Raw genomic sequence first — 72,089 nt, 5'->3', positions numbered from 1 at the left:
TATGGGTTAGGCATTAGAGACAACCACATTCACTTTAAATAGGGCACCACGTAATTCCGATGAGATGACACCGGATGAACTATGGTTTAGAGAAACCTAAGCTGTCATTTCTTAAAAGTTTGGGGCTGCGACGCTTATGTGAAAAAGTTTTAGGCTGATAAGCTCGAACCCAAAGAGGAGAAATGCATCTTAATAGGACACCCAAAACAGTTGGGTATACCTCCTGTCTCAGATCCGAAAGCAATAAGGGATTGTTTCTAGAATCGGGTCCTTTCTCGAGGAAAAGTTTCTCTCGAAAGAATTGAGTGGGAGGATGGTGGAGACTTGATGAGGTTATTGAACCGTCTCTTCAACTAGTGTGTGACAGGGCACAGGGAGTTGTTCCTGTGGCACCTACACCAATTGAAGTGGAAGCTTATGATAGTGATCATGAAACTTCAGATCAAGTCACTACCAAACCTCGTGGGATGACAAGAATGCATACTACTTCAGAGTGGTACGTAATCCTGTCTTGGAAGTCATGTTGCTAGACAACAATGAACTTACGAGCTATGGATAAGCGATGGTGGGCCCGGATTCCAATAAATGGCTCGAGGCCATAAAATCCGAGAGAGGATCCATGTATGGAAGCAAAGTGTAGACTTTGACAGAACTACTTGATGGTCGTAAGGCTGTTAGGTACATATGGATTTTAAAAGGAAGACGGACAATGATGGTAAGTATCACCATTAAGAAAGCTTGACTTGTCGTTAAGATGTTTTCCGACAAGTTCAAGGAGTTGACTACGATGAGACTTTCTCACTCGTAGCGATGCTAAGAGTCTGTTGGAATTATATTAGCAATTACTGCATTATTTATGAAATCTTGCAGATAGGATGTCAAAACATTGTTTCCTCGACGTTTTTTTGAGGAAAGGTTGTATGTGATACAAACCGGAAGGTTTTGTCAATCCTGAAAGATGCTAATAAGTATGCAAAGCTCCAGCAGTCCTTCTAGGGACTGGAGTAAGCATCTCGGAGTTGGAATGTACGCTTTGATGATGATCAAAGATTTTGGGTTTCTACAAAGTTTATGAGAAACTTGTATTTCCAAAGAAGTGACTGGGAGCACTATAGAATTTCTGATGAATATATGTTGTTGACATATTGTTGATCAGAAATGACGTAGAATTTCTGGAGAGCATATAGGGTTATTTGGAAAGTGTTTTTCAATGGAAAGCCTGGATTAAGCTACTTGAACATTGAGCATCAAGATCTATAAGGATAGATCAAAACACTTAATGGTACTTTCAAATGAGCACATACCTTGACATGATCTTGAAGGTGTTCAAAATGGATCAGTCAAAGAAGGAGTTCTTGCCTGAGTTGTAAGGTACGAAGTTAAGACTTAAAGCTCGACCACGGCAGAATAGAGAGAAAGGACGAAGGTCGTCCCCTATGCTTAAGACATAGGCCCTACAGTATGCTATGCTGTGTACCGCACCTGAAATGTGCCTTGCCATGAGTCAGTCAAGGGGTACAAGAGTGATCCAAGAGTGGATCACAAGACAGAGGTCAAAGTTATCCTTAGTAACTAGTGGACTAAGGAATTTTCTCGATTATGGAGGTGGTAAAAGAGTTTGTCGTAAAGGGTTACGCCGATGCAAACTTTGACACTAATCCAGATTATTCTGAGTAGTAAACTGGATTCGTATAGTAGAACAGTTATTTGGAATAGCTCCAAATGTAGCATAGTAGCTGCATCTACAAGATGACATAGAGATTTGCGAAGTACATACGGATCTGAATGTTGCCGACCCGTTGACTAAAACCTCTCTCACAAGCAAAACATGATCAAACCCAGAACTCATTGAGTCTTAATCACATGATGATGTGAACTAGTTTAGTGACACTAGTAAACTCTTTGGATGTTGGTCACATGGCGATGTGACCTGTGAGTGTTAATCACATGGCGATGTGAACTAGATTATTGACTCTAGTGCAAGTGGGAGACTGTTGGAAATATTCCCTAGAGGCAATAATAAATTGGTTATTATTATATTTCCTTGTTCATGATAATCCTTTATTGTCCATGCTAGAATTGTATTGATAGGAAACTCAGATACATGTGTGGATACATAGACAACACCATGTCCCTAGTAAGCCTCTAGTTGACTAGCTCGTTGATCAATATATGGTTACGGTTTCCTGACCATGGACATTGAATGTCATTGATAACGGGATCACATCATTAGAAGAATGATGTGATGGACAAGACCCAATCCTAAGCCTAGCACAAAGATCATGTAGTTCGTATGCTAAAGCTTTTCTAATGTCAAGTATCATTTCCTTAGACCATGAGATTGTGCAACTCCCGGATACCGTAGGAGTGCTTTGGGTGTGCCAAACGTCACAACGTAACTGGGTGGCTATAAAGGTACACTATAGGTATCTCCGAAAGTGTCTGTTGGGTTGGCGCAAATTAAGACTGGGATTTGTCACTCCGTGTAAACGGAGAGGTATCTCTGGGCCCACTTGGTAGGACATCATCATAATGTGCACAATGTGATCAAGGATTTGATCACGGGATGATGTGTTACGAAACGAGTAAAGAGACTTGCCGGTAACGAGATCGAACAAGGTATCGGGATACCGACGATCGAATCTCGGGCAAGTATCGTACCACTAGACAAAGGGAATTGAATACGGGATTGATCAAATCCTCGACATCGTGGTTCATCCGATGAGATCATCGTGGAACATGTGGGAGCCAACATGGGTATCCAGATCCCGCTGTTGGTTATTGACCGGAGAGTCATCTCGGTCATGTCTGCCTGTCTCCCGAACCCGTAGGATCTACACATTTAAGGTTCGGTGACGCTAGGGTTATAGAGATATTAGTATGCGGTAACCCGAAAGTTGTTTGGAGTCCCGGATGAGATCCCGGACGTCACGAGGAGTTCCGGAATGGTCCGGAGGTAAAGAATTATATATAGGAAGTGCTATTTCGGCCATCGGGACAAGTTTCGGGGTCACCGGTATTGTACCGGGACCATCGGAAGGCTCCCGGGGGTCCACCGGGTGGGGCCACCTACCCCGAGGGCCACATGGGCTGTAGGGGTGTGTGCCTTGGCCCGTATGGGCCAAGGGCACCAGCCCCAAGAGGCCCATGCGCCAAGAGATAAGGAAAGGAAGAGTCCTAAAAGGGGAAGGCACCTCCGAGGTGCCTTGGGGAGGATGGACTCCTCCCTGGCCGCACCCTTCCTTGGAGGAAGGGCCAAGGCTACGCCCCCGCCCTCTCCCTTGGCCCTATATATAGTGGGGGGAAGGGAGAGAAAGCATACCTAAGCCCTAGCGCCTCCCTCTCTCTCCCATGACACATCTCCCTCCTCCCGCAGCGCTTGGCGAAGCCCTGTTGGAATCCCGCTACTTCCACCACCACGCCATCGTGCTGCTGGATCTCCATCAACCTCTCCTCCCCCCTTGCTGGATCAAGAAGGAGGAGACGTCGCTGCTCCGTACATGTGTTGAACGCGGAGGTGCCATCCGTTCGGCACTAGGATCATCGGTGATTTGGATCACGACGAGTACGACTCCATCAACCCTGTTCTCTTGAACGCTTCCGCGCGCGATCTACAAGGGTATGTAGATCCACTCCTCCCTCGTTGCTAGATGACTCCATAGATAGATCTTGGTGACACGTAGGAAAATTTTGAATTTATGCTACGTTCCCCAACAGTCTTTGCAGTAGAACCATGTCTGATTCCATTCTTTGGGGTGGCTATGCAGTTTTGTGTGAGGGTATGTGACCTGTTTCCTTTTCTGAATCGCCACACCACCCAACTCCATATTGGAGCCGTCAGTAAATTCAGTACGACGATTTAGATGGAACAGGTCTCTGAACAGTTCCACTGTGGGCTCCTCTTGAAAGAACGCTTCACAGAGCACTTGGAAGTGACACATATTTGTAACAGAGTTGGGGCCAGTATCTTGTGGATGGAGCTGGAAATCGACTAAGACATCCCGTAAAATTTAGAACCGGGCGGCTTAAAGCCCCGGGCTAAGTGATCTACGAAAACAACAACCTCTCCTTCTCGAGGTGAGGGAGGGCATTCTTTGCCAGGAGCCCTCCAATGGATTGTATACTTACTTCCTAAAGCACCAATCAGGACTAAATCGTCCAGTTCAGCCTCTGTGATGCGAGAAGGAACCCAATTGCACTCATACACTTGCTTGTCCATGATGGAATCTACAAGGTAAGAGATCCTGGTTCAAAAATGCATTGATTAAAATGCACTGGTATGTACAATGTTAAACCGGAAACAGCCCTATCTAAACCGGAGTTTCATGAAGCAACCTACATCTGGCGGTTCAACAAGGGGACTAATGGCATATACCGGTTTGGAAAATTTTCTATAAGGTTAAACCGCCTGACCTAAACATTGAAGCAATTAAGATTGCGGATGGTTAAGTATGCAGAAACAGGTTTCACAAGATCTTATTACGGCATTGGATCTGAAGCAAGTTCAGAAAATAAGAAAAATAGTCAAAGATCAAAGCAGAACAGTATTGAATCAATGAGCAGAAGTGTATGTGAGATCTATGGTTTTGGGCAGGAAACTAGCGGCGGATACTGAAAGTTACCACTACACAAAGCAAGGGTTTACATGTGCATCCAGGAGCTAATACATGAGTATGAACAAGTGATGAACACCGCAAGAACACGAAGCCCTAGATTAGATCTATATTGAGAAGAACAGAAGACCTACCAGAGCTGAGGAAAACGCGAAAGGTCGCCGCGGCTTTCTGGCGCGTTCAAGTTGATGCAGCGGCCAAGGGTGATGCAGAAGACGACGGTGGCGGCGAAGCTCTGAGACTGGCGACGCGAGGAAGATGAAGAGGAAGGGCACGAAGGGAAGAAAAGAAATGACCCTTCGGGCCTATTTATAAGGCAAAGGACATGTGTCAGGCGCGGGAATCAAGGGACCGCAGATTTTGGAAGTAGGGCGGTCACCTCGGTCATTGCGAATCTATTAAACAAGAAGATATCATGGATGTTTTCTTTATGACAGATGATGTCACGCCGGTTTACAGCAAACAGAGAAGATGATGTCACGGCGGTTCAACAACTACAAGAACATGTTGAAGACGAAGATTTTTGCTAAGGATTGACATGAACCTGTTCAAATCAATCTGGGGCCTAATGTTGGGGATATTACTACTGGGCATAAACCGGCCTACCTGGGTCAGATTAACTCCATCAGTAGTTCAAAGGTGTTAAAGCCCAAAGAGGCAGATAAAGGCCCAGGGCCCGTAGTCGGTTTACAACCTGTAGCCGTACATCAGCTTTGTGCACATACTTGTAATATGAGTTAGGAACAAGGAGAGACCAACCCGAATACGAGTATGAACCGGTGTTGGGACTCTCTGAACCGGCAGGCGTCACCTATGTATATAAGGGGACGACCCGGCGGCGGTTCAAGGAGGACAGACAACGACTCAAGACATAGGCGAAGCTTATTTGCTCCCTAGTCATCGAAACACCCATCAATTCCATCACAACTAGAAGTAGGCTTTTACCTTCATTGAAGGGGCCGAACTAGTATAAACTCTCTTGCGTCCTTGTGTCCGCTTTAACCCCTTCAAGCTAACCCGTAGCGATGGCTCCACGACTAAGTCCTTTCTCTCGGACATCTGCCGTGACAAAACCACGACAGTACACGTGTATTGCATGCATCAGATTTTGCAACCAAATTATGAATAAATACCACACTATAGCATGTAAGCTTTGAGTCATATATGCCTAATGTAGCCCTTCGTTTTATTCTTATAGTTCATCTCATTCAAAATCAATTAGTTTTTATAAAAAAGCTAAGAACGCGGGAATAGGAAAAACATAGGATTATAGTGGAATGTCGTCTTGAATCCTACATGATTGTACGAGTGTTTGATTGTGCATAGAAAAAACGCAGAATTATTTCAAAGAGGTTTGAGTGGATGGGATGTTTCCTATGAAATCTAGTGCAAATGAATCATATGGAAAAATTCCTATGGTTTACAATCCTATGAATCAAACAACCAAGATAGGAAAAATTCCTAATGATTAGAATCCTCCAAAATTCCTTTGAGAATCCTTTGAATCAAAGAAGCCCTTAATCTATTTTATGATTCATGGAATTGTGCGTTGTAAAGCATAAAGTAAAAATAAATAATGGCAATTCAACTAGAAAAAAGTTTGGGTAGTTATGATACGGAAGATTCTAGAACAAAATAGAACCACTATTGTTTTGAGGTTTGTGCATTATGCTTAAGTTCAACCATGGAGTCTGCTAGATTGTACATGTGGTAAAATCCGGTGGGGGCTAGAAGATGGTGCGAGGGGCCGAGTGGAGAGAGACTATGAAGGAATGCACAAGTGTGAGATCAATATTTACAGAGAGAGGGCGAACACATGCGCTGATGCACGCAGTGGCGAAGCCATGAAAAATAAATGAGCTAGGGGGCCAAGCATTGCTAATCCTTTACGAGGAGGGTCAATTCATGAACTTAAACCATTTTTAGCAGCAATTGTCTAATGATCACATTCATATTAGCCTTGATATATAGTGATGTTAGGGGGCAGGGCCCTTACTACCCCTGTCTTCGCCATTGTGCACGCGTCTGAGAGATGAAGCGGAAGGCATGGATGATGTGAGGGGGACGTTGGATACATAATTAATGTGGGTGTATTAGCTATATATGTTAATCCTATATAGAGAGGTATAGATTGATCGATGTGGACGTGGGAAAGAGGGTGAGACCTCACTGGATATATCGATTGATCGGTTTGTGTGGAAAACTATGAAAGACCTAGCTATATACACACATATATAGAGGAACATCGATCGTTGCGCACACACACGTGAGAGATAAATAATGCCCGATATGATGGAGAGGGGGATGTGTGTTGGTGTGTGCCTTCATGGCAGACCGACCTGAAGAAAAAGATTGCATGCGTGCGATGGATAATGTCGACTGGTAGTGTGTGTGCATGCATGCACGAGAGAAAGTTAGTGGTACAATTATAAAGAGAAGACTACTGTGTGGGTGTAAAAGAATAGCTGAATAGGTGAGGTCACAATCAATGTAAAGTTGAATTCAAATATTTGAATAAGAGATTCTGATGTTTGAAACCCATGCATGCATGAATATAACGAAGATCTGCATGGTGTGGTTTGGAAACGAGCATGTTGTAATGTATACATATTGAACAAGGTCAGACTGATTTGAATTTGAGATACCGATGGCAGACATCATTCGGCCACGTCGCATCCGTGCATGGACACACTATTCTAATTCAAGATGATGGGAGGCTTTTGCATCACATATATATATATCTATATCCCAATATATATTATATTTTATATATTTTATATATTGTGTGCGGGTAACTTTAACTTTGAAAGTTGGTCGTTGGATGAGGCGAATCCGATGGTCCAAAGATGGAAAATTTGAGCACTGCTGGCCGTTGGATATCATCTAGATTCCACCAGATTTCGCCACATGTATAATCTAGAAGACTCCATGGTTGAACTTAAGCATAATGCACAAACATCAAAACACAGGCACTTCTTATTTGTTATAGAATATTCCGTATCAGAATTGCCCAAATGTTTTTCTACATGATTTTCCATTATTTGTTTTTACTTTATGTCTTACGATGCACAATTCCATGAATCTTAAAATAGATTAGCTTTCTTATAAAAACTAGATGATTTTGAATGAAATGAACTATAAGAATTAAACGAACATCTACATCATGCATATATGACTCAAATCTTGCATGCTATAATGTGTATTTATTCATAATTTGGTTGCCAAATATCATGTGTGCAATGCACGTGTACCTTACTCTAGTCTAAATGGTGTTTGTGTGTGTTGTGCGTGTTGAGGTGCAAATTGTCTTTTTTTGGGTACATGTTAAGCTTGTTCTTCCGAAATTTCAAAGCGCGCCTTGTTATGCCGAAAATTCAAGCTAGCATCTCTATCTATCGTGCTACGAAAGTCCCGCCTCTTCAACCCACGCCTTGTTAGCCCGAAATATTTAATATATATCTTTGTCTCGTTGTGCTCCGACAACTCCCTCCATCTCAACCCGCGCCTTGCTATTCCGAAATTACAACGCGCGTGAAAACTCCCACCTCCTGTGAAATCCTGACACACGAAATGCCCGTGGTACCCCTGAACCAAAAGAACCGCCTCAAATCGCTGGGGGTACTTTCGTAACTTACCCCACATTTCGAACAAGCGCGTCTAAGCCATGGTTCCCCACTGCCATCCCATCCACCCACCCATTCATACACCGAGGCCGCAAAAACCCACGACGAAACTTCCATGCCACCCAGCCAGAGCCTCTTCCCCGACGATGTCGTCCACAACAACACCTCGATGTCCCTCATCCACCGTACCGGATGAGGATCCGTCGTCGATCTCATCGTCCCGCCGGTTCAGCCACACCGTCCTCCACCTCCAAGGAGCTGCCCCGATGTTCCCCTTGTCTTTTGCGCCACCTCCATTCCCACACCGCCGTCTTCACCTGCACCACCGGAAGAGCATCATCATCACTGTTTCCTCGAATGAAGCTGCGGCCTAATCGGCGCCACCAAAGAGGTTGTACACTAATCGCCGCATTTTCTTCTTGATTCAATTTCACGGTGCTGCCGGCGCTCGGTCCCGAGCCGACACGGAGCGACTCCATCCACGGCGGCGTCGCCGGCCACTTCCTCCACGGCATCGCTCCCTCGGCGGCGACGTCCACATCAGTAGGACCTGCTGCTGCTTTAGCTCTCGCTCGCGCTACTGCTCTGCTCTTGCTCTCGGTCCCCTGCCTGGTCTGCTCTTGCCATTGCTCTTGCTCGCGCTTCTGCTCTCGCTCTTGCTCTTGCTTGCGATGCTGCTCCGATTTAGCTACACTTCACTCCGATGCCATCGGGGTGATGGAAGAACCAGCCGCAGCGGGGAGGGGGGCTCGCCGAAGAGGTACCCCACTATCTATCTTAGGGTTCAGGATGGGGGCGGTGGTCGCCGGCGGTGGCGGGGCATTGGTGGGGCGGTGGCATGGGGATCGTCGGAGAAAAAGCTCGGCACGGGGGGGCCTAGAGGATGGCCGGGGCGGCGGCGGACCGGCGGTGGGGAGTGTTTTCGGGGCGGGCGGGGCGGCGCACCGCCGACCGCGGGCGGCGGGGGGCTGCTGTTTGGCCGGCTCAGGGGGGTGGAGGTTGAAGATGAACCGCAGGCCCTTGATTTCGTATCCAACGGCTACAAAATCGACTGACCAGAGATGAAAAAGTCAGTCGACCGACGTGTAGCCTCACCTTGCTAGTGCGTTCAGTTTCGACAGCAAAATTCAGTTTTGACAACAAAATTCACTTTCGACAGTTAAGTTCAGTTTCGACAGTTAAGTTTAGTTTCGACAGTTAAATTCAGTTTCGACAGTTAAGTTCAGAGATGAGCGGCTGATGTATTTTACATCTAGCACGTTGTGTTTATGTATTTTACGTCATGTATTGGAGATTCTATTAGAATTCCACTCATGTTAACGTTGTTCGTTGTCTCTCTTGTCCTGCTTCAGCCTCGGCGTTGTACAACTCACCGGAGCTGCTCCAACGACGAAACCCTCCATCACAGCAGAGCAGTACCTCGGGCTCCATCTCCAGACGCCTAAGATCTTCTTCCCCTCCTCCAACAACCAAGTCAGCCGGAGCATCCTCACTGGCCAACCCAATCACACTGTGATCGACATGGCTTCGCCAAAGAGGTTGTACACTTGTTGCATCTCTTTTTTACTCCACATGTTATATATATTGTCCACTGAGCACTTGTAGTAACAGGAAATACGATTATTTTATCCTACTATATGACAAGCAGTGAGGTACCATGCAACTTAGCTATCCGTGATGGACTCTCTTGAACGCCATCATTATTTATCTCTGCGCATTTGAGTTGTGCATTTGTCGATGGGCCTGGGAGTTGAGCTAGTATGGCAGTGGCCTGGGTCCAAAGTAATAGAAGTAGCACAAAAACATTTTTTAGTGTAGGATTTTCCTTGCTCAAGTCTGCCTACTAGAATCGCCAGTGCTTGAAAGGAAAAGTGAATGAAAAACATCAAAATTGGAAAGTTTCCTATGGTACTACTTTTCATGAATTTGGTGCAAAGGAATGGAGCAAAGGAAAACTGTAGGATTTGTTCCTTTAGTGTCTCCTTGAAAGAAAAACCGTAGGAATTCTAATTTCCACTTCTCCTCCTTTTCATATTCCTAATCATCAAGCACAAGACTAAGAGATACTCCCTTCATTCAGAATTACTTGTCTCAGATATGGATGTATCTAGAACTAAAATACGTCTAGATACATCCTTTTCTGCGACAAGTAATTCCGAACGGAGGGAGTAGTAGCATAATAGCATTATAAACGTACATTTTCTTGTGGTTTGACTTAATCTCACCATGCTTTTTTGCATCCTGTGATTGGCAGAAATCCTGTGTTTTTAAATTCTCTGTTTTCCACGTGCATTCCTATCCTATTCCTGTCTATTTCCTATCCTTGCATTGTTAGAATCCTCAAATTCAAACAAGCCCTTACTCAATTACTTCTATTACAAATATGTGTCAAAGAAAACCATGTGTGGTTTGTCCTGCTCCTGCGGCTGTGTTCCACCCCAGCTCAGCTGCTCCAACGATGGAAGGGTTCACCACAGCAGGGATCCGCTCTCCAGACTGTCTTTCGCTGCCTTAGATCTTCTTCCCCACCGCCGGCAGCCACGGCAACTGCATTACCATCATCAACTGAGCAGATGACCTTGTGGACTACACGGGTCCGCAAGAGAGGTCGCACTCTTCCGTGTCTGCTTACATTATGCATCGCTTAATATGATGACATGCTACATTATCGTCGTGTTCACCTATTAGACTCTGAGTCAGGTCCAAACTAATGCTAAAACTTGAGTTTTTAAATGGTTGTGGGGTACATATTGGGGGAGCAATCAGTGCTATCTGTCTACTATCTAGTTAATCTCCGGTGTCTACTATGAGTTTCATGTTGGGTGCAAACAAACATTAAAGGAGCCATTATCTGTATTTTTTAACTAAAGCTATTATCTGCTTGCTATCATTGGTTTTGGGTCTATCCACACTTTTCTACCATCACTCTGGATTTGTGCATGCACTCCTTACATAATCTCACTATGTTTTATTCCTATGCATGCCAGTTATTGTACACAATGGAACTGATCATGTAGAGCAAAAGAGACGAGCCTTGCGTGGCAATAAAATTTCATGCAGATGTCGTTCCATGGTGGGCGCAAAGGCAGCCCCCCCTCCACCCAATTCGGATCGTAATCAAGAGGAAGATAACTGTTATGAGGGGGATTGAGAAGGAGAAGACCACTCCTATTTACCCCATGAGGTCTTCGCTCTAACTTGGCATGCTGATGTTGGTAATATCATGCATATGGTGCCTTGCATTGCTTACTGTATACATTAAAGATGTCATCTTATTAGTTTAGACATGCTTTGTGTCAATGCCATCTGTTTAGTTTCTTTATCGTATATGTGAATCATGCAATGCCATCTTGTCTAGCCAGGCATCATATATGTGAATTTTGCAATGCCACCCTGGTTAGCCACTCATCTTATATGTGAATTATATCATGCCATCATTTTTTTATTACGTGTTAAATTTGTCAACAATTTTAGTACATTCAATTACTCTTCCTGTGCATCAGCCATTTGGCACGGACATGGAAAATATGGAGTGGAAACAAGGTCTTCAGAGCAGACAATGCTATCTGACGAAGCGCATGTCTTTCTGGTTACCGATAGCTCCTCGGAGGAGGATTCAGAGACAGATGACCAGTCATACCCCCCAGAGGTGCATGCCCTAACTTGGCAGGGTTATGTTGCTCATATCGTGCATATGGTATCTTGCATTGCTATGTCATTTGCTTAGTTTAGACATGCTTTGTGTGAATGCCACCTGTTTAGTGTCTAATTACCATATATGTGAATTATGCAATGCCATCTTGTTGCAAGACATTATATATGTGAATTATGAAATGTTATCTTGTTGCAAGGCATTATGTATGTGAATTATGCAATGCCATGTTGTTTAGGCAAGCGTCATATATGTGAATTATATCATGCCATCCTTTTTTGTATTTCTCACTGATTTTGTCGACAATGTTTGTATATTCAACTACTCTTCCTATGCACCAGCCATTTGAATTGGTGATGGAGAAATCTGGAGTGAAAACAAGGTCTTCAGAGCAGACAATGCTACCTGCTGAAGCAGATATCTTGCTAGTTATAGATAGCTCTTCAAAGGAGGATTCAGAGGCAGATGACCAGTCCTATTAACCCCCCTGAGGTGTATGCTCAAACTTGGCAGGGTTATATTACTCATATAATGCATATGTTGTATTGCAATGCTTAGTTTTTACATCATATACACAATATGGAATGCCATCTCCTTAGTTGACACATCATATATGCGATTGCCCTCTCCTCACTTCCTTAGTATATACATCATATATTTGAATTATGTCATGCCATGATGTTTACATAGACATCATGTATCTGAATTATGGCATGCCAACCCATTTTCTAAAGACATAATATAGTTATATCATCTCATCATGTTTACATGGTCATCATATTTAAATTATGTCATTCTATCCGTGAATTATATCATGCCATCGTGTTTCCATCAACGACATGTTTGTGATTTATGTCATGCCAACCACTTTAATAGACACATCGTATAGTTATATCATGTCATCCTGTTTACATAGTCATCATATTTTGAAGTATTTCATTCTATCCTGTTTAGTTAGCCATCATACATGTGAAATTGTGTCATGTTATCCTATTTAATTAGCCATCATATATGTGAAATTATGTCCTGCTATTCTGTTTGCTTAGACAACATAAATGTGAATTATATCATGCCCTGTTTTCTTCCCTACTATCCATTGCACCTGTCTATCTTACAATGTCTGTACATTCAATTAATTCTCTTGTTTATCAGCCATTTAAATTGGAGGGAGTGATGGCAGTATCCGTGGGAGTAAAAACACGGTCTTCAGAAAAGATCGTGCTACCTGTCGATGCAGATAGAACCACGGTTGTACTTGCCCAAGAACCAGCCCCACCACACATAACCCACACTCATGCAGATTGTACCCCTACCCAGTTGGACAAAGAACCAGCTACACCCCTTCTAACCCCAATCCCAGCAGATAGACACCCAGTTCCCGTTGACACAACACCGTCTCCACCACAGAGCACCCAAACACGAGTAGTTAGTAAGGCAACTGCAGTGCCCAAATCACGAGGACCACCACTCCGAACCCGAAGTTAATGCTTAAAGCAGAAGAAGAATTGTTCTCAGGTCAGGTTCCATAGCTATGGTTCATGATACTTTGCTCTTGCATCACTGTATTTACTGATACCAACTAATTTCAAATTTGAAGGATGCAATTGAAACTCCAATGGCGCAACAGGTATGTTTTAAACCTATTTCTTCAACGTGTTTGGCTGTTTTCTATTGTAATTGCTCTATGTTGATTTCAGTTTCAATTGAATAAACAATTATGTTCTCATGCCATGCACATTACAAGTGTTGTTATTGCTGTGTAGTTTCCCACACTTATATTCTGTCTATGCTGCTTTGTCTTAAATAGATATGATTCGAACTGTATCTATCTTGATTTGGCAACATAAACTAGAATGATATAGACCATACAGTGACCATACTACATAGATATATGTTTGTTTCATGTTGCTATCCTGTCCACCTTACTACTGAACTGGTTTACCAAAATGAGTTTCATATACTACATTGTAAACCTGAGATGTGTTTGTTTGTTTCTCTTTTAGAACGTGGATAAAATATTGTAGAAGAGTACCCTGTTATGCAATGGTAAAGGAAGTAATGCATATAAGGTTCAAGATAGTGAGACTTCCCTGTTGGTCTCCAAGAAAGCTGATAAAAACTATATTGAAGACACTAAGACAACCCCAAAGTCCTGTCTTGATGTAGTGTTCGAGTTATTGGCTACCACTTCTGGCACCAGTTCTTCGAACTCATTGCCTGAATCAGTTTGGCTTCTTGAGTCTCAACTTCAAGTTGAAAGACATCGATCAGATGTTATGCGACAGGAAGCCGAAGGACTAAGTAAGTCCCTGCAGAATTCAAATGCATACTTTCTGATGCAACAGCAAGCGCTGGAGGACTTAAGCGCTAAACAAGAGAAACTTAATAAGCTTGCTAAGCATCTTGCCACCATTATGGGTACCCAGGATATTGTTTCTTGAGCTCTTCTGAAGTGGTTTCAGTTATGGACTTGTTTTGCTGCGGCATTTATATGCTGCTGTGTTCCCTATATTTGCACTGGTGGCGAAGTTTGATTCCCAGTGGATGTAATGTGTGTAATAGCCGTGATAGCCTAGTGTAAGTTGCTTGCTTATTTATTTCCTTGTTGTCTTGTTTATTTGTTTGCTTGTAGTCAGTGCAGTTCTTTTTCTGCGGTTTGCTTGTGGCTGCAATAACCTATTTTTTAAAACTAGGCCACAATAACCATGGGCTAATATTTACTATAGTGACACTGGGCCTCTTACGGGCTGTAGAAACAGTAGGCCTTCCACGGGCCGTATAAACAGTGGGCCTTCTACGGGCCGTAGAAACAGTGGGCCTTCTACGGGCCATAGAAACAATGGGCCTTCTACGGGTCGTATCATCAATGGGCCTTCTACGGGCCGTATCATCAATGGGCCTTATACGGGCCGTATGATCGATTGGCCAAACATGGGCCAAACAGACCGCATTCTGGCTGTAAACGGGCTAGAGTTGGAATCGTCCGTTCATTGGCCGACCATAACGGGCCATCATTAATAGGCCGTATTTGATGACGCTATGAAAATGGCCCAACGTATTAACGGACCATAAACGGGCCGACTATAACCACGGGCTGAATTTAGCCCACAAGCAGAAAATGACAGTAACGGGCCGTAAGTAAATGAATGCTCGAAATGAGCCCAAGAATAAATGGGCTCTGAGAAGGCCGAAAGATAACATGGGCTGGAGACGACCCAACGGAATAACGGTCTGTTAATGGGTATAAAGTGATACACTGTTCATTACGGGCCAGTTTCACCACGGGCCGTTAAGGGGTGTAAAGTGATACACTATTCATTATGGGCCAGTTTCAGCACGGGCCGCTAATGGGCCAAGAGTTACAAAGGGCCTCATATGGGCCGAAAGACGTCATGGGCTATACATGGGCCAGAAGTGAAAATGGGCTGGAATCATATTGGACGGCCCAGATGACGCTACTAGGCCTAATTCGGATAGGGCGTAACGGGCCTTGGGTTAGCGGGCTGTAAATGGGCTATACGCGAACATGCCGTTAACAGGCTTTCCATGGGCCGGGCCACCAGCTTTTGACCAAGTCAAATGGGCTGGCCATTTCACAAGAATGGGCCACTGTTGGGCCGTGCCACGTGTCGACGTATCATAGGCGCCTTCTGTCCAGTGAGTGGATGACATCTGTCCCAACGATTCGCCGACACATGTTTCCTCTAGCCAATGATGGTTTTACACATGGAAAATCCCCATTGGTCGGGGCTGTTAACGGGTTATCAGATCCAAAACCCGACCCGATAGCTTAACGGCGTTCCGTTATGGTGGATGCCACGTGTCGGTCACCCTTGACGAAAGCACTTCTGTGACGCGCGATTTATTGTCATGGAAGTGGACACTTCCGTGATGATAATTTTGGTAATGTCATGGAACACTTCTACGACAGCACAGGTATGACTATCTTGATTCTGTCATAAATTTGTCATGGATGTACATGCATGAAAAAAAGCGACCTACTGTGACAGACACGTATCATCACGGAAGTGTATTTTTTGAAGTGTATGCTGAGACGAGAACACAACCAAACACACTTGTGGCACGCCTAAGCTTAGGCGTGGCAATCTTAGGCTGCAAACCCAACCATAACTTTGAAAGTTGTTCGTTGGATGAAGCGAATCTGACGGTACAAAGATGGCAAATCCGAGCACTATTGGCCGTTGGATATCATCTACATTCCACCAGATTCTGCCACATGTAGAATCTAGAAGACTCCATGGTTGAACTTCATTCATGACTAACTTTGCCACAACTAAGCTTAGGCAAAGTGTGCCTGCCACAAAAAATGTGGCTAACAAAATGGCCACCGCAAGTGTGGCAAGATTTGGCAAGAAGTTGAGTCTATGACATGTGGACCATGTAGTTAGAAAAGTATGGCAAGCCACAAGTGTAGCAATGAATCAAACACATGCTGACACGCCTAATCTTAGGCGTGGCAAACTTAGGCTGCAAACCAAACCATAACTTAGAAAGTTGGTCGCTGGATGAAGCCAATCCAACGGTACAAAGATGGAAAATCCGAGCACTACTGGTCGTTGGATATCATCTACATTCCACCAGATTTTGCCACATGTAGAATCTAGAAGACTCCACATGGAAGCATAATGCATAAACCACCAGAATCTCATGCGTGCAATGCACGTGTACCTTATTAGTAGTTGGTAGTAGTAAGAAACAAATTCCGTGTCTGGCACGAGCTCGTACTGTGGGAGCACCACAAGGCCTGCCGCAGGAGTTACATTTCCCTCTCGGGGCCGTAACCAAACTTCAGTGGCTTAGTGCCCGGCCTATGAGTCAATGACATGCGGACCTTAAATGCGGCTGGCCCACATGTCATTCTCATGGTGGTGTGTGGTTCGCGACTCACTCATTGGAGATGAACCGGCCGGTGGTGGCGTGTCTGTGGCGAGGGTGCCAGAGCTGGGCGTCGGGGCATTACGAGGCGTAGATGGCCACACCGATGGGTACTACCTGTAGTACAGAAGTACTCCAGCTGAGGATTGATGCCCAGGACGAAATGTGTCACAGCCCCTGGATGAAAATTCGATGGTGCGGGAAGTGTGGTGTCATGGGTTCATGCGGCATCATGGGAATCGCGTGTGGTTGTGGTAGAAACTTGATGCTCGCCACATTTAAGGTGGCCCACATGTTATGCACACAAAGGCAGAGGGGCGGTGCGGCTGAGAGGGGTGAGGCGCACGTCAGGGGACGTGGTGCCGTGGGTTGGAGGGGCGTCGTGGGAATCATGAGTGGCAGTGGATGAAACGCGATGGTAGCCGTAGTTGAACTTCCATGCACAAGCTGTCATGTCTACGGACACATGCATTGTATATCGATCACTAGAAGGAGTAGTAGAGAAAGCTAGGCGGATAAATAGTTCCTTATAGTCAAGTGGACCCACGCTACTACTTGTTCCAAAGACATGCACACCATCGAAATAGTCCATCTATATCAATATACATAGAGAGGGAATATTTTTTTTACAAGAGAGGAAATAGTTCATCCATCCATAATGCCCTGCTGCTGGTGCAGCATCTTCTTCTTCTTCTTCTTCTTCTTCTTCTCATTTTCTGTGGGAGACGGCTTCGCAACAAGGCTCTCTGGACCTTGCAGCTATCTCAAAACTCACACGGGCATCGAGGGCAGCATATTTTATCCCCTGTACGTCAAGGGATAATTCTCCCATCCAGACGACCTTAATGTCAGCGTCTCGTCACCCTTCTAAAGATTTGTTCCTAGCACAAAATTTTCTACGTCAAATAGGGATGGTGTCGGTTTATCACAATCTTCTACAAGAATTTTTATTCTGGTTTGTAGGTCAGCGATGCTTTTCAAATCAAGGTTGTACGGCTCCAACTTCTGTTTGTCCCCTGCGATGGCTGCCCCACAGAAGTATATGTCCTCCCGAGACAAAAAATCATGAAACTCACCTAGTATGGAGGGCGCGTGTATGATGTATTACACCAAAACATCATCTTCAACGCACAACTGAAGGACATCGGCGCGTTGGATCTTCCCAGTGGCACGCTCCATGTACTCTGCGTCGAGACCGATGACATTCATCTCCACCTTTTGGAGGGAGTTGGATACATTGTTGATCCATTTCCGAACAACCCTTGGGTGGTCGGTGACTGTGGCAACTATGCTCAATGAGCCTTCGAGGAGGACATGTTGGATGCTAAAAACCTGCATCTCGATCTCTTTCGCCATTTGGAACCGTTGGACCGGAGGGCTATGGTTTGGAGAATTAGGATTAGATGGCTAATCTAAAGGAAGAAGATGATTATTTATAGGGGCTTCAGAATTACTCCAGGAGGATGTGAAGAGGTTAAAACAATGTGAATACAGTGTGGTTTGGATGCAAATGAAGATCAAGGAGTAGTGAAAAAACTGAGGAAAATCGGTTCCCGATGGAGAAGTAAATGGGAGAAGTTATGCGCATGCATGAGGAGAGGTGCGGTGGTTCGACTGCTGCATGCAATGGATTGGACGGGCTCTTCGGTTGCCTTTTCTCTCTCCCACACGCAGAGAGTGGCCCACTTGCATGCTGCAGTTTATTGGCTGGAGTCAGGCTGCAACTGCTCATGCTTATGCTAATTAATGTTGTGAATGCAGGGCATGGGGGGAAATGGGCGCATGCAAAAGGGTATATACGCAGACTAATTAGACTAGCCATAGTGGGAGTAACTTCAGCAGTAACATCGAGTCCAACTTAGCAAATTTGCTTATGTGGCAATGAGTTAATGAAGAGAGAGGTAGTTGTAGTAACTTAGCTAGTTACTGTAACATCACATGTTCCAATGCAATATGAGTCTATAACCTAATAAATTAATCTTTGCATGTTATCACACTTAAGTTACTACCCACTATGAAGTTAGTAACATAGTCTAGAAATATGTGTATGTTACTAGTGTCTGTTACTATCCATTGTGGCTAGTCTTAGAGAAATACTGAAAAAGTTATGCGCAAACAAAAGAGGACCGGAGGGAGTACTACTCATGTTCCTACTACGTTTAAGGAATATGCAGTTATCCTCAAAAAAGAAAATTTCTTCTTCGCGCTTCCGCATGCACGAGAATTTGGTTCTGCTCGCAATATGGATGATAGCTGGAGGATGAAGTGAACCCAGAGGCATGCTAGCACGAGAGTGTACTCATGTTCCTACTACTCCTACTAGTAGTAGTAGTACAACTGTGGTACACTTGATGGCCAAAATACTATTATTCATCCGGTCCTCACAGTGAAGTGACAAGACCCTGTGCCCGAGGTGACACCAGTCCAGGCGGCGTGTCCGGGTTACCAAAGTGAGCCTCACCTTGTGCACTATGCAGTCACTGTCACCGCCGCTATATAGCATGCCTCGCCTCGTCTCCCTCTCCCCTAGCACCACTCCATCTCCATCTCCATCTCGCCGGAGATCCTGAGGTCACTCTTCATTATCTCACTATGCCCCCACATACCCTCGCCTCGCTCGCCTCCCCTAGTACCACTATTCCCTTGCTAGCCGCTCCAGCACTGACAACCTCCTCCCCCGTAAATCAAGCCCCCCAAAACCCCACCTTCCAAACTCCACCATGGCCGAATGCGAACCGCGCAAGATCCATATGAGCCGCGATTGGAGCAATCTCCCTAGTGATGTCCTCGACCTCTGTTGTTCGTGTATGGATATGTTGAGCGCCCTGCGGCTGGCTGCATGCTCAAGGGGCATGCACACGGCCATCATCGAAGCAAGGCCAAAGCTTTTCAAGACACCCTACTTGCTGCTATCTGGTCTTGCGAGATTGGCTCACCATGATACGGAGGCGTACATGATGCCCCTCGACTTCAATCCGATCTCCATTAGCTGAAACTTCTTTGTAGGTATGTACTGGGTTGCCGTACATCATTTCCCTCGACTTCGATCCGATCACCATCGCCCGAAACTTCTTGGCAGGTATGTACTGGGTCGGCATGAACTCCCACTGGATGGCTGCCTTCAGAGAAGACGGTAAAAAGTTGGTGCTCGTGAACTTCCAGACCTCCCATGAGATTATCCTTCCTCCGTCGGATTATATAGAGTTTTACCATCGCGGTCCTAGTCATCTAGATTACCACGTCAGTTGGACGGACCTTGTTTTGCAGAAGATTGTACTGTGTCAAGTGCCCACACGACATGCGAATTACGCAGACTTCAAGCTAATTGCCTTGTTCGACCGCGAACTCACCTATCTTTACGTCGGTGCCTTCTTTAGCTGGAGACAACTCAGCTCGCAGTGGATCATCATCAAAGCTGATACACACTTCTGTGATGCTATTGAACACAATGGCATCATCTACGCGATCGACAAAGCAGATGGCACAATGTATTGCTGGGACGGCGCGTGTAAGTTGTTTCCGTCTCATGTTAATGATGACGCCATGACACTGTTTCAACTTTTTGTGATGATTGGCATATCCTTGTTTGAGCAGAATTTGAGCAGAACTATGGCAATGTATTAGAGACGCCGTAAATCAGCTATATTTGGAATGAGTTAATTCATGTGATTGTGATCATGTCATTACAGCCAATTTGTACCCCTGAATAATCAAACGGTTAGGAATATATGGATATTCTCCTTATTTTACAGTAATCTATATACTAGTAGTAAATATGAGTGGGTATCAATGGCCATGTTAGTTTCCTCATTTTCATGATGTAGAAACATGTACCACACTGTTGGTTTCAGCTAACCATACATTAGGGAAGTAAATGTGCATATGGAGAACTCTATATTTGGAAGTAGTGAAATCTTGTAATGCTTACCATGTGTACATACCTATATTCGCCCTTCAACAATCAATGGCTAGAATAATATCCTCACAAAAATTTTGCCCACAGAACACGAGTATATAACAATGCATGGTCTGTTAGTTACCTTGAAGAATTTGTTTGTGAGGACAGAACAGGATTCCATAACATGCATGACATGGTAGTTTCATGTGAAGAATCGATTGCGAGATAACATGAGTATAACCATGCATGGCACTTCTATATTTTCGAACCCAGTATACATTTCCCTATATTTTCCTCCCAGTTCCAACAAGGACATATCAATGCTGATCTTACATTCACAATGTTGTTTCTTGCATTATCCTACTGATACTCAGAACAATGTTGATCTTACATTAACAATGCCTGTCCTTTTTGATATGATGCAGTGTCCCTACAGTTAATGCCCTTTGTAATCCCTACAGTTAATGTCCTCGCTCGATCAGACGACGGTAAAATATTGATAATCATTCGGACACATGAGCCAGAAAAGTTATATTGCAAAAAACCCACTGTATATAGGTGTAACACCCACGATGCGACTATATCTCCCACGTGTCGAGGCACGACTTAGAGGCATAATCACATTGACGGCATATGTCGCAAGTGAGGTAATCTCCACACAACCCATGTAATATAATTAGGGAAAGAGATTACATAGTTGGCTTACAATCGCCACTTCACACAATTACATGAATAAAGCATTACATCATCCAAATACAATCAAGGTCCGACTACGGAACCAAAATAAAAGAAGAGCCCCAAATGCGACAAAGGTCCCCGATCGACCCCAACTGGGCTCCACTACTGATCAACTAGAATGAAACAACATAAAGAACACAATCTTCATCGAGCTCCTCCTGAGCTTGGTTGCGTCATCTGCACGGACTCAACGGCACCTGCAAACTGGTTTTGGAAGTATCTGTGAGCCACGGGGACTCAGCAACCTCGCACCCTCGCGATCTAGACTATTTAAGCTTATGGGCAAGGTAAAAGGTATGAGGTGGAGCTGCAGCAAGCGACTAGCATATATGGAGGCTAACATACGCAAATGAGAGCGAGAAGAGAAGGCAAAGCACGGTCGAGAAAGTATGATCAAGAAGTGATCCTATAACAACCTACGTCAAGCATAACTCCAACAACCGTGTTCACTTCCCGGACTCCGCCGGAAAGAGACCATCACGGTTACACACGCGGTTGATTCATTTTAATTAAGGTCAAGTTCAGGTTTTCTACAACCGGATATTAACAAATTCCCTTCTGCCCATAACCGCGGGCATGGCTTTCGAAAGTTCAAAACCCTGCAGGGGTGTCCCAACTTAGCCCATCACAAGCTCTCACGGTCAATGAAGGAATAGACCTCCTCCCGAGACATTCCGATCAGACTCGGTATCCCGGTACAACAAGACATTTCGACAGGGTAAAACTAAACCAGCAACACCGCCCGAATGTGCCGACAAATCCCGATAGGAGCTGCACATATCTCTTTCTCAGGGCACACTCAGATGAGCCAGACGTCGGGTAAGCCAGCCCAGAGTTGCCCCTGGTAGCCTCGGACATCGCTCAGTTGGACCAACACTCAGAGGAGCACTGGCCCAGGGGGGGGTAAAATAATGATGACCCTTGAGCCGGCCGACCCAAGGGAAAGAAAAAGGCTAGGTGGCGAATGGTAAAACCAATGTTGGGCATTGCTGGAAGAGCTTTACTTAAGGCGAACTGTCAAGGGGTTCCCATTATAGCCCAACCGCGTGAGGAACGCAAAATCCGGGAATATAACACCGATATGACGGAAACTAGGGCGGCAAGAGTGGAACAAAACACCAGGCATAAGGCCGAGCCTTCCACCCTTTACCAAGTATATAGATGCATTAATTAAATAAGATATATAGTGATATCCCAACAAGTGAATAAATACCCCAACAAGGAACGGCCTCCAATCTTCACCTGCAACTAACAACGCTATAAGAGGGGCTGAGCAAAGCGGTAACATAGTCAATCAACGGTTTGCTAGGACATGGTGGGTTAGAGGTTTGACATGGCAATTTGGGAGGCTGACAAGCAAATGGTAGGCATCGTAGCATTGGCATAGCAAAAGAGCAAGCAAACTAGCATAGCAAAGATAGTAGTGATTTCGAGGGTATGATCATCTTGCCTAAGATCCCGCAAGGAAGAAGAACGAGTCCATGAAGAAGACAAACGGATGACGTTGAACGGATCCTCACAAACGCGACGCTATCGGAACCAACCCGAAGAAGCAACACCGGAAAAGAGCAAACAACATAGTAAACAACCACCACAAAATCATGGCATGATGCACAATCAAGTATGATGCATGTCCGGTTTAAGTATGCATGGCAAGGCAAGGCACAAGCAATCCTACAAATTAAATGGAGCTCAATATGCAACTTCGTTGCATATTGACGAAACACCACATTCAAGTTATTTAGTTTGATCTCGTTTATGTACCCAACAATATTAAATGTTGATTAACATGGCAAAAGGGTGAAGCAAAGTAAAACTAGCTACCTAGTCAAGGTTAAATGAGGCCGGAAGCAACGAACAACAATTCCGGAAACTCCTCATGAGCATATTATAGATTTGGTACTGTTCTGCCCTAAACACAATTTTAGGGTTGTTAAACATGCAAAGTAAGGCCACCATGATAAACTAGGCAAAATTCTACCCCAATTACATATAAAGTTTATTAAATTCGGAGTTACGGTTATTTAGTTATGAATTAAATCATTTTAACATGGCATAGGAGCAAATTAATGCAAACAACATTTTTTAACATTTCAAACATAGATGAAAGTTGGATATTATTAATCTACACAAAATTCTGAGCAAGTTTCATATATAAAACATTTTAATCCGATGCACGGTTAGCGAGTTATTAAATGCACGATCTAGGGGGACTATTCTGCAAAACTGGCAATCTCTGGATAAATAGGAAAATCGTTCCGCAGAAAAAAAACATGAATCGGGCCGAATCTGGCTAGCCCGATAGGTAAAAAAACAAGAGGGGCGCTGGCGGGTGGGCTCACCCATGGGTCGTGGCCCATCTGCAGAGGAGCCGGCTTGGAGCAGCAGGGCTGGGGAAGCTGAGCCGGCCCACGAAGGAGGAGGAGGCAGGCCGAACGAGGCCGGCTGGGGCTGGGCCAAAGGCGGGGCCCGCGAAGGGTCAACAGAGCCGGGGAGGGAGTGGCTGGATCGGGCTCCTCCCGATCCATGGCGGCGGCGGCGCTGGGGAACTCCGGCGAGAGGGCTGGATCCGAGAACGGACGGATCCGGGCACGGGGACCCCGGATCTGGCCACGGTGGTTGACGACCGCGCTCCTGGATGTGGGTTCCGGCATGGTGGAGCTCTCATGGCGGCGCATCTCGACGGGGCTCAGCAGGGAGCAAGGTGGTGCGGCGGGGAGGCCAGCGTGGTGCGGCGGTGGCTCTCCGGCGAAGTCCGGTAGGGGAGGCAGTGGCCGGTGGAACTCCGGCGAAAGGCGACGAGGCTGCGGCGCGGGCACGCGCCCGTGGGCGGCGGCGGCGGCGACCGGGCCCGTGCGGGCCCGCGATGGGCTCCGCAGGCCGGCGTGGTGGGAGGCGGCGCGCTGGACAGGTGGCACGCCGTGGTTGGAGGAGAGCGGCGGCGGGGCGACGTGGCGGCTTCTGATTGGGTGGAGTGAGGTGGAGGCTGGACGCGTCCGGCGGGCGCGGACATGTCCGGCGGCGGAGTGGGAAGAAGCTAGGGTTAGATCTGCGCGAGGATTTCGGAGGGAGACACATATTTATAGGTAGAGGGAGCTAGGAGAGTCCAAATGAGGTGCGGTTTTCGGCCACGCGATCGTGATCGAACGACCGAGATGATGGAGGGGGTTTTGGTGGGTTTTGGGCCAAATTGGAGGGGTGTTGGGCTCCAACACACACGAGGCCTTCTCGGTCCCTCGGTTAACCGTTGGAGTATCAAACGAAGTCCAAATGATACGAAACTTGGCAGGCGGTCTACCGGTAGTAAACCAAGGCCGCTTGGCAAGTCTCGGTCCAATCCGGAAATGTTTAATCCCCACACATGAAAGAAAGGTAGAAATGACCACCGGAGGAGAACGGAGCGTCGGATTGCAAAACGGACAACGGGGAAAAGCTCGGATGCAAGAGACGAACACGTATGCAAATGAAATGCACATGATGACATGATATGCAATGCATGACACGCAAGCAATGACAAGGCAACAACAGCGAATAACTGCACAACACCTGACACATCGGTCTCGGGGCGTTACAACACTCCACCACTACGAGAGGATCTCGTCCCGAGATCTAGAATGGCACCGGAGGGAAAACGGAAGAGAAAGAGAAGCGGTAAAACTAAGTTGCTTCTTTGACAAATGAGTGAAACCAAGAACCTTGCAAGGTTGAACAAATTCGAGAAAAGAATACAACGAAGCTGAACTAGGTCGAAAACACTCCGTTAGAAATGAGGGACAAAGAGCATTGCGGAAACCTTGAGGTTGAAGGGAAGATAAATATAGAAAAACACTCCGGTTAAGGAAGAGGATCAAGGAAGACCAAAATTCGGGCAGCACTCCGGTTTAAAAGAAAAAGAATTGAATAATAACTTGATAAGATGAGAAGATACTTGAGCAAAAAGGCACAACACTCCGGCTAAAAGGATAAGCACGAACAAAACATGGTTCTGCCAATCCGAGAAGATGGTTGAGGAGAGCAACAACACAATGCCTCCGGATGAAGGAATAAAAGGTAGATCGTCGGAACGAAAGAACGGAGAAGAAAATGGCAACTTCTGCCACAAGTGAGCTTGAAAAGGCATCCTTAGGATAAGGGTCGAACGGAGTTGTTGGACACCAATAACGAAAAGAAAAAGCTTGTAGTGGGCTTATGGAATACATCTCAAAATTATGAGGTGAAAACCCGCCACTCACGGGAAAAAGGAATTGGATTGGTAAGAACAAGGAGACGAGAAAGCTATATCACCGGAAGGATAAATGAAGAACTTGGATCATTTATAAGCACCATAATAGCAACAATCCTTAGGGAAGGCTTTTGGTGAAAATATTACCCAAGATAACTCAAATGACGAGATTGATGGATTTAAAATGTCTCATTCTTGACAACATGTGAATCATGAAAACATGAACTCAAATTATCAAGAATGACATAATACCACCTCAAACGATACGGTTGAAAGAATTGCACTTTAAAAGGCAAGATAAAGAATGCTTGAGCTCCTTAGAAAAGAATCTCGATGAACTCTTGGAGAGGGGATATAAATCCTTGATGAACCATCAAGTATAGCCTCCATGAAGAAACTCCGGTAACAAAAGGATGAACAAACGGAAGGAAAAAGAAGTTGAAAACACAAGGCGAATCCTTGTAAGTATTTTTGATGGACCTCCGTGATAATTAGATCTTGGAACTCCGGGAAAGGAAAATGAACACTTGAAACCAAGAACAAGTATGATGAACCGTTCCGGAAAAACAGGAATTGAATAAACTCGATGAAACAAGAATAAGAATTACATTATGCTTATCCTTCACCAGTTAAATCAATGACAATCAACGGATTTGGCATATTGCTTATTCTCATAGAAAGGATTAAGATAGATATACAGCAAACTTGCGAAAGTCTTCGACGAACCACCAGGAAGGATTGGAAACATCGAATAACTTGATATATAATGAAGAAAGAACTCTTGGACGAACCATCGTTAGAATTGAAAATGACAAAGGAAAACCTAAAGAAACACCGGGAAGAATTAAGCAAATGAACGAAGATGCTTGAGAGAATTTAGATACATGAGAGCGAAGAGATCAGAGCTGATTAGAGATCACTTGATGCACCGGTAAAATTTGAGAATGATAGTTGAAAGCTGAGAATGAATAAATTCTGAGATGATGGACTCCGGATAACAAACTGAAAAGAATCTTGAAATGCTCCGGATAGGTGAAAAGAATTCTCACGATCAAAACAATTACGAGAGGATGGCAACAAGCTAGAATCACGAATCTTGAAGAGAATGGAGCAAGATTGAGAGAAAATCTTCTTCGGTCTCCAAAATATGAGAATTACGACGAGAAACACCACCATGAATTGTTTAGACGCTCAGGAGGAATCAAAAGCAAAGAGATTTAGCCAACGATGAAAAGAATTTGAAATATCTTGGAGAAATACATTTGACTGATGATACCCATTCTTACGTCAAACTTCAAAAAGAAATTTGAGGATAGCTCCGGGAAAATAGAAGAGTCAGGTAAGATCCTGGGAAAAGACCTGTGGGTTAGGGCTCACTCAAAAGAAACACCGTAGAACAATTCAAAAGAGAGAAAGCAACGGTTGAATTACATGGCTTGAATGAGATAACAATCTCGAAATAGGTTGAGCGGATCTTGGATGATAAGACGAGCCTTCTGAGATATCTTCAGCACTCCGGAACAATTGAACAGCGAGAGGTGAATGATTAAGGATTGCACCGGCATGAGAAGGTATTTGAAGCGAGGAAAAAGGATATGATCCACAAAGCTTTACTTGGTTCCACTGGAGAAGAAAAGAACAAAAGATGATGAACTTGAAGCTTTGTTAGAATCTTCATGAGAATCACCGGATAAGGATATTGATTGAAAAGAAAGGAGAGACTTCACATCAGTAAAATGGATACTTGATTAAGAAATCTGAGTCCTCGAAGAAAAGGGGTGGGAGGGCGGGAAAAACAAAGACAATTTGGGATGGATGAAACGAACACCGTAGAGAAAGCTGAGATTGAAACTTGCGGATGTTGAAATGTTCGGATCCACTTGAAGAGAAACACACCGGTGAAAAAGGATTGATAAGACAATCTTGATGATCAAGAAGGATTGGTATCCACATCGGAGTATGAGAACACCATTTGGGGAAGGTATGGAATCAACATTTGACATCGAAGCAACTCGAATACCACAAACCAAAACAAAACAAAGGATTGGCTTGCAGAATAAGCCGGAGCAAACATATGATAGAGATTTCATCCGAAGTTTTCGTGGTAGGGCCTACATGGGCTCGATCGTACAACACCATCATGTACAAGGCAGTGCACATGACATACAAAGCGTCCCCGAGTCGGCATAGCCAAGGACTCTTTAAGACACAACAAGACCACTGTAAAATCGACCGAGAATAGGCGGACCACTAGACGTCGAACCCCAATTTCATATCATACATCTGTCGGAAAGATATCCTAAGAGCTACTTGAATTCCCACCTATGAAACTCCCGAAATTTTCCGGTTATGCAATCAGGTGTTGGGGATACAGGGGAAGCATAATATCTCACCCAAACTAGCAAATCCTACATCCAGCTGTATCCATCCTTCAACACATAACCAAGAACCTTCGGAAATCATCTACCTCAACCTTCGAAAAGCATCCGTTATACAAGTTATGGCAATACTCCCGAACTCCCGCCCCAGTACTGGGTGGCGTCGAGGTTATCTCACCAACGAACTGCATAAAAGAGATTTTCGATGTCGGCGTACTAAACTCAGGTATTCCAGAACTGCAACGATAAAATTATGATGACAACACCTCAGAGCTCAACTCCCCGGGACACTTCCACTAAACCCCTGACAGGAGGCACCAAGACAATGTTCTCATCATAAAACCATCGGAACGATTCCAAGATACCCGCGTGAACCTAAATTTTTTTAGTGAAATTTGAGAAGAGAAGAGTCAAAACTCTACGTCAGAATGCCTTACCAGAGCGATGAGGAGACTGGGGAGTAAAAAGAATTCCTAACTCTCCGATATATATAATCCTAAATGACTCAAAACATTTTTCTAGACACAACTCGGCTGCTAAAAACGATCAAGCAGTGGGGCTCCTAAGGTCGGGGAAGGCTCTGATACCAACTTGTAACACCCTCGATGCGACTATATCTCCCACGTGTCGAGGCACGACTTAGAGGCATAATCGCATTGAAGGCATATGTCGCAAGTGAGGTAATCTTCACACAACCCATGTAATATAATAAGGGAAAGAGATACATAGTTGGCTTACAATCGCCACTTCACACAATTACATGAATAAAGCATTACATCAATCCAAATACAATCAAGGTCCGACTACGGAACCAAAATAAAAGAAGAACCCCAAATGCGACAAAGGTCCCCGATCGACCCCAACTGGGCTCCACTACTGATCAACTAGAACGAAACAACACAAAGGACAAGATCTTCATCGAGCTCCTCCTGAGCTTGGTTGCGTCATCTGCACAGACTCATCGGCACCTGCAAACTGGTTTTGGAAGTATCTGTGAGCCATGGGGACTCAGCAATCTCGCACCCTCGCGATCAAGACTATTTAAGCTTATGGGCAAGGTAAAAGGTATGAGGTGGAGCTGCAGCAAGCGACTAGCATATATGGTGGCTAACATACGCAAATGAGAGCGAGAAGAGAAGGCAAAGCACGGTCGAGAAAGTATGATCAAGAAGTGATCCTATAACAACCTACGTCAAGCATAACTCCAACAACCGTGTTCACTTCCCGGACTTCGCCGGAAAGAGACCATCACGGTTACACACGCAGTTGATTCATTTTAATTAAGGTCAAGTTCAGGTTTTCTACAACCGGACATTAACAAATTCCCATCTGCCCATAACCGCGGGCACGACTTTCGAAAGTTCAAAACCCTGCAGGGGTGTCCCAACTTAGCCCATCACAAGCTCTCACGGTCAACGAAGGAATAGACCTCCTCCCGAGACATTCCGATCAGACTCGGTATCCCGGTACAACAAGACATTTCGACAGGGTAAAACTAAACCAGCAACACCGCCCGAATGTGCCGACAAATCCCGATAGGAGCTGCACATATCTCTTTCTCAGGGCACACTCAGATGAGCCAGACGTCGGGTAAGCCAGCCCAGAGTTGCCCCTGGTAGCCTCGGACATCGCTCATTTGGACCAACACTCAGAGGAGCACTGGCCCAGGGGGGGGTAAAATAATGATGACCCTTGAGCCGGCCGACCCAAGGGAAAGAAAAAGGCTAGGTGGCGAATGGTAAAACCAATGTTGGGCATTGCTGGAAGAGCTTTACTTAAGGCGAACTGTCAAGGGGTTCCCATTATAGCCCAACCGCGTGAGGAACGCAAAATCCGGGAACATAACACCGATATGACGGAAACTAGGGCGGCAAGAGTGGAACAAAACACCAGGCATAAGGCCGAGCCTTCCACCCTTTACCAAGTATATAGATGCATTAATTAAATAAGATATATTGTGATATCCCAACAAGTAAATAAATGTCCCGACAAGGAACGGCCTCCAATCTTCACCTGCAACTAACAACGCTATAAGAGGGGCTGAGCAAAGTGGTAACATAGCCAATCAACGGTTTGCTAGGACATGGTGGGTTAGAGGTTTGACATGGCAATTTGGGAGGCTGACAAGCAAATGGTAGGCATCGTAGCATTGGCATAGCAAAAGAGCGAGCAAACTAGCATAGCAAAGATAGTAGTGATTTCGAGGGTATGATCATCTTGCCTGAAATCCCGCAAGGAAGAAGAACGAGTCCATGAAGAAGACAAACGGACGTTGATGAACGAATCCTCACAACACGACGTTATCGGAACCAACCCAAAGAAGCAACACCAGAAAAGAGCAAACAACATAGTAAACAACCACCACACAATCATGGCATGATGCACAATCAAGTATGATGCATGTCCGGTTTAAGTATGCATGGCATGGCAAGGCACAAGCAATCCTGCAAATTAAATGGAGATCAATATGCAACTTCGTTGCATATTGACGAAACACCACATTCAAGTTATTTAGTTCGATCTCGTTTATGTACCCAACAATATTAAATGTTGATTAACATGGCAAGAGGGTGAAGCAAAGTAAAACTAGCTACCTAGTCAAGGTTAAATGAGGCCGGAAGCAACAAACAACAATTCCGGAAACTCCTCATGAGCATATTATAGATTTGGTACTGTTCTGCCCTAAACACAATTTTAGGTTTGTTAAGCATGCAAAGTAAGGCCACCATGATAAACTAGGCAAAATTCTACCCCAATTACATATAAAGTTTATTAAATTCGGAGTTACGGTTATTTAGTTATGAATTAAATCATTTTAACATGGCATAGGAGCAAATTAATGCAAACAACATTTTTAACATTTCAAACATAGATGAAAGTTGGATATTATTAATCTACACAAAATTCTGAGCAAGTTTCATATATAAAACATTTTAATCCGATGCACGGTTAGCGAGTTATTAAATGCATGATCTAGGGGGACTATTCTGCAAAACTGGCAACCTCTGGATAAATAGGAAAATCGTTCCGCAGAAAAAAAACATGAATCAGGCCGAATCTGGCTGGCCCGATAGGTAAAAAACAAGAGGGGCACTAGGGTGTGGGCTCACCCATGGGTCGTGGCCCATCTGCAGAGGAGTCGGCTTGGGGCAGCGGGGCTCGGGAAGCTGGGCCGGCCCACGAAGGAGGAGGAGGCAGGCCGAACGAGGCCGGCTGGAGCTAGGCCGAAGGCAGGGCCCGCGAAGGGTCAACGGAGCCGGGGAGGGAGTGGCTGGATCGGGCTCCTCCCGATCCATGGCGGCGGCAGCGCTGGGGAACTCCGGTAAGAGGGCTGGATGGCGCGGGGAGGCCGGGACGGCCGAGAACGGACGGATCCGGGCACGGGGACCCCGGTTCTGGCCGCGGTGGTTGACGACCGCGCTCCTGGAGGTGGGTTCCGGCATGGTGGAGCTCTCATGGCGGCGCATCTCGACGGGGCTCGGCAGGGAGCAAGGTGGTGCGGCGGGGAGGCCAGCGCGGTGCGGCGGTGGCTCTCCGGCGAAGTCCGGTAGGGGAGGCAGTGGCCGGCGGAACTCCGGCGAAAGGCGACGAGGCTGCGGCGCGGGCACGCGCCCGTGGGCGGCGGCGGCGGCGACCGGGCCCGTGCGGGCCCGCGATGGGCTCCGCGGGCCGGCGCGGTGGGAGGCGGCGCGCTGGACAGGTGGCACGCCGTGGTTGGAGGAGAGTGGCGGCGGGGCGACGTGGCGGCTTCTGATTGGGTGGAGTGAGGTGGAGGCTGGACGCGTCCGGCGGGCGGGGACATGTCCGGCGGCGGAGTGGGAAGAAGCTAGGGTTAGATCTGCGCGAGGATTTCGGAGGGAGACACATATTTATAGGTAGAGGGAGCTAGGAGAGTCCAAATGAGGTGCGGTTTTCGGCCATGCGATCGTGATCGAACGACCGAGATGATGGAGAGGGTTTAGGTGGGTTTTGGGCCAAATTGGAGGGGTTTTGGGCTGCAACACACACGAGGCCTTCTCGGTCCCTCGGTTAACCATTGGAGTATCAAACGAAGTCCAAATGATACGAAACTTGGCAGGCGGTCTACCGGTAGTAAACCAAGGCCGCTTGGCAAGTCTCGGTCTAATCCGGAAATGTTTAATCCCCACACACGAAAGAAAGGTAGAAATGACCACCGGAGGAGAACGGAGCGTCGGATTGCAAAACGGACAACGGGGAAAAGCTCGGATGCAAGAGACGAACACGTATGCAAATGAAATGCACATGATGACATGATATGCAATGCATGACACGCAAGCAATGACAAGGCAACAACAGCGAATAACTGCATGACACCTGGCACATCGGTCTCGGGGCGTTACAATAGGCACCGTGAAATACGTGAGTATCCGGACAGTGGCGGTCATGTCTATGAGAAGGATACCAGCTTGTTAGGGCCTTCATGATTTTTTAGTTGGAGGCGGGTAAACAGCCTTGGTTCACACTCTTTGTTTCTAGGACTCAATTATCCGATTGACCAGGAGATCACTGTTGGCAAGGACCTTGATGGCAGAGAGGCTCTGTTTGCTATGGTAAACTGTGTCTACACGGCAAGCCCTAGGAGTTCGGGAGCAAACTCCCCCGATTGTCAACGATACAACCTGCAGCCAAAAGAAGATCAGAATGACAAAGGCATCCAGATTAACTTTGATCCTTGGATGTCTAAATTATGACAGGAAGTGATGTGGTTCTAGCCTTCTGGTTGATAGGTAATTCGGCTATTGCGTCGAAAGGGTGGAGTACTGGTGTCTCTGGATCATTGGTCGCTGAAGCGGGGCTGCAAATTATGATGGTGTTGGATCATCTCTTCAAATGACTTTGTTGTCTTTGCTACTTGTTCTGGATGGGTAGTTATTTCTTTTGTTATGCATATTCCTTGTCATTTGGTCATCCTGATCTATGTCACTCTTGCTATGTAATAGTTGGCTCTGTTTAGAATGTCATTCTCGTCTGGATCATGAGAGTCTGAGCGGTGCTGATGGGTGCGTTTTGGTGGTGTAGCAAGACTTCTTATGAACTATCATGTCTTGTTGTTTATGTCAGTAGTAGTCACTAGTCAGTGTTTGGATGTTGTATATATCGTTGTTTCGAACTGTTTATTGTCTCGAACTACTGGTGGGCTAAATGAGGGCATCACCATTCTCCAGTGTTCATAGTTTATCTCCTTTTTTTCAAGTTATATAATTTGAGCTCAGTGTCTTTTCGATGATGTACACTTGTTTGGGCCAGTGAGGTGTCATTGAATATGGGCCGAGTAGTAACGCAATGCCAAATAGTTCAATTATGACTCTCAGGCCGGGCTCTCAAAAGATCCTCAAAAAAAGGCCGGGCTCTCCAAAAAATAAAGAATAAGGACTCTTAGGCCGACATGTGGGCGCCACTGGTGTTTTCCTAAGCTTGCGCGCCGAGAGCATACTTTTCATCCCCAAGCTCCCGCCCCTTCCCCACATCTGGAATCTCTATTCCTACTCCAGTTCCCCCAAAATCTCCCTCCTGTACTCCCTGTACTCAAGCTCACTATCATGTCACTGGTCAACGCGGATCTCCGAGCCGGAGATCCCGAGGTCCGTCCTGCCTTCGGTCGCTACGTGTTGTCGCTCAACAGTGGCATGGCGGCGCTTGACGACCAGTTTGTCGGCAAAGTGCTGATGGTAACCATCAACGGCGACCGGCCTCCCGTCTCGCTGGACGACCTTGTCAAAGCTCTTGGCATTGCGCACGGCATCCAAATAAGTGACTTTCTCGTCGAAGTCTGTCTGCCACCGGCTGATTTCTACGTCAGGTTCCGGACAAATTTCGACTGCAGTTGTGTGTTCGAATCTTCCCGGCGTTTGTTCTGCGATGGTGTGCTGGTGAGCTTTGATCGGTGGCACCCAGGATGGGGCTTGGTGCCCTCTGAGCTTGAGTTTTTAACAAAGCTTACCTTCCATGGCATGCCTCGACGTGCTTGGAACATCGAGTCCATGAATGAGCTTATCAACGACCTTGGAGGTGAGCTCGTAAGTATGTCTGTTCCTCCAGACAGCTGGGCTCTGACGGTTATGGCATGGATGAAGAAGCCGTCCACCATACCGAAGGTGATTGGTGTTGAGATACCGGTGCAGGAATCGGGGTTGTACTATTCATCGCCACCAAGGCCGCCGCGGACCACATTAGGGATGTCCCTGTATTGAGTGTTCGTTCATGTAGAAGAAGTGGTTAATCCATCAATCGAAGTCCTGCCGCCGCCGCTGGTGCCAGGGTCCATCGACGATGTCCATTACAGGAGTCAATGTCAGACTTTCCCCATGTTGCTCGGAACGATGGATGGCACAGGGCCTACTCCATCGCACGGCGGAGGCCACTACTTTTTTGGGAGAAGAGGCAGGGCTGGCTGCCTGGATGTGCTCTAATTTGAGGTAACAACTGAATCTTGTCAGATACTAGTTAAACCCGAGATATGGGTGTGAAGCACTGATGTGCCAGTACATTTGATTGTGACCTGTTCTAATTTTGTACCTGAACTTTTTTAGAAAGGGATATACGTCAACTTAATGTGCTAGCAGATCTTATTGTGTTGTCTGTCTGTTTTCTTTGCACATCATTCAAGATATTTCCCTGTCATTGATAAAGACGATGAACCGTTATGTACGAGTTCGTTGGTTTCGAAATAGCCCTACCCATAGCGATCCACTGCTTCCATCCTGATTGTGCCGCCTGCGTGAAATTTTTGTATGCAAGTTCAGTGTGCTATGATGTTCTATATGATTGTGTCAACTGTATAAGTTTTTACTGAGCATCAGCAATGCATATGGCTGAAAGATGTATTTACGAGCATCGACCAATGGGTCTCTCTCTCACACACATGCACACACGCACACACGCACAAGTGGGAATCGTTGAATTATTTCTTTGCTCGCGACAGCTTTTAATTAGGTTCCACTGTAATCTATCTTTTTTCTTAAGTTATTAATTGAGCTCAGTGACTTCAAAAAGTTGTACAGAAGCCTTGTTTGGGCCTTTTTGGCGTCGCTGAATGTGGGTTGAGTAGCCATGTTAGGTTGTACTGTACTACACAGGCCTTTTTTCAACATCAGCAATGCAACTGGGCCGACAGTTGTACACAATATCCGGGTCAACTTGTTATTCTCCGCCCCGCTGGGCTGCAAACTTTCTTAGGAGGTATGCATTAGGCTTAACAAGAAAATGGACTTTAAGAAATAATAAATGGGATGTAATTATAATAACCGGGCAGTAACTATAAAAAATGCACCAAACGCGTAATTAGTTTAAAAATATTTTTTTTCGAAATTTGAAAATTTTAATAACATTACTTGTTGCGCGCGCAATATTTCATTGGATTTTAACATAATACAACTTTATTTTGATATTATATTTAATCTGACTAGAAATTTCGGATAAAAATATTTCGGATCCCATAAAAATGTGAGATTTTTTTTAATTCTGTTTTGAGCGGATGGTTGAAATTATTAATTGTTGTCCTAGCTAGAAAATGGGCTGTACTTTTATCAAACTGTAAATGGGCTGTAGTAAATTCCGTTAGAATAAAAAATGGGTTGTACACTCTTACAAATCGCGAATGGGCTATATGTTCTCTGCCACACACTTGTGGGCCTTCTAAGTTGACGCGTATGCAAGGCTTTGTCAACAACACACGGTTCTATCAGTTGTGGCCGTTGGATGTCCATCCAATGGATGTCATGCTTCTTCTTCAATCTCGGATATTCTTGCTTCAGCCCCCAAAAAATGATTCCTCCCCTGACATCTGGGGCGCACCGTTTCGGAGGCTGACCTGTAGGCCTACTAAGTTGACGCGTACCAAGGGCTTTGTCAACTTAGTCAATATAAACAATTCTAGCTGTAGTGACCGTATGATGTCTATCCAACGGCCGTAGTGCTTCATCAACCTCTGGTCTTCGTGCTCCAGCCGCCCAAAGCAGCGCCAGTCGTGCCACGTGCTCCTGCCTCCCGTGGCGGGTTGTGATGCCACGGAGGCCTCACCGCCCCTACTACTCCCGCCGCTGGCCCGACCATCCCTCTACTCACCCACACCCCCTGTTATTCTGCGGCGACGGCAGCCTCACACCGCAGCCGAACCAGTGAACCCTCGTACTCCTCTCCGCGCGGGCTTCCACTGTCGCGTCTTCCCCGGCTCCCTGTCGTCCCCTTCCTAGGCCTCGCCGTCGTCCACCGCCCTGGTGCTCTCGGTGCAGCGTGGTCAACGTGGTCAAGGAACGGCTTCCATCGGACGTGGACTGTACGTGGAGAGGCTGACAGCTGGGTCCACAGCCGCAACAAGGAAGTGGCTCCTTATTACGCAGAAAATAATGATTCCTCCACCTGACAGCAGGGAACCACCGGACGGGCCACCGTATTTCGCGAAAAAAACATTACCCCCTGACTGCTGGGACCCTCCGGACGAGCCACCGTGTTGCGCGAAAAAAACGTTCCCCCCGCTGTTAGGTCGGACCCACCGGAAGTGCCTCCTTATTACGCACAAAAAAATGAATACTCCCCCTGCTAGTTGGGACCCACCTTGGTGGGAGGCTGACTTGTGAGCCTACTAAGTTGACGGGGACGGAGTGCTTTGTCAACTTAGTCAATATGAACGATTCTAGCTATAGTGACCGTACGATGTCCATCCAACGGCCGTAGTGCTTCTTCAACCTCTAGTCTTGTTGCTCCAACCGCCCAAAGCAGCGTCGGTCGTGTCGCATGCTCCTACCTCCCATGGCCGGCTGTGTTGCCCCGGAGGCCTCACCGCCCCCTACTATTCCCACCGCTGGCCAGGCCATCCCTCTACTCACCCACACCCCCTGTTATTCTGCAGCAACGGCAGCCTCACACTGTAGCGAATCAGTGAACCCTCGTACTCCTCTACGCGTGGGCATCCACTGCTGCGTCTTCCCCGGCTTCGCGTCGTCCCCTTCCTAGGTCTCGCCGTCGTCCACCGCCCTGGTGCTCTCGGTGCGGCGTGGTCAACGTGGTCAAGGAACGGCTTCCGTCGGACGTGGACTGTACGCGGAGAGGCTGACAGCTGGGTCCACAGCCGCAGCAAGGAAGTGCCTCCTTATTACACGCAAAATAATTATTCCTCCATCTGACAGCGGGGACCCACCGGACGGGCCACTGTATTTCGTGAAAAAAATGTTTCCCCCTGACTGCTGGGACCCACCAGCTACATCTTCGCACGCAAGGAAGTGCGTCCGGGCAAAAAAAAAACAATTCGCCCCCCTGACTGCTGGGACGCACCAGCTACATCTTCGCAGGCAAGGAAGTGCCTGACAGTTGGGACCCACCTAGTCGACGCATACGTAGTGTTGTCATTCTGGTCGCGAACGTTTACGTACATACTGGTCGATGTAGAGGCGCGCACGTGTCGTTGTAGAGGCGGGCACATAGCATGTACACATATGTACAACGACCAGTGTGCAAGAAAGAAAATACGACCACATACGTACATACGGGCAGGGTCTCGAATGCCTACTCGCGCATACGTACGGCCAGGGCTCGTGTACATGGCTGGGTCGGAATGGAGAAACAGTGTCGTCATCATGTTCATTGGGAGCCAACCGGCAGGGTCGGAACGGAATGCGTCGTCGTCTTCATCGGGAGGGCTAGGACGGAACAGCCGATGGAAACGAGGCCTGGCATATCGCAGTACGGAGGAAACGACCTTGTGTTCGACCGGCCACGTTCGAAACGGGATCCTATTCATCGGGAGGGGTCTGGCATACTGCAAAACGGAGGAAATGGACCTCCTACGGTCGAAATGGGGGTCCTGTTGATCGGGAGGGGTGTGGTGTACCGCAAAACGGTATTCCACGGGATACTGTTCATCTCCACCGTCGACCCCCTCCAGCCTCCACGGGCTACTGTTCATCCACCGTCGACCTCCTCCAGCCTCCACCTGCGACTGTTCATCCACGGGCTCCTGTTCATCCAGCTTCCACCACGCGCTACTCCACGGGCTACTATTCAACCAGCCCTCTCCACGGGCTCCTGTTCAACCACCCCTCCATGGGCTACTGTTCATCCAGCCCTCCACCGTCTACCATTCATCCTTCCCTCCATGGGGTGGTCCTGTTCATCCTGCCCTCCACTGGGTCCTGTTCATCTAGCCCCAACCCGCTCGATCGACCAGGGTCCTGTTCATCCAGAGGCAACACCACGGGGTCCTGTTCATCCACCCCCACCGGGAACTGTTCATCCAAACCCCCTAGCAACGCTTGCTGTTCATCCAGAGGCAGCATCGATTGGTTTCAGTTAGCAGCAGTAGCGAAGGAATCGCTCGATCGGGTTCAGTTAACAGCCATTGATCGATCGCTCGGGTTCAGTAACGCGTAGCCTGTAGTGCAGTCGCTCGGGTTAAGTTAGAGCCCAACGCCTCGCACCCACCCGCGTGCGTGTACGAGAGAAACGCACATCACTCGGCCCCGACCACCCACCGTAACCGGGAACACCCCGATATTTTCCTCGCCCTCGCTTCTACCACGGTTTTTCTGTCATGGACGGCCCAAAGAATGTCACGCAACAGCGTCTCCGGACCCCCAGGACGAAAATCCCATTTTCTATCATGATTTTTTCTCATAGAAGTAGGACCCCGCCACATATATGATGATACCGGGTTTTGTCACAATTATCGTCATAGAAGTGTCATAGGTATGACCAAAAAAATTCGTTCGGCCCAAAATGTGACAGATGTGTCTTTTTTGTAGTGATCGTATAATCATACCCACGGATACTTGAGGTGACATTGGAGTATCTAGGTGACATTAGGGTTTTGGTTGATTTGTGTCTTAAGGTGTTATTCTAGTACGAACTCTAGGATAGATTGAACGGAAAGAATAGCTTCGTGTTATTTACTACCGACTCTTGAATATATCGATCATAAAGGATAACTTTGAGGTGGTTTTGTACCCTACAATAATCTCTTCGTTTGTGCTCCGCTATTAGTGACTTTGGAGTGACTCTTTGTTGCATGTTGAGGGATAGTTATATGATCCAATTATGTTATTATTGTTGAGAGAACTTGCACTAGTGAAAGTATGAACCCTAGGCCTTGTTTCAACTGTCACGACCCCGATCCTGAGTCACACCCATCTAGCATGTAACACATCATATCACTTTGCGGCCTCACGGACAGTATTCCCATGGGTGCCACCTTACCTGGCCCGGGACCATTTGCGCCATTTGGCTCACGTATATGATAGTGTCGCTATCATCCATATGACAGAGGACCTGAGCCGACATGACTAGTCGTGAACCCAAAGTGGCGCTAACTTATGGGGACATGCATACATGAATCAACATCGAGCATGTCGGTCAGCAGCGTGTGAATCCGGGCTATAGCAACTGGGCTAAGAGGACTCCGAGAACCCGGGCTGTGGCAGGCTAGCAGGACTCCGGATGTCACCGCGTGACATTTCCCCGAAGGGACAGACACATGAACAAAGTGAATCACATGTCGGGCAGTCTAAGTGTACCTGAGCAGTAGTGCTGGGCTAATAGGACTCCGGCAAACCGAGCTGTAGCGGACTACCAATGCTCAGTGGAAGCACCCGACTACATTTCCCCATAAGAGAGGCTACCAAGGATAAACAACTAGATTGTCGGATCCCACACATACCAAGCATTTCAATCATACACACAATATGCTCGATCTGTGCAAATACAACATGGCATCACAACAAGACTCTACGACTCAGAGTATTTATTCATTAGGGTCCGAGGAGCCAAGTATAACAAACATGGGTCTCATGACCCAACATATAGAGCATACAAGCATCAAGCGGAAGCATAAACATGTCTGAGTACAGACAACTACAAATGAAAAAGGCTGAGAAGCCTAACTATCTAGAAGACCCTCCCAAGGGTACAATATCGTAGCTGAGGTATCAAGCTCAACGTCGAAGTCCACGCGGAACTATTAGTGAGACTGAAGTCTCTTTGCAAAAACATAAATTAAGCAAACGTGAGTACAGATGTACCCAGCAAGACATACATCAGAACTAGCTACATATGCATCAGTATCAACAAAGGGGTGGTGGAGTTTAACTGCAGCAAGCCAGCTTTGACTCAGTGGCTATCCTAAACTACGACTACAAGTAACTCTTTTGGGGTGGCGCACATGAGTCCACATATTCACCATATCAATACACCACTATGGATCCGCTCCCGTCTCCCTACGAGAACGCCATCCATAGCACTCACGCTTATCTTGCGCATTTTAGAGTATCCACTTTCACTTGTCTATGAACTGTACATGCAACCTAGAAGTCCTTCACCACGGACACGACTACTCGAATAGATGATGTTAACCCTGCAGAGGTGTACTTCTTCACACACGATCTCGCCACTTACCACCATGTACACGTCGTGTATCTCGGCAACCTTCAAGCGGAAGCCTGGCGAGGGAGTCGGCCACGACTTGACTAACCACACAAGTCTCTAGTCCAGTTTTATCGCCTCTTGGGGTTCCATCCGCAAGGATATCCGGCCGGGGTGTCGCTCACGGCCCCAAACAATGAGAGTAGGGTTCCCGAGGCACCAAACGGGCGTCCCGGTACACCGTGCCTCATGTCTCTACTGCAACATAGCCCACCCCTAGGGTTGTCTCTATACACGGCCCCCAACACATATCCTACAAACACCAAAAACTAGTTGCAACTCCTGGACAGAGATCAAGGCGATTAATAAGCCGAGAGGGGTCGAGTTACCGGAACCCAATGTGTGGTAGTATCTGTTCATGGATCACAAACATAGAACTCAGTTCCTGAGGACGGCTGCAATGAGACAACCCACCATGTACTCCTACATGGCGTCTCACCGCTATCTTTACCAAATCGTGTTCACACATTTAGCTCTCAACAGTAGGACATGTTCACCACATTCCAATTCATCCCCGATTAATCAGACCTGACTCAACTCTAAGCAGTAGCAGGCATGACAACAAGCATGAATGAGTAGGCACATCAGGGCTCAAACAACTCCTACTCATTCTAGTGGGTTTCATCTATTTACTGTGGCAATGACAGGTCATGCAGAGAAAGGGTTCAACTACTGCAACATGTAACAGTTGAATCGTTGTTGTCCTAATGCAGTAAAAGAGAGCATAAGCAAGAGAGTGGGATTGTATCGGAATGAACAAGGGGGTTTTTCTTGCCTGGAACTTCTGAAGATAGTATAGCTCTTCATCGGTCTCATCGATCACATCGTCGGAACATGTCTATCGAGAGGGAACAACCACCAACAAACAAAGAAGAAACACAATCAATGCCATGCAACAATATGATGCATGAATGTGACATCGCAATCTGTTGTTGATTGGCCTAATGCAACTAGTAACAAGTTAAATGGAGTTGGTTTGAACACTAGGTTCAAATTCAAACTCCATACGTGCTTTCTTAAATGCCATTTAATTGAATTGTCCTAAACAGAGGACATAAGTTGCTCTAACATGCATGCAAATGCCATAAACAGATTCTTTAGATTTTCTGATCATTTTTCATATATAAATTATTTCCATTGGAGTTATAGATTATTTTCTATGGATTTTTGAAGTTTAAGTCATTTTCTGGTATTTTTGGTTATTTTGAAAATAAACTAATTCCAGAGAAGATTAACTACATCTGCAATGTGTCAGCATGACGTCAACGAGTCAACAGGGCTGGTCCAGGTCAAACCTGACCAGTGGGTCCCACTGCTCAGTGTCATAGTGCTGGCTCGTGTCACAGCTAGGTGGGACCGGTCAATGGACACGTCAGCAAAGTCAATGCTCGCGTGTGCGTCCCCCGTGTTTGAATAAATATAATCTAAACTTAACCCGAGGTTATTTAGTCGATGGGTCCCTATTGTCAGTGGCTGAGGTGATTAAACTAAACGTGATTAGGCCATAATTACGACGCCACGTCAGCACCACCGGAGTGTAAATGTCGGCGACCAAATCTGCGGCAAAGGGCGCCGGGAAAGCGCTATGGGCGGGGGTTTGGTGCGCTGAGGGCACCAGGGCATAGCCCCGGCTCGTCCGCATCCATGGGAGCAAGCGGGAGGCTGCGGGGACGTCGGAGCTCGCCGGAAACGAGCTCGGGGCGGCGGCCGGAGCACGGCCAGTTGCGCGCGCCGTGCTACAGTGCATGGCAGGAGCTGCGGGCAGCGGCATTGGCCTTTTGGGAGGCTGCTGAGCGCGGGAACATGTGCAGGCGCGAGCTACAGTGGCCCTGGCTACGGCGGCGACATGAATGGCGGTGAGGAGCTACGACCTTGGTAGGGAACAGACCTAGAGTGCACATAAATGAGGGGAAGAAGAGGGGTTCGGAGCAGGATCTCATAGCAGATCCAGCAGCATGCTCAGTGGGCTCGTGGAAGGACGTACGGCGACGGGGCGTTGACGGCGACCTCGGGCGGCCAACGATGGAGAAGACGGCGGTGACAGCTCCACAGGGCGTCCGGTGTCTCGTGGCTTGACGGAGAGGTAGCAAGCGACATGGCGGAGCTTCTGGGCACATTGGCGAGGCGTGGGGCGGCCGGTGGTCGCGGTGGTGCTCGGTGGCGCACTGCGGTGCGCTCGGGCGCGAGAGAGAGGGATCCAGGGAAGGGGGTGAGAGGGAGGGAGAGTGAGAGAGTGAGGCAGGGAGGTGCGTGGCGCCATCTGGAGTCGTCCAGGGCGTCAGCAGAAGCAGGAGGTGGCCGTCGGTGGCCGCGCGTGTGCTAGCGCACCATGGGCACACGCCCTCGTGCCCACTGGCACGAGGTTGAGGACGACTAGCGCTGGCCAGTGGACTGGGCCGGCACAGTGCCAGGCCAGCTGGGCTGGACATGTAAGCCAGGTGAGTTTCTAACCCTTTTCTATTTTTTTCTATTTCTGTAATTTGTTTTAGCTTTAATAAAAATGCCAGAACATTATCAAAAACCCTGAAAATATTTGTGGGCTCTGTTTGGATTATTTCCAACAGCCCTCATTTACTTTCAGGATCATTTGGGCATTTAAAATTACTTATAGCATTTAAATGTCCAAGAACAAATAATGTATGATTTAATTCGATAACCCAGAGTGTCCTAGAAAAGTGTGCACCATTTTTGGCAGAGGTTCTGGACCAAAACAAAAATTATGAACATTTATGAGGGGCATTTTGGGTTCATTGAAAAGATTTAACTTGACCGTAGTTGAAATTCATTTGGTGGTAGGGTTTCAACAATCCCCATTTCAACTTTCAAAGGAATTAAGACATGATGCATGGATGCTTGTGCAACTATTTGCAATCAAATTCTAGGGCTGTGACAACTCACCCCCACTAAACAAGAATCTCGTCCCGAGATTCTAGCATAGGGTAAGATGAAAGGGGGCGCAAACTAACACAGTCTTCACGATCCAAATTGCACTTCATAAGAACGTTGATTCGATCACCATCTTTGTCTTGATGTCTTGCTCTGAGAACTCAAACCAACAAGACAACAAGAGGAAAGGGAAAACTCTAGAAGGATCGATCTCCTCGAAGATCCAACAACTCAGGGTCAACTCATGGAGGGAGACATTGAAACATCTCTCGAGCTGAGACACGACACACACATCCATAGGGATGGAGTGTAATAGATGACGAAGGTTCACTAGGTAGACAACAATTTCATACTTAAGAAGGTGGTGAATGGTTGTCAACATAGCGAGGAGTTGAGTTGCCATGATACCATAACGAGACATCTTAAAGAAGATGACTCGCAGAAATATTCCCTTAAGTGGCAAAAGGAATTGCTTTTGATTCAGAGATCATTGAAACTCTTTATACCAGCCTAAGGCAAATCACAACAATCGTTTGGCGGAGTACAAAGGGATGGCATACCCGAACTAGGACGGATGATGTGGACTACCTTGTTGAAGACAATGCAAATGATGACTTTTGCTTATCATCGGAAATGGATGGGACCCATGGTAGGACCACTTTTGAAGGTGATCCTGACCAGAAATTACTGAGAAGGGTAGTACATGGTTGAATGGCACAATGGCGGTGCAAGCTAGGAACAAAATGCTAATGATGGGAATGATTCTAGTAACTGGGAGAAACTCAACAGTAGAGAGAGATTCCACTGTTTGAAAGGTTATGGCATAATCGAAGAAACTGAGAGCGGATCCCAATTAATGCCCACGATCAATCGTAGTGCTTGCGCGTGTGAGGGAGTCCTGGATTAGGGGGTCTCCGGATAGCCGGACTATATCCTTTGGCCGGACTATTAGACTATGAAGATACAAGATTGAAGACTTCGTCTCGTGTCCGAATAGGACTCTACTTGGCTTGGAAGGCAAGCTAGGCAATACGGATATGGATATCTCCTCCTTTGTAACTGACCTTGTGTAACCCTAACCCTCTCCGGTGTCTATATAAACTGGAGGGTTTTAGTCCGTAGGACAACATACAATCATACCATAGGCTAGCTTCTAGGGTTTAGCCTCTCTGATCTCGTGGTAGATCTACTCTTGTACTACCCATATCATCAATATTAATCAAGCAGGACGTAGGGTTTTACCTCCATCAAGAGGGCCCGAACCTGGGTAAAACATTGTGTCCCCTGCCTCCTGTTACCATCTGGTCTAGACGCACAGTTCGGGATCCCCTACCCGAGATCTGCCAGTTTTGACACTGACATTGGTGCTTTCATTAAGAGTTCCTCTGTGTCGTCACCGTTAGGCTTGATGGCTCCTACTATCATCGATAGCGACGCGGTCCAGGGTGAGACTTTTCTCCCTGGACAGATCTTCGTGCTCGGCGGCTTTGCACTGCGGGCCCATTCGCTTGGCCATCTGGAGAAGATGGAAAGTTACGCCCCTGGCCACTAGGTCAGGTTTGGAAGCTTAAACTACACGACCGATATCCGTGGAGATTCGATCTTCGATGGATTCGAGTCTCTGCCTTGTGCGCCACGCGGTCACGATGAGCATGACTTAGCTCTCCCATCAGACAATGTTAAGGAGATCACACCAGCAGCCGCTCCGACCCTCAATTTGGAGCCAGTTGCGCCTTCCATGGACGGGTGGATGGACCCCGCCACGGAGGCCTTACCCTCAGCGGCGATCGAGCCGAACATCGACCTTGCCTTGCACGGGAGCCGTGTTGTTAAACTGCCGGATCCTTCTCCGGCCACGGACTCCGAACCGCCTACGCCCGTTCCTATCGAATCCGATTGGGAGCCGATCATGGATTTACCTCCGCGGATACTTTTCAGCACTCGCCCTTTAGCGACATACTAAACTCATTAAGGTCTCTCTCCTTGTTAGGAGAATCCTGGCTGAACTATGTCTGGCAGGACTGGGATGCGGACGACGAAGAAATTCGAGGCCCACCCACCACCCACTTGGTAGCCATCGTCGATGACTCAACCGACATGCTCGACTTCGACTCTGAAGACATCGACGGTATGGACGACGATGCGGGAGGCGAAGAGGAACCACGGCCCATAGGGCGCTGGACGTCCACCTCATCATATGACGTATACATGGTGGACACACCAGAAGAAGACGATGACGAGGAACGGAAGGACGCAACGAAGGCTTGTCCCCTCGAGAAGCAGTCAAAGCGGCGGCGTAAGCGCCGCCCCAAATCCCGCCTCGGCAGAAATAACAATCATACAGACCCAGCGTTGGAGTAGGGCAAACCACTGTCGGACCACGGCAATACGGAGAATCAAACCGAACAAACCAATTCTGTCAAAGATAATAGTCTGGATGACATAACGCCGAACAGGCACCCGGAGCAGCAGAATGCCCGTCAAAGGCTTGTTGCCACCACGACGAGTCTGAAAAAACAGAAGCAAAGGCACAAGGCTGCGCAGGACACACTCCAAATCAGATGGAGTAAAGTACTCAACAAAGCAGGGAAGTATGGTGGTAATTGCCCCACCAAGAGCTACCCGAAGCGGAAGTTGCTACCCGAATTCGATGAGGAGGCCCTAGATCCCCCACAACCAAAAATCAAAACGGCCACCTGGCCGGATAGACGACCTCATGGCCAACATGGAGCGGCAAACAACGCCACTCGCAAGCCAATACGCGATCCACACAAGGGCTCGCACCAAAAGGACGACACAACCAGATCCATCTATGGACCACGCAAGCGCGCCCCAGCATATGATGTAACACAACAAACATCAGAACAACGCGGTACACCCAGATACAGGGGTGCCGCACACCCCCTATGTTTCACCGATGAGGTGCTGGCCCATGAATTTCTAGAGGGATTCAAACCCGTAAACATAGAGGCATACGACGGAACAACAGACCCTGGGGTCTGGATTGAGGACTATATCCTCCATATCCATATGGCTCGAGGAGATGATCTCCACGCCATCAAGTACTTAACCCTCAAGCTCAAAGGGCCAGCTCGGCACTGGCTTAAAAGCCTCCCCGAAAACTCCATTGGAAGCTGGGAAGAGCTCGAATACGCTTTTTGGGCAAATTTTCAAGGGACTTATGTCCGACCCCCAGATGCGGACGATTTGAGTCATATAACTCAACAGCCCGGAGAGTCAGCCTGAAAGCTTTGGAACAGGTTTCTTACTAAGAAGAACCAAATAGTTGACTGCTCGAACGCCGAAGCCTTGGCAGCTTTTAAGCACAGCGTCCGCGAGAATGGCTTGCCAGACACCTCGGCCAAGGAAAGCCGAGAACAATGGCAGCATTAACAAGCCTCATGACCCGCTTTTGCGCGGGTGAGGACAACTGGCTAGCCAGATGCAACACCAGCGACCCAAGCACATCCGAAGTTAGATATGAAAATGGGAAATCAGGACACAACAAAAATAATAAGCGTTGGAATAAAGAAGACAACCCGAAGAGCACGGCGGTAAACGCCGGATTCCGAAGCTCTCGGCCAGGTCAACAAAAGCCGCCCTCTAAAGGCGCCAGAGATTAACTGTCCAGCCTGAACAAAATTCTGGACCAGGTATGTCAGATCCATAGCACCCCTGGTAAAACTGCTAATCATACCCACAGAAAATGTTGGGTCTTCAAGCAGTCCGGCAAGCTCAACGTCGTACACAAGGGGGAGGATACACCAAGCGAAGATGAAAATGAGCCTCTCAAGCAAGACACTAGGGAACAGAAGAAGTTTCCATCAGAAGTCAAAACAGTCAACGTATTACACGTGATCAAGGGAAGCAAAGCGGCCCTCCCAGATAAATATGCCCAAGGGCCTATCACCGCGAAACCCTGCCACTGGTCGTCTCAACCGGTCACTTTCGACCATCATGATTATTCAGCAAGTATCCGGCGGGCAGGATGGGCTCCCCTGGTATTAGACCCAATAATTGACCGATACCACTTTGCACGAGTCGTGATGGACGGTGGCAGCAGTTTAAACCTGATATACCAGGATACAATCCGCGAAATGGGGATAGACCCAACAAAAATTTGCCATAGCAACACTACCTTTAAAGGAGTAACGCCAGGCCCACGGGCTCACTGCATGGGCTCCCTGCTACTAAAGGTCGTCAAGACCACGGACGCGGTTAGACGAGTCCGGTGCTGCTATATGTAATTTGTACCGGATTGATGGCCACACCCCTATTACAAATACAAGGGGCTCAACACACGCAGACAAGTGGCAATTTATACTCATTTCTAGTTATACATGGTTTCTTTAAAAACTATCTTTTTGCATGACAACTTTTTCACCTAAGTTCCTCTCTTTTACAGATGATCATCGTGCTACACCCGTCTAGGATATGGCACAACGGAGACACAGGCGCAGACGTGCAGCAGGGACCCGCTCCAAGGACTCTTTTTAGATTAAGACCCTGCGTAAACCTTTTTTACTGTCTCTTGTTGATACACATCCCTCGAATTCTCAGTACAATTGAGAAGGATGCTGACGTCTTGGCATGTGGCCACGTCAGAGTAATGCACGTACCTAGACACAAGGGACTTCTTACAAAGGGCACGTGATCAAGGGAAGCAAAGCGGCCCTCCTAGATAAATATGCCCAAGGGCCTATCACCGTGAAATCCTGCCACTGGTCGTCTCAACCGGTCACTTTCGACCATCGTGATTAGTCAGCAAGTATCCGGCAGGCAGGATGGGCTGCCCTGGTATTAGACCCAATAATTGACGGATACCACTTTACACGAGTCCTAATGGACGGTGGCAGCAGTTTAAACCTGATATACGAGGATACAATCCGGGAAATGGGGATAGACCCAACGAAAATCTGCCATAGCAACACTACCTTTAAAGGAGTAATGCCAGGCCCAGGGGCTCACTGCACGGGCTCCCTACTACTAAAAGTTATATTCGGTTTCCCCGATAACTTCCGTAGCGAACATTTAACCTTCCACATTGCTCCGTTCCAAAGTGGTTATCAAGCACTACTTGGACACAAAGCTTTTGCTCTCTTTAATGCAATACCACATTACGCTTCCCTCACGCTCAAGATGCCCGGTCCACGTGGCATCATGATAGTGAACGGAAATATTGAGCGATCTTTGCGCGCCGAAAAGAATGCGATTGCCTCAGCAGCCGCACAATAAAAACGGCCTCACCAACTAAAGCATTCGATAGGTCGTCAAGACCACGGACATGGTTAGACGAGTTCGGCGCAGCTATATGTAATTCATACCGGATTGAGGGCCACACCCCTATTACAAATACAAGGGGCTCAACGCGCGCAGACAAGTGGCAATTGTTTACTCATTTTTTATACATGGTTTCTTTAAAAAACCACCTTTTTGCATGACAACTTTTTCACCTAAGTTCCTCTCTTTTATAGATGACCATCGTGCTACACCCGTCCAGGATACGGCACAACAGAGACACATGCACAGACGTGCAGCAGGGACCCGCTCCAAGGATTCTTTTTAGATTAAGACCCTGCATAAACCTTTTTTACTGTCGCTTGTTGATACACATCCCTCGAATTCTCAACACAATTGAGAAGGATGCTGACGTCTTGGCATGTGGCCACGTCAGAATAATGCATGTACCTGGACACAAGGGGCTTCTTACAAAGGGCACTATTTAGGCCTGGTTTATACCATAAAGACCGAATACCTTAGGGAGTGTTCGGCGTCGCGAGTTTGGCCTTATATGCATCAGCTCCGAATCATTGTCTTTGGTAAAATGTTGGGTTTGCCCGGCTCCTGTGTTTTGGTGCCTTACGTTCCGCTTTATCGGCTAAGGCAGCACCAGGAGAACTACTGCAATTGTGCCCTGGTTCATCCGGATGAGCACCTCAGTAGAGAAAGCCGAAAACTGACTGTCATGATATAGCGTGAGACTGGTCAACCACTCGATGACCTATCGGAATGTTAGAATTCCTCCGCCTTAACGAAGGGCCATTTCTCGGCTAGGCATGTACGCACCCCGAGATCGGGAGAGTGCGGGGCCACCAGGGGCTATCTAGTAGACCCACTGTCAAACTCCTATGGCTAAGTGAAAGTGTTAAAGCATCATAGTCCGGTTGCCTCATTCGCTGCGCTATCACCTCCTTAATAGGACCAAGACGTTGGGTTAAGTGTGAACACGCGTTTTTTGCGAGCTCCTCCGCATTATATGCGTGGGGGTTGAAGCCAACGACTGCAATCTTTCAGGTTATATACATATATACATAAACGGCCGCACAGGAGGCATCACGTTACTTTCCGGCAAAAGTATAAATACAACCTTACTATATTTCATAAAAACATTGTGTTTACAATGGGAATACATGTCATTCAAACATAATATTCTTCGAGCACTGGGACTCTAGCAAACGAGCACCCTCAAGAACCTCTTCAAAATAGTGCTCGGCAGCTACTCGGCCCACGGCCGAACCTTGCGCCGCAACAGTCGTAGCATCCATCTCTGCCCGGTATCCCTTGACACGGGCAAAGGCCATCCGCGAGCCTTCTATGCACGTCGACCTCTTCATCGCGTTGATGCACGACACCATGCCAAGGAACTGCTGCACTAAGCTAAAATAGCTGTTCGGCTTTGGCTTCTCCGGCCACAATTGATCTACAAAAGACCTGATGGCGAGTCCGGACAACCTATTAAGTACAACCCATTCGGCTAGCTGATCAGTCAAGGGAAGCGGATGCTCTGGAACATTGAATTGCAAACAGAATAGCTTGTCCACTTCACGATCTGATTGATCTTGGAAGTATTCGACTGCATCAACAGCGCTCGCCGCCAAGTCCATATATGCGTCTGCCGAACTCCACAGCCGATCCATAGGGGCATACCGCGGATCTCCGAACTTCCTCCACAGCAGAAAGGGCTTCCCAGCCGCAATATCCCCAGCTTCGCGCAGCTCCTCCTTCTTCACCCTCATAGCAGAGCGACTTTCTTTGGTCGCCATAGTGGCCTTCTCCAGGTCCGCTGCCTTCACTCGGTTCTCCTCTTCAAGGAACTGGCAACAGCCGGCAGTGCCTTTTAATTCTACGGCCATCTTGGCCATCTTTTCTTTGCTTTCGTAATGGGCGGCTGTCGGTGTCAAAACCGGCGGATCTCGGGTAGGGAGTCCCGAACTGTGCGTCTAGGCCGGATGGTAATAGGAGGCAAGGGACACGAAGTTTTACCCAGGTTCGGGCCCTCTCGATGGAGGTAAAACCCTACGTCCTACTTGATTAATATTGATGATATGTGTAGTACAAGAGTAGATCTACCACGAGATTGGAGAGGCTAAACCCTAGAAGCTAACCTATGGTATGATTGTTGTAGGGTATGTTGTCCTACGGACTAAAACCCTCCGGTTTATATAGACACCGGAGAGGGTTAGGGTTACACAAAGTCGGTTACAATGGTAGGAGATCTACATATCCGTATCGCCGAGGAAAGTCCCTTCCGGACACGGGACGAAGTCTTCAATATCGTATCTTCATAGTCCAGGAGTCCGCCTGAAGGTATAGTCCGGCTATCCGAACACCCCCTAATCCAGGACTCCCTCAGTAGCCTCTGAACCAGGCTTCAATGACGACGAGTCCGGCGCACAGATTTTCTTCGGCACTGCAAGGCGGGTTCCTCCTCCAAGTACTTCATAGAAGATTTTGAACACAAAGATAGTGTCTGACTCTGCAAAATAAGTTTCCACATATTGCCATGGAGAGAATAATATTTACACAAATCTAATCTGCTGACATATTCCGTAGTGTGACACACCACGGCCAATCCTTTATCCGAGTCGTTTTATTATCCCACCTCAGCGCATCATGCGAGGCGGTTTCCTTGGCACGTCTTGTTAATGCAGAGATCCTGTCCCCTTATTCTGGGATTCTCATCAATACGGGCATGGGTAACCCAACCGCGCCATTGATTACAGTGCTTGGAGATAAGCGAGTTTTACCAGGCCGGTGGGGACACGTAGTTCCGTCCACCCATATAAGGGGATAAGGATCCACCTTTTCACCAACACCTTCTTCCTCCCTTGCTTATCCATTCTCGCACACTCGAGCTCCAGCACCCAAGTCCGCACTCCCCACCTCAACCATCTCCAGCCATGTCCGCAGCGGGAGGCAAGTGGATGGTCTCCTCCATCACGGAGGGACACATCAAAAAACCAAGGAAGGCCGGATACTTATCTAACGACATCGCGTACCGGCTTCCCGAAAAGGGGCAGCTCATCCCCACCCCTAGGCCCCATGAGAGGGTGGTGTTCCTCCCCCATTTCCTCTGCGGACTGGGCTTCCCTCTCCACCTATTTGTCCGGGGGCTCATGTTCTACTATGGCCTGGATTTCCACGATCTGGCCCCAAACTTTGTCCTCAACATCTCGGCATTTATCGTCATGTGCGAGGCTTTCCTCCGCATCGGCCCCCATTTCGGCCTATGGCTCAAGACTTTCAATGTCAAGCCGAAGGTGGTGCGCGGCAACCAGGCAGAGTGCGGAGGCGCCATGGTGGGAAAGATGCCCAACGTCTTATGCCTCGAGGGATCCTTTGTGGAGACCCTGAAGGGGTGGCAACCGGGGTGGTTTTACATCACTGAGCCGCGCGACCCCGAATGGGTCGCAGCCCCCGAGTTTCGATCCGGACCCCCTACGTGGCTCACCTCCTGGAAGGAGATGGGCCTGTCGTGGGGTAAAAAAGGAGAGCTGACCGGACTCCAAACATGCGTCCAAACCCTAGTGGACAGGAAGCTCAAACTTGTCAACGTAGTCCAGGTTATGCTCATCCACCTGATCCTCCCGTGTCAACAATGGGCTTTCAACCTGTGGGAGTTCGACCCGGCGCGGCACCGAGCTCTGAGAAGGCTCTTCCACACGATGTACGAAGATGCCTGGATGGTGCTTTTCAAGGGCGCCGAGGCCCCCGCATCCGCTACCGAGGATCACGGATTCAGTACGCAGCGTCACGCTCATGCGGTAAGCTGTTTTTTCCTTTTACAGGGTATCAGTTTTTCATAGTTTGACTCCATGCGGGATCTAAGCTTCCTTACCTTTGACAGGATTGGCAGGAGACGTCCGGACAGATCAACTGTCCGGCTCCTTTGCCCGAAGGCCCAGCGGACACTCGCTTGGCAAAGCTGCTGGTTCCGACACCCCATGTGGTGCCGGAGAAGAAGGCCAAGAAGAGGGCCACGGGGACTCGAAAGAGTGCCCGACGCCTGGAGGTGTCGGATCCCTCATCCGACGACTCCAAGACGCACTCCTCCCATGAAGACGAGGAGGAGGAAGAAGAGACCCCTCCCCCTCCAGCGGGGGAAGGGAAGAAAAGGAAGGCCGCCCCAACTCAGGAGGCCGAAGGGTCCAAGAAGGGGAAAACCCTTCCTCCGGACAACTCCACCGACGCCGACGACGGCAGAGAGGAGTGGCCGCCCAGGGCCAAGCCCCTGGCTAAATCGTAAGTATCCGGATACCAGAGTAATTCATAGTATTCGTTTATTGCACAGCTTTCCCTTATGTCGAATATGTTTATGCAGCCCAGCCAAAGACTGGCTCGACGCATCATCGAGCGGCTCACTGGACTCGTCGGATGTGAACTCGCTTCCGATGGCTTCCTCCCCCCGCCCTACGGACGACACCGAAGTATTGTCCCAACAGGTTCCAAGTCGGGAGGAGGTGGTCCTGGAGGCGCTGCAAGGCGACCTCCCGGACTCCAAGAGTAAAGGGGATGAAACCCCCCAGGGCTCCAAGTCCGGCTCTAGGCCGGACACCGCTCCGGAACCTTCAAAGGTTCCAGAGTCCGGCGGGGGACCTCCTTCAAAGAGGAGCAAGCCCACCGTGCCGGTGACCCTCGTCCAACCGGAGGCACAGGACAATCTGTTGGGGGCGCTCCAAGGCGCCTCCATTAACGAGGAGCACCACACCATTATGAGTGCGGTGGTCCAGAAGGTTCAGTCCGCCAAGAGCGGACTGACTGAAGCGTGTACTAGCCTTTTAACAGGCTTTGAGGTAAGTAAAGAATGTTTAAATAATATTTCCGCATAGACAGTAGCCCCTGATGCTCTGTTTGGCGTTTGGGAAGAAAAGCCGAATAGAGGATCAAATAAAATTCGCAGGAGTCTAAAAAAGGAGTTAATATGCGTATGCAGGCTTCTCCGCTTGCGTCCGCCGCACTGACTGTGGAAGTGGACACGCTAAAGCAGAACCTCGAGCGGTCCGAGCAAGAGCTTGGGCGTGCCAAGAAGCAGCTCGAGGACAATGAAGGTAAGAAATACCTTGTTTAAATATATATATAAAGGTGCAGTTGCAAAAAATGACAGGATTATCATGGCTATTGTAGGGGCCACATCTAAGGTGGCGATCCTTAAGCAAGCGCTGGTCGAGGCCGAGAAGAGGGCGGCCATGGAGCGCACCGAGCGGGAGAAGTATGAGGCCGAGGTTGGCAAGGTGCAGCAAGAGCTCCAGGCTCTCATGGAAAAACATGAGAGTTTGGAGCTTGACTCAAAGACGCGAGTGTCCGAGCTCGCGGTGGCTATTGAAAATGCCAAGTCTGCCAAGGCCGAATCCCAGAAGACCCTCCAGGAGTTGGATGAGGTGAAGAAGATAGCGGCGGGTAAGGCATTCTTTATGCAAAGCAAACACATAAGCGTGAGTTACTTGTTACTTACCCAAATCCGGAGCTCTCTAGGAGCGTTCACAGATCTTCCCCGGAGTGTGTCCGATGCCGCCGCATTCTATCGAGCCGAGGAGGGCAGCTCGACAAAGAGGGTGTTCTAGTCTTAGTATGCCGAGGCTGGACACCCTGTGCCCCTGAGCGACCAGCTGAAGCAACTGGTCGAGCTCCACAAGGCGGCCGAACAGGACATAAAGGGCCTCATAGTTCAGCTGTGGCCTGGAGAGGCTCTGCCCGGGAGCTATTTTGGGCTGGTGCGGCGGCAGGTGGAGGCCTGTCCAAGGCTCGAAGTCATCAAGCGCTCCGTCTGCATTGAAGGTGCCCATAGGGCCCTTGCACATGCTAAGGTGCACTGGGCAAGCTGGATGCTGAGAAGCTTGTGAAGGACGGGCCACCGCCGGGGAAAGAGCATCGCAAGCCCGAGAATTATTATAAGGATGTTCGGAAGGGTGCCTGCCTTGTGGCGGATGAATGTTCTAGGGATGTAATTTTTGAGTGAAACTTGCTCGTTTTGTCCTGTGCGCTGAAAACTTGTTCATATGCGCTAAGCAATACTGTTGGAATTTAAAATATTACCTTCTGTGCGGCTGTTTATCAATTCTGAGAGATGGCAAGTCGTCAGATTCTGCCCCCGTGCCGCTAGTGCTGGGGTGTTCGGGGATAAACTTGAGCGCTCTTTTTCCCATGTTTGGGTCCTTCGAGGGGGGCGCTCAGCCCAACGAACAAGGCAATCGGACTATAATGCATGAACACTCTCACTTAGCCATAGAATTCTATAATTTTAAATTTCGACGAAGCCCCTAGTATTCGGAAGACCGAGTTTGGGGCGCTATCCATGCATTGGCCGGACAGAGCCGGCTCCTCGCTCTAAGCTGCATAAGTCTTTAGGGACTCGAAAAACCTCTCGAACAGTGACCTGCTCTTGCTTCATCATGATAGTCAGTTTTAGCTTTCTCCACTGAGGTGCTCGACCCAGCTCAACTAGGGCACAATCGCAGTGGTTCTCCTAGTGCTACCTTAGCCGATATAGCGGAACCTAAGGCACCAAAACATAGGAGCCGAGCAAACCCAACTATTGACCCAAGACATGATTCTGAGCCGATGCATATAATGCTATAAGTTCGGGGTGCCGCACTTGTTAAAGTGTTCGGACTTCTCACACCATATGGAGGGGTACTAAAGCCCCTGGCATATTTTGGCCGTACCAATGTGTACGGGTGCAACATGTCGTTAAGGAGCATACATTTAAAAAAAGAGTAATGCAAAAAATAGACAAAAGCTATGCACTGTTTATTAAAGAGGGCTGCGTTCAAAGCAGAACGATACAAATAATGCAATAAGCAAAAGGTTGGACTATTTAACATGTTCGTTCCAGGGGCAAGCTGCGGAATAGTATGCGAAACAGGTATACTGCTCGTGATAGAGACCACCTGGGAGTTCTGTAATGCGGCGTGGCTTGTCTGCTTCCCTGGTTCTTGCATCATTTGTGCGGCAATTGAACTGCCGAATAGGCCTTCCGAAGAGTGGAGTCCTGAAAGTAAGAGAAAATTAAAAAATCGGCAGCCCCTGGTGAGGTTTAAGCCGTGTTTCGGGCGTGCCGTGATGGTGCCCCTCCCCCTGTACCCATGGTATTTCTAGAGCGTAGTTATGTACGCGAAGTACTGGTATCGCATTTTTGCGAGGGCTGGGATTGGGGCCACATTGCTACGCCTGCTCGGCTCGTGCCAGGCGGTCTTGTTGTAGGTTACTCCGGGCGCGCTTGACGGTGTCCGGTTGTTTAATGGCCGGACTGCATAACTGCCTGGAGAGGCTGCTTTGTACTTCTGCTGCAAGGGCCGCCGTGTGCTCCTCCGTTCGGAGGGAGCGTTCGGTGTTTCCATTGACCGTGATTACTCCTCGAGGGTGTGTCATTTTGAGCTTAAGGTATGCGTAGTGCGGTACCGCATTGAACTTGGCGAATGCAGTTCGCCCGAGCAGTCCGTGATAGCCACTGCGGAATGGGACTATGTCAAAGATTAACTCCTCGCTTCGGAAATTATTCGGAGATCTGAAGACCACTTCAAGTGTGACTGAGCCTGTACAGTTGGCCTCTACACCTGGTATTACGCTTTTAAAGGTCGTTTTGGTGGGCTTAATCCTCGAGGGACCTATGCCCATTTTCCGCACTGTATCCTGGTAAAGCAGGTTCAGGCTGCTGCCGCCTTCCATAAGGACTCTAGTGAGATGAAACCCGTCAATAATTGGGTCTAGAACCATTGCGGCGAATCCGCCATGACGGATGCTAGTGGGATGGTCCCTTCGATCAAAGGTGATCGGGCAGGAGGACCATGGGTTGAACTTTGGGGCGACTGGCTCTACCGCGTATACGTCCCTTAATGCGTGCTTCCGCTCCCTTTTGGGGACGTGGGTTGCGTATATCATGTTCACCGTCCGCACTTGTGGGGGAAAACCCTTCTGTCCACTGTTGTTCGGCGGCCGGGGCTCCTCGTCGTCATCACTATGCAGCCCCTTGTCTTCATTTTCGGCATTTAACTTGCCTGCCTGCTTGAACACCCAACAATCCCTGTTGGTGTGATTGGCGGGCTTTTCGAGGGTGCCATGTATCTGGCACAAGCAGTCGAGTATTCGGTCCAAACTGGACGAGCCCCTAGGATTCCTTTTGAATGGCTTTTTCCGCTGACCGGATTTAGAGCCTCTGAATCCGGCATTAACTGCCGTATCCTCAGCATTGTCGCCGTTAATACGGCGCTTCCGCTTGTTGCGACACAACCTGCCACTACTGTCCCTGGTATCCGAATTACCAGGGTTCTTGGTCATATTGTTGCTACGAGCAGGCCAGCTATCTTCTCCCGCGCAAAAGCGGGTCATGAGTATCATGAGTGCTGCCATAGACTTCGGCTTTTCCTGTCCAAGGTGCCGGGCAAGCCATTCGTCACGGATATTGTGCTTGAAGGCTGCTAGGGCCTCAGCGTCTGGACAGTCGACTATTTGATTTTTCTTTGTTAGGAACTGTGTCCAGAATTGCCTGGCCGATTCCTCTGGCTGCTGAATTACGTGACTTAGGTCATCGGCGTCTGGGGGTCACACATAAGTGCCCTAGAAATTGTCGAGGAATGTGACTTCCAGGTCCTCCCAACAACTGATTGATCCTGTTGGCAAGTTGTTAAGCCAATGCCGAGCTGGTCCTTTAAGCTTGAGTGGGAGGTATTTGATGGCGTGGAAATCATCACCGCGGGCCATGTGGATATGAAGGAGATAATCCTCGATCCATACCGGAGGATCTATTGTGCCATCATATGATTCGATGTTTACGGGTTTGAAACCCTCGGGGATTTGGTGATCCATTATTTCATCTGTGAAGCATAGTGGGTGTGCGACGCCTCTATACTGGGCTATATCACGACGTAGCTCCAGTGAGCTTTGTCTACTGTGTTCGGCCTTGCCAAATTTGTGGCCGGCATGACGGTTACCGTATCAGCCATGGGGCGCCCACGCGATCCGTAGATCGATCTTGTTTGCCTTGCCTTGTCCTCCAACATATCTCGTATGTCCGGCGCATATTCCCGTGCCTTGGTACGGGGTGCGGCTTGAGTGGAGGGCCGAGAGGCCTCTCTGTCGCGGCCACGAGGTGGCCGGTCGGCTGCATCAAGTGCTTCCTCCTCTAATCGGGGTAGCAACCTACGCTTTGGGTAGCTCTTGGAGGGGCGTTCGAGTTTATGCTCTTCGGCCGCAAGGACTTCAGTCCATCTGTCGACTAGCAAATCTTGATCAGCTCTAAGCTGTTGCTGTTTTTTCTTGAGGATTCTTGCCGTGGCCATAAGCCTACATTGAAAATGCTCTTGCTCGACGGGATCCTCTGGCACGACGAATTCGTCGTCGTCGAGGCTTGCCTCGTCTTCGGAGGGAGGCATATAATTATCTTCCTTGACCTCTTTGTCTGTCGCTCTCTCATGAGGGTTGGTTTCTCCATCCTCCTGTGCTAAATCTTGCTGGAGGGAGTTTTCTTCGGCACTTTTTGGAGTATTATTTTCTCCCGTGCTGGAATCACCGTATTTGTTTTGGCGGGATTTTGAGCGGCGCCGCTAACGCCGGTGCTTAGGCTGTTTCTTGGAGGGGTCATCCTCCGTTGTTCCATCGCCATCTCCTTCTTTTGGGTTGTCCACTATGTATATGTCATATGACGAGGTGGCTTTCCAGGGCCTGATAGGCGCTAGTTCTTCTTCGTCTCCATCATCGGCATCCATACCGTCGATGTCTTCGGAGTCGAAGTCGAGCATGTCGGTCAAGTCGTTGACAGTGGCTACAAAGTGGGTGGTGGGTGGGCTTTGAATTTATTCATCATCCGAATCCCAACCTTGCTGACCGTAGTCCAGCCAGGGCTCTCCTGATAAAGAGAGAGACTTCAGTGTCTTCAGAATATCGCCGAAAGGCGAGTGCTGAAAGATGTCCACGACAGTAAACTCCATGATCGGCGCCCAATCGGATTCGATCAGCAGGGGCGCGGAGGGTTCGGAGGTCGGAGAGGAGTCCGGCTCCTTGGAGTCACGAGTCTCGCAGAGTGCGGGGCCGGTGTTTGGCTCGATCGCCGTTGGGATCGCAGCCCCCGAGGCGGCGTCCAACCACCCGTCCTCGATCGGCGCAGTTGGCTCCGAATTAAGGGTCGAAGCCGATGCGGGTGCGGCCTCCAGGGCACTGTTCGGCGGCAGAGCTAGATCATGCTCGTCGTGACAGTGCGGCGCGCTCGGCACTGGCTCAAATCCGTCGAAGATCAAGTCCCCGCGGATGTCAGCCGTGTAGTTAAAGCTTCCAAATCTGACCTGACGGCCAGGGGCATAGCTTTCGATCTGCTCCAGATGGCCAAGTGAATTGGCCCGCAGTGTGAAGCCGTCGAAGACGAAGATCTGTCCGGGGAGGAAGGTCTCACCCTGGACTGCATCGCCATTGATGATCGTAGGAGCCATCAAGCCTGACGGCGTCGACACAAAGGAACTCTCAATGAAAGCACCAATGTCGGTGTCAAAACCGGCGGATCTCGGGTAGGGGGTCTCGAACTGTGCGTCTAGGCCGGATGGTAACAGGAGGCAAGGGACACGAAGTTTTACCCAGGTTCGGGCCCTCTCGATGGAGGTAAAACCCTACGTCCTGCTTGATTAATATTGATGATATGGGTTGTACAAGAGTAGATCTACCACGAGATCGGAGAGGCTAAACCCTAGAAGCTAGCCTATGGTATGATTGTTGTAGGGTATGTTGTCCTACGGACTAAAACCCTCTGGTTTATATAGACACCGGAGAGGGTTAGGGTTACACAAAGTCGGTTACAATGGTAGGATATCTACATATCCGTATCGCCAAGCTTGCCTTCCACGCCAAGGAAAGTCCCTTCCGGACACGTGACGAAGTCTTCAATCTCGTATCTTCATAGTCCAGGAGTCCGGCTGAAGGTATAGTCCGGCTATCCGAACATCCCTAATCCAGGACTCCCTCAGCGGCCTTCTTGGCTCTTAACTCCTCGGCCGCCTTCAAAGCAACTGCAATACTAACCCTCGCTTGTTCCTTGGCTTGGGCGAGCTCCGCCCGAAGGGTCTACACGGTGGCAGCTCCGTCTGTAGTCACAACATATTAAAGATACTGGCATCATGTTGCTCTTATTTGTGACATTCACCAGAAAACATTACTTACCCTGTGGTTCGTCAAGCTGCTTGTTAACAAGCTCGATGTCGGCGTCTGCCGCATCCAGTTGCCGTTTTAATTCGGCAAACTCACTAGTCCGGCTAGCCACCGGAGCTTCCACCACCTGCACATAAAGGTAGTCTGGTTATTGCCTAGGAGTATGATCCTCTGTTCGCCGCCGTTCTCAACGACAACTAGAGTCTCAGGGGCTACTATCTACACAGGGCACACCTAACATGTGCGGTACTATCACATATTGTCTCACGTACCTCAAAGCCTGTCAGTAGAATCATATAGGCTTCATGTAATCCGCTTTTGGCAGACGAAATTCTCTCCATCTTCGTACCCATCAGCGTACGGTGTTCTTTTGAGATGGCCGCTCGCCCCACCATCTCCCTCGAAATGTCCGACCGCATACCAAACGGTACCGGACTCTTTTGTTTGCTCTCGATATAAGATGATTCGCTCGCTATCTGAGGCATTAATTTACCTACTAAAATATCACCAGTTTCTACCCAGGATCCCAACCTAACAACTCCATTTCTGTCCAAATTGCGGAGTAAATGTTCTTCTAGATGTGGTATTTCTTTAGTGATTTTTTTAGCGGAGCCCTGGCTTGTCGTATCCGTCTGAATTTCATATTTCCGGATGTGAAAAGAGGTATAAATATCTTCATATACCAAACGTTCGCTAATTAGTACTGCGTCTTCAAAATTGTAACCTTCCCATGGCATATAAGCTACTAATACGTTTTTTCCTAAAGCAAGTTCGCCCCCAACTGTAGCAGCTCCTTCTGCTAAAATTTGTCCTTTTTTAATGGATTTACCCCGTGGAACCCGAGGTTTTTGGTGCATACAGCCGGACGCTGGGGACTTCGGGGGTCTATGGGATTATCTTCTGGCCTCACCGGATCCGGAGAGGCCCTCCGTGATGACACTTCGGTGTCGCCCGCTTCTTGAGCGGAGGAGTCCGGGGGAGGCGTTTTGCTCTCCATCTTCTCCAGAAGAAGTTCCCCCAAAGACGAGCTCATCTGAGGGGCTAAGACCCGAACTGCAAGATATATGCGGCGGTTATTTTCCCAGAAGAAAGATGGTATACCTTCAGTATTAAAGTATTTTTTTGATCACTTACGACTCATTGGAGGGTTGATCCCCCCACTGACTTTATGCGGCAGGAGCACCCCCCGAGGCAGGACCCTCTGTTGGAGATTTCTTCTCCCGTTTGGAGGCCTCGGCTTCCGGATCCTCGGAAGCAGTCCTCTTCCTCCCCCGGTTATCCTCCTTTATGGAGGATCTCATTCCCTCGGTTGGAACTGGCAGCGATGGGGCCCGCTTCCGCCCATATTATTCCCCCTGTATCTTCCTTCGAGGGCTCCGGGCAAGGTGCGAGCTCGAGCATCTTTTCCAAAACCGGATTTTCCAAACCCGCAGGGAGGGGGGCCGAACACCGAATCATCTTCGCCTTTGTTAGCCAGTCCTGGTCAAAGAGCGATCTCTCAGAAATAACTTCATGAATAAAATACGGTGTGTTCGGCTAGAGGATTTCTTACTTGTTCGGCAGCGCGGTTACTGCTCAGGACCACGTCCTCGGTAGTGTTCGGACACTCTATTTGAGGTCCGAAGAATGACTTGTACATCTCCTCATGCGTCAGGCCAAGGAAACTTTGAATGGCACGCGGTCCTTCTGGGTTGAACTCCCACAAGCGAAGGGGCCGGCATTTGCAAGGCTGGACTCGACGAACCAGCATAACTTGCATTACCACAACCAAATTAAAATCTCCCTCAAAGAGATCTTGAATGCGGCTTTGCAGTATAGGCACGTCCTTGGTGGGACCCCAGCTCAGACCTCTGCTAATCCATGACATCAGTTGTGGTGGGGGCCCGAGCAAAAAGCGGTGGCAGCCGCCCACTTGGCACTTCTGGGAGCCGTGACGTAAAACCACTCTCGTTGCCATAATTCGGACTCCTTTGGAAAGGAACGTTTCGGCCACGGAGCTCCTGCCGTCTTGCTTATTGACGCGTCTCCGCACGCTACATGTTGCCCCTCGATCATCTTCGGCTTCACTTCAAAGGTCTTGAGCTACAGGCCAAAGTGAGGGGTAATGCAGAGGAAGGCCTCACACACGACAATAAATGACGAGATGTGGAGAAAGGAGTCCAGAGCTAGATCGTGGAAATCTAGCCCGTAATAGAACATCAAACCCTCGACGAAGGGATCTAGAGTGAGGCCTAGGCCTCGGAGGAAGTGGGAGACGAACACGACATTCTCGTCGGGTTCGGGAGTGGGGACAACCTGCCCTTGAGTAGGCAGCCGATGCGAAACCTCGGCGGTCAGGTATCTGGCCTCCGTCAACTTCTTGATATCCTCTCCCGTGACAGAGGAGGGCATCCACCGGCCTTGAAGGCTGGATCCGGACATGATTGAAGATTCGGAGCACCTGACCTGGGCTTTGCGTGTTAGAACTCGAGGCGGGAGAGGGGTTCGATTGAGCACGAGAGGGAAAAAGCGAAAACCTTGTCCCTTTATAAAGAGGGTGAATATCAAGCGTCCTCTCCGTAGCCGTTTGGGACTTGCCTATAATCTAGGAGTCCTAGACATGGTTGGGTTACCCATGACCGTATTAATGAGAATCCCGTAATTGAGGGAACACGATCTCTGCTTTGATAAGACGTGTCAAGAAACTGCCTCGCGTTATGTGTGGAGCTGGTTGAAGAAAAACAGTTCAAATAATCACCGGGCCATGACATAACGTCGTGCTGCCAAAACAAGTCAGCAAATTAGATTTGCGAAATTATTATTCTCTCTACGGTGGTATGTGGAAATTATTTTGCAGGGTCGGACACTATCCTTGTATTCAAATTCTTTTGTGGTGTATTCGGAGGAGGAACCCGCCTTGCAATGCCAAAGACAATACTGCACGCCGGACTCATCGTCATTGAAGCCTGGTTCAGGGGCTACTGAGGGAGTCCTGGATTAGGGGGTCTCCGGACAGCTGGACTATATCCTTTGGCCGGACTGTTAGACTATGAAGATACAAGATTGAAGACTTCGTCTCGTGTCCGAATAGGACTCTACTTGGCGTGGAAGGCAAGCTAGGCAATATGGATATGGATATCTCCTCCTTTGTAACGGACCTTGTGTAACCCTAACCCTCTCCGGTGTCTATATAAACTGGAGGGTTTTAGTCCGTAGGACAACATACAATCATACCATAGGCTAGATTCTAGGGTTTAGCCTCTCTGATCTCGTGGTAGATCTACTCTTGTACTACCCATATCATCAATATTAATCAAGCAGGATGTAGGGTTTTACCTCCATCAAGAGGGCCCGAACCTGGGTAAAACATTGTGTCCCCTGCCTCCTGTTACCATCCGGCCTAGACGCACAGTTCGGGACCCCCTACCCGAGATCCGCCGGTTTTGACACCGACAGCGTGCTCTCAAGAACTTGAGCATTTCCATATTCATAAAGGTTTTACCAATATCCGTGTCAAGGATCCTGGCAACACAACATACTACCATGATGAATAGTGATGGATGATGCAGATGCAAAGGGAGATAACACCTTCTTAGATTTCTCCTTAGCGAGGCCAAGGAAACAAAATCTGATGATCGACCAAGAGACATTTAGCACTCTGCTTCTAATGTTCTCCTTGATGTGCTAGCGTAACCCATTTATTGATATGGTTTGGTATCTAGAACATCAGGTAGAAGGTGGGACTTCGGGAGCGCAAGAATCCATAAGGAATAACTATGGAAGTAAACCCTACGGAATCCTTGGGAAGGTGGCAAATTTGCTCAATCAAGATACTACAATAATGGATCTTTCGGCTGGGTGTGTTGGCCATGGAATCCACTTTACAGGGTTAAAGAGAGACCAATATTATAGTTCTTGGGAAATGTTCCAACCATCACACCTGCCTGAGATTCAGATCTGGTTGGTGTCAGGATAATCCAGACTCATCCAGTCTAGAGAGAAAAATGAAAGTTTGCAACACAAATTGACGAGATGGCGTTGAGAGATTCTCGGGAGATGAAATATGATAGCAAGCTCCAAAACATGAGCTGGTTTTGCTACACACCTATGAACACACTGTCCTAGACAAGCATGACCACATGGTAGTCTTATAATAAAACACTACCGAGTTCTGGTTGGGAACCATCGTCGGGGACAACGAAGTCCTTGCATAAGTCATATGATTAGCTCTTATGAAGGAACTTCTTCTCCTTGAACAAATTAGTTAGTGGCTTGGTGTGCCAGGGATACATATAGAATGAAGGTTGCAAGTCGCCAAACCACAGTATACTTCACACATATGCATGACTGACTTGGGATGATTCCAGAGGAAGAAAAACAAACTTTCTCGAATTCACAGCGGCAACTTGCATCAAATGCACATGAAGTAAAGGAAGTCACTTCTTTCATCCAACATATCCTTCATGAATGGGACATGAAGAAAATTCTTACACAAGTTTCCAACACTAGCTGGATGTTCAACACGAATATGGAGGAGACAAAATGCTGCTGATGGGCTCAACAGCAACTCATCGGAACTTCCATATCACTGGACTCCCACCATTATGTGAACAATGTGATAGTATTGGTCAGACCAAAATATGTAATGATGTATGCTCGATGAATTAACCACGAGTAAGACAACATTACAGATATCGTTGGTTCTAACTTGATTTGATGATGGCCCACACTCAAATCAAGGTTTGGGAAAGATGATAGGTTCAACAACTGATCACGAGGACCAATCGATGAAGAAATCATCTTTCTACAACAAACACACAACACAAGATATACCTTTGGAAATGAACTAAGTTAGACAAGCTTTTATCTTCCAACTCTCCAAGTTGTTGTTTAGCTTGACCAACTAGCTCAGGGGTATTCAACACAGATTCTTGGAGAAGGGGTGGTTTACAAGAAACCAACTTGATCACGAACTCAACATAGCGGTCAGGTGACAACCTGGTAATACTTCCAAGAAGATATTCAGAAAATCACGAGCCACCGGTATGTTATTAAGCTCAAGAACAATCTTGCTTTTCAAGGAAAGACAACATGATCAGAAGAGCAAGGGATTCAATCCTAACTCAAAGATCAAAGAGTGCACCAGAAATAAGGACAAGGTAGCACGATCAATCCTAGAATAGTGATCCGATAACCAACACGCTAAGAATGATATTAATGTCCATTAACTACCAAGCAACACGGTTGCTAGGAGTATTGATTTCACAAATCATGATTCACTTGTCGGTATTCCGGTTGCGACAACACGAAACCGAGGAGTGAATAATGATGGCGAGAAGTATCACTACGTCAAGAATTCATAAGAGAAGGTGCAATTCTCATGACATTCCTGACATAAGGTGGGTAATACTTCAGGGTAGAACAGACCAAACGCTTGATTGCATTTGGTCTGCGGAATACAATTGCTTTGACCCAATCCTAGATATGGATGAGGTGCTGGAGTTTGTTTCTCCTAGTCATTCCGAAATAGAACGGCTTGACGGACCACAACAATAATAAGCATCGATAACACGAATGCACAATTACTCCTGACTATCAATTGATAGACGATGGTCGGAATACAAATGAAGAGGGACAACTCAAGGGGACATATATCTTTCTGAGTTGTGGATGCATAGATTAATATGTCGAAGCAAGTTCAACAGGTTTCTTCCAGATAACCCATGCAGAAAGGTAGAACTGGTAGAATCACAATTATGAACGGAGAACTCCTCAAGAGTACTCTGATTGTGATGTTTTGATTCAAAGAACTTCTGCCTTAATGGTTCATTGTATTTGGAAGAAGGAAATACCACAGACCTCGAGGACTGTCGCAAGGTTACTAATACCCTAAAGGTACTAGCAACACTATCAACATGAAGTAAGTAGGGTGAATCTCGGGTTCAAGAACCCATGAATAGAATGCCTATTAACTAAATGGCATCACGGGATGCTTTCGAGAATGACGGCCAGAATCATCACACTAGGAATATAAATAATTGCTAGATTACTGGGTGGTTCTCTAGGATGCCTAGGGTCATAATACTAGCTCCAACATATATGTCAAGGCAATGGAGTACCTCAACAGGCCGTTTAGTGCGCTTAATCTGGCCCAAAAGGACATCAGAAACGGAAAGAAGGGATTTGCAAATGCATCAGACTGTTTAGAAACCTGGGATGACTCGGACAGCATAACGACTATAAATGCTCAGAAAAAGATTTGAGACATTCAGAAGGATTTGCATAGTCACTTAACAACATCATATCAAGGTTCTGGTTCAACTGACAACATGCTAAAAGTAGTAGAAACTCAACTAAGGCCTAGAACCAACAATGCTAAGATTCTACGGATTAGTAACACGCGAACCTGATAGAGAGATGAGATCCTAGTCCTTAACCCACGTAGGAAAGAAGAGGATGACTCAAATCAGAAGGGCATAAGGTAAGGAAGTAAAAAGAGCCTTACGTTCCCTTCCACAATCAATTCCCTTACATAACTAAAGAATTTCTAGACTCAACTTCGACCAGTTTGGCTTGGTAATCCTATAGGCAGTCAGGCTCTGATACGAAAGCTGTTAGGACCCCGATCCTAAGTCACACCGATTTAGCATGTAACACATCATATCACTTTGCGGCCTCATGCATGGTATTCCCACGGGTGCCACCTTACCTGGACCGGGACCGTTTGCGCCTTTTGGCTCACGTATATGATAGTGTCGCTAGCATCCATATGACAGAGAACCCGAGCCGACATGACTAGCCGTGAACCCAAAGTGGCGCTAACTTACGGGGACAGGCATAGATGAATCAACATCGAGCATGTCAGTCAGCAGCGTGTGAATCCGGGCTATAGCAACTGGGCTAACATGACTCTAGGAACCCGGGCTGTAGCAGGCTAGCAGGACTCCGGATGTCACAGCGTGACATTTCCCCGAAGGGACAGACATAGGAACAAAGTGAGTCACATGTCGGCTAGTCTAAGTATTCCGGAGCAATAGTGCTGGCTAACAGGACTCTGATAAACCGGGCTGTAGCGGACTACCAAGGCTCATTGGAAGCACTAGACTACATTTCCCCATAAGAGAGGCTACCAAGGATAAACAACTAGATTGTCGGATCCCACACATACCAAGCATTTCAATCATACACACAATATGCTCGATATGTGCAAATACAACATGGCATCACAACAAGACTCTACGACTCAGAGTATTTATTCATTAGGCTCCGAGGAGCCAAGTATTTAAAACATGGGTCTCATGACCCAACAAACAGAGCATACAAGCATCAAGCAGAAGCATAAACATGTCTGAGTACAGACAACTAAAAATGAAAAAGGCTGGGAAGCCTAACTATCTACAAGACCCTACCAAGGGTACAAGATCGTAGCTAAGGTATTAAGCTAAATGTCGAATTCCACAAGGAACTACTAGTGAGACTGAAGTCTCTCTGCAAAACATAAATTAAGCAAACGTGAGTACAGATGCACCCAGCAAGACTTACATCAGAACTAGCTACATATGCATTAGTATCAAAAAAGGGGTGGTGGAGTTTAACTATAGCAAGCCAGCTTTGACTCGGTGGCTATCCTAAACTACGACTGCAAGTAACTCTTTTGGGGTAGCGCACACGAGTCCACATATTCACCATATTAATACACCACTATGGATCCGCTCCTGTCTCCCTACGAGAACGCCATCCATAGCACTCACGCTTATCTTGCACATTTTAGAGTATCCACTTTCACTTGTCTATGAACTATATAGGAAACCCAGAACTCCTTCACCGCAGACACAGCTATTCAAATAGATGATGTTAACCCTGCAGGGGTGTACTTCTTCACACACGCTCTCGCCACTTACCACCATGTGCACATCATGTATCTCGGCAACCTTCAAGCGGAAGCCTGGTGAGGGAGTCGGCCACGACCTGCCTAACCACACAAGTCTCTATTCCAGGTTTATTCCCCATTCGGGTTCCATCCGCAAGGAGATCCGGCCGGGGTGTTGCTCACAGCCCCAAATGTTGAGAGCGGGGTTCCCGAGGCACCAAACGGGCGTCCCAGTACACCATGCCTCGTGTCTCTACCGCAACATAGCCCACTCCTAGGGTCAGCGCTACGCACGGCCCCCAACACATATCCTACAAACACCAGAAACTATTTGCAACTCCTGGACAGAGATCAAGGCGATTAATAAGCCGAGAGGGGTCGAGTTACCGGAACCCAATGTGTGGTAGTAACTGTTCATGGATCACAAACACAGAACTCAGTTCCTGAGGACGGCTGCAATGAGACAACCCACCATGTACTCCTACATGGCCTCTCACCACTACCTTTACCAAATCGTGTTCACACACTTAGCTCTCAACAGTAGGACATGTTCACCACATTCCAATTCATCCCCGATGAATCAGACCCGACTCAACTCTAAGCAGTAGCAGGCATGACAACAAGCATGAATGAGTAGGCACATTAGGGTTCAAACAACTCCTACTCATGCTAGTGGGTTTCATCTATTTACTGTGGCAATGACAGGTCATGCAGAGGAAAGGGTTAAACTACCACAACTTGTAAAAGTTGAATCATTGTTGTCCTAATGCAGTAAAATAGAGCAAAAGCGAGAGAGTGGGATTGTACCGGAATGAATAAGGGGTTTTTCTTGCCTGGCACTTCTGAAGATAGTATAGCTCTTCATCGGTGTCATCGATCACATCATCGGAACACGCCTATCGAGAGGGAACAACCACCGACAAACACAGAAGAAACACAATCAATGCCATGCAACAATATGATGCATGAACGTCACATAGCAATATGCTATTGATTGGCCTAATGCAACTAGCAACAAGTTAAATGGAGTTGGTTTGAACACTAGGTTCAAATTCAAACTCCATATGTGCTTTCTTAAATGCCATTTAATTGAATTGTCCTAAACAGAGGACATAAGTTGCTCTAACATGCATGCAAAAGCCATAAACAGATTCTTTGGATTTTTTCTGATCATTTTTCATATATAACTTATTTCCATTGGAGTTGTAGATTATTTTCTATGGATTTTGAAGTTTAAGTCAGTTTCTGGAATTTTTGGTTATTTTGAAAATAAACTAATTCCAGAAAAGATTAACTGCGTCCGCACTGCGTCAACATGACATCAGCGAGTCAACAGGGCTGGTCCAGGTCAAACCTGACCAGTGGGTCCCACTAGTCAGTGTCACAGTGCTGGCTCGTGTCACGGACTGGTGGGACCGGTCAACGGACACGTCAGCAAAGTCAATGCTGGCGTGTGGGTCCCCTGTGATTGAATAAATCTAATCTAAACTTAACCCAAGGTTATTTAGTCGGTGGGTGCCTATTGTCACTGGCTGAGGTGATTAAACTAAACGTGATTAGGCCATAATTACGATGCCACGTCAGCACCACTGGAGTGTAAACGCCCGCGACCAAATCCGCGGCGGAGGGCATCGGGAAAGCGCTATGGGTGGGGGTTTGGCGCGCTGAGGGCACCAGGGCATAGCCCGCTAGCTCGTACGCATCCAGGGGAGCAAGCGGGAGGCTGCGGGGACGCCGGAGCTCGCCGGAAACGAGCTCGGGGCGGCGGCCGGAGCACGGCCAGGTGTGCGCGCGGTGCTGCAGTGCATGGCAGGAGCTGCGGGCGGCAGCGTTGGCCTTCTAGGAGGCTGTTGAGCGCGGGAACACACGCGGGCATGAGCTGCGGTGGCCCTGTCCTTGGCGGCGACATGAACGACGACGAGGAGCTACGGCCATGGCGAGGAATGGAGCTAGAGTGCACATAAACAAGGGGATAAGAGGGGTTCGGAGCAGGATCTCACAACAAATCCAGCGGCGTGCTCAGTGGGCTTGTGGAAGGACGTACGGCGACGGGGCATTGATGGCAATCTCGGGCGGCCGACGATGGAGAAGACGGCGGTGATGACTCCATGGGGCGTCCGGCATCTCGTGGCTTGACGAAGAGGTAGCAAGCGACGTGGCAGAGCTTCTGGGCGCATTGGTGAGGCCTGGGGCGGCCGGTGGCCGTGGTGGTGCTCCGTGGTGCGCTGCGGTGCACTTGGGCGAGAGAGAGGGATCCAGGGAAGGGGGTGAGAGCGAGGGAGTGTGTGTGTGTGAGAGAGAGAGAGAGGCAGGGAGGTGTGTGGCGCCATCTAGAGTCGACCAGGGCGTCAGCACAAGCAGGAGGTGGCTGTCGGTGGCAGTGCGCGTGCTAGCGCACCATGGGCACACGCCCTCGTGCCCACTGGCACGAGGTTGAGGACGACTGGCGCTGGCCAGTGGAATGGGCCGGCACAGTGCCAGGCCGGCTGGGCTGGACAGGTAAGCAAGGTGAGTTTCTAACCCTTTTCTTATTTTTTCTATTTCTGTAATTTGTTTTGGCTTTAATAAAAATGCCAGAGCATTATCAAAAACCCTGAAAATATTTGTGGGCTCTGTTTGGATTATTTCCAATAGCCCTCATTTACTTTTAGGATAATCGGACATTTAAAATTATTTATAGCATTTAAATGTCCAAAAACAAATAATGTATGATTTAATTCAATAACCCAGAGTGTCCTAGAGAAGTGTGCACCATTTTTGGCACATGTTCTGGACCAAAACAAAAATGATGAACATTTATGAGGGGCATTTTGGGTTCATTGAAAAGATTTAACTTGACCCTAGTTGAAATTCATTTGGTGCTAGGGTTTCAACAATCCCCATTTCAACTTTCAAAGAAATTTAGACATGATGCATGTATGCTTGTGCAAATATTTGCAATAAAATTCTAGGCCTGTGACATCAACTCATTGCAATACCGTTTACACTCACCTTTACCACTTGCTACCTTGCTATTTTTATATTTTCAGATTACAAAAACCTTTATCTACTATCCATATTGCACTTGTATCACCATCTCTTCGCCAAACTAGTGCACCTATACAATTTACCATTGTATTGGGTGTGTTGGGGACACAAGAGAATCTTTGTTATTTGGTTGCATGGTTGTTAGAGAGAGACCATCTTCATCCTACGCCTCCCACAGATTGATAAACCTTAGGTCGTCTAGTTGAGGGAAATTTTCTGCTGTCCTACAAACCTCTGCACTTGGAGTCCCAACAATGTCTACAAGAAGAAGGTTGTGTAGTAGACATCAAGATCTTTTCTAGCACCGTTGCCGGGGAGGTTAGCGCTTGAAGGTATATCTTTAGATCTTGCAATCGAATCTTTTAGTTTCTTGTTTTATCACTAGTTTAGTCTATAAAAGAAAACTACAAAAAATGGAATTGACGGTACCTCATATGCTTCATCTTTTTAATATCTTTCATGAAAATAAGGATTCCGATAATTGTGCCAAAGTGTTAGAAGAAGAATGCATTAGAATGTTTGGCACTAAATCTCTGAATGATGAGCATGATCGCAATGTTATTAGTATGAACTCTTTGAATATCCATAGTACTAATGATGATTGCACTAGTCATGATGAAAATGTCTCTTATAAACATGTCAACTTTTGTGGAATACATAGAGCTTGCAAGCACACACCAAATAGGGAAGATATATTTTGCCAGAGGCATAAGTATTTGGAAACTAAATGGTTGCAAGAAAGGCTAGATGATTGTGCTGAAAGATTCAATATTTATCGCCATCCTTGTGAACTTTGCAATGAACATGGTCATTTAAACTCCAGTTCTATTTGTTTCATGAACAAATCGTGTCCAAATTTTTTGATAACTTGATTACCCTTGAGCATCATAAAGAGCTTAGTCTTCTTTTTGGGTATGAAGAAATGAAACATATAACTGAGGGTATTCCAAAATTTAATCTTGATAGATTTCTTGATTTTGATCTACAAGAAATTTTTATGTAGTGTGCGGTGAATTTCGTTGAAAATCCTTATATTGCCAATTATATAAAGACAAGAAAACAAATAGAAGATGAAGAGAATACTAATCATGGTTAGCCGTGTCCCCAGTTATGGACATCTTGAGTATCTAGTACCTGGATTATCATGTGAATCTCAACATGTTACTCTAAAATTAATTTTGTTGGGTTTAATGATTTTTAATTGGGATTGAGGATGTTGTCAACCATTCTCAATGTTTAACAACCACCATGATAGTAATTAATTTTATTCCTTTGAAGTAGGGAAAAATTGGCTTTACGCAAAAACTGTAACCATAGAGCTTTCCACCAGCCAAATATGCATATAGTATAGCTATTGCATTCCATTACTCTCTATGTGTTACCTTGCCAGCATATTCCATGTGCTGACCCGTTTCGGGCTGCAACGTTAATGTTGCAGACTTTTCAGACGACGATTAAGGAGTTTTAGGTC

This window comes from Triticum aestivum, chromosome 7A (assembly GCF_018294505.1).
Source record: "Triticum aestivum cultivar Chinese Spring chromosome 7A, IWGSC CS RefSeq v2.1, whole genome shotgun sequence".
Classification (NCBI taxonomy): Eukaryota; Viridiplantae; Streptophyta; class Magnoliopsida; order Poales; family Poaceae; genus Triticum; species Triticum aestivum.
This window is presented reverse-complemented; position numbering follows the sequence as displayed.